Raw genomic sequence first — 72,089 nt, 5'->3', positions numbered from 1 at the left:
CATACAATAACAGTACATCCAGGAAAATTACAGCCATTTACTTTGAAATTACAGAAAATGAAAACATAAGGAACAGGAATATGTAATTTGGACGGTCAAGCCATTGTATTTGATAATGGCTGATCTACTGTTAGCATTAACTCCTCCTTAATGCCCAGTTCTTCACACTCCCCAGCTCTCTGGCAGGTCAAAGATTCATGTACCACCTCTTTAAATACTTTCAGTGATGTATCTCCCTTAACTCTCTAGTCCAGATAATTCCTGACATTGATTACCCTCTGTGAGAGGAAAACACTCTCTACACATACACTGTCACCTATTGATATGAACAAGAGGTGAACACAGGGGCTCAGGATAGAGTGAATGGCCTTAATATCAAGGCAGTAGATGACTGCGGGTGTTATCGGGACCACCTACTTATTTGAGCTTAATGAGAATCAGGTCTAACCTCCTCACTGGTTGGGGTCTGTCAGAGCACAAAGGAAGATGTTTGTGGTCGGTGGCCGACAATCCTCTCAATCCCGGGACATCGCTTCACGAGATCCTCAGATTAACTTTCCTCAGCACAAACATCTTCAGTTCCTTCGTCAACGTCTATGTGCCCCCATTCCGACGCCCCCCATTTATCTCAAGATCAGAAGCGGAGTGATCACTGAAGATCACACAATATTCGGAATATTTTGTCCGCACTCAGCTCCTGAACGGGTCTGTGTCCATATTCAGCAAGACCCGAACAACATTCACATTTGTGCTGTTAAAGTGTCGGTAACATTCATGTAACAGAACGGCCAGGCACTGCACATTTCCACAGTTAAAAGAGGAGCTCATTCAGCACCTCAAGCTGGTTACACCCGAATATGTAGAAACTATTCAGCCCATCGAAATGACTGAACAAGAAGAGGGACAGCCCATTCAATCCTCCTGCGTGTTCCACAGAAGAGGAGGCGTCTGATCAGTACATTGAGCTGTTAAACAGGAACAGGCAGAGTCCAGTAAGACCCCTAAACCTGTTCTATGGAACCAGTAGGAGACCATTAACCTCTCGAGACACTTACACAGGAATAGGAGGGTGTTATTGATGCTGCAACCTGGAAAACGAATGGAGCAGAGACTGCACTCATAGACTGCTCACAATGTTCCTCGTGGCTCCATTGCCTGTGGAACAAATGATACTTTAACGTATTTTGCGGACAGTGAGGGAGGAAGCCAAATGTTTTGTGCCAAGCCTCAAGGAGGCATCTTCCATCTCCAAGAAGACAGATCCATGTTCTCCTTGGGGGTCAGAAGCTGGTGGGGATTGTTAAATTGTTATAGAATGAAGGTATTGTGGCTCCTGTTGCGATGGAGGATAATGTGAAGTTCTATGTATGATCACACACCAAATGCACTGTATTAATGTTGGAAGAGTTCAGTTAAAGACTGGCTCTCTCTCTCTCTCAATCGAAATGGGGAGTGGTGTGGAGTGAGAGGAACGTTCTCAGAGTCTTTTAAGCCATCGAGAATCATGTAAACCAAGTTAAAAAAAACATGGAATTTATCACCGTTTTAGTTCTGTTTGGAATATAATGAGTGACTGTCCATCACCTTGAGTTCAATGCAATCACCTCTTATTCTTCAAAGCGCTACAGATTAATCCTCATGCATTCCCGATGGTACAATCATTCCAACAATTAGTCAGGCGAAACTCCTTTATACTCTTTCTGCCAAGAGGATTGTTCCTTATAAAGGAGAGAAAATCTGTGCACAATACCCCAAATACTATCACAACAACACTCTCAGGGTTGATCACAATAATTCTGTTCCAGGAACACCAACTATAGCGAGGATGGGATAGTAACCACCTTGAATAATCCAAAGGATATCTTCGATCCGTGATGCTAATGACATCCAAGGCTGAGAAAGGTAGAAAAAAACCACAGGATAAACTCCTGTCTGTTGTAATATTCCAGTCTAAGGTTCTCAGATTCTGATCCATTAATGGAACATTCCAGTCTAATGTCCTCAGATTCTGATCTCTCCTCCCCCTGTCTCTCGAGCTACTGATCCCTGTTAGTCCAGTCATTGATGCTCCCGCCAATACTGGGATAACACAATGAACCGAGTCCTTAATTAATAGAAGAGGCAAACCCTCCAGTGACTCATTGTTTATTTTGAAGGATTGCATAAATTCTATTCTCCATTGGGCAGGCTACCACTTCTCACATTTTACATTAAAAAGTTGATTCTGATACAAAATTCGTAATATTATTATTATTTCTACTGTTAATCTTTTTATTAGCGAATTAGACAAGACATGCCAGGCATCTGTTTAAGGTTTTATAATTACGTTGAAATCTGTGTCCATGATTATTCACCAAATATTTAACTAGAACTTTTTACGATTGTAAACAGTTTCAAAGGCCAAGCTGGCTTCTGAAAGATAACTTGAGTTGCTGTTTTTGAGGATGAAAAGAATCCTTACTGAGATCAGAATAAGTTACCTTTTGTAGTGATTCTTCAGAGTTTTTGTGCTACAATTTCATTATTTCATCTGTGTTCTGTTACAAATCATCAATTTTTCGCAACAAGAACCTTCTTTATCACTATGTTAGCATGTTTCAGAATCTTGCGAATCAGATTATCCATTCTTTGGCCTTGGAATTATTTCCTTCTCAAAGTCACTTTTTTCGCGAATGCTGAAGCAATCTATTTTAATGTCTGGCTATTTTGTGGCTTTTCAAAAACAGACAACTGAAGTAGACTTTTAAATTTTGGCCATTTCATGTCTCTAAAAAAAGGCAGCTCCAACTCTCACTATCCCTGTCCCTGGGGAAGCTGTTTCCTTCCAGCTCTAACTCTGACATCTCCCTGGCAATATGGAAAATGACTCAGCTATGTCCAGTTCCTAAGCGGGGAATAATTACAATCTGACCAATTCCAACCCCCTCAGTCTCATCACGATAGTCAAATTTGGAGTTCATTTTGACAGAGCTGTCAAGCAGCACAGACATAACTTGCTCAGTGTGGCTTCAAATAGGTCCCCATGTGGAGATGATGCTGTTTTGGAAAAGTCACTGGATTAATAATCAAGACCAGGCTAATGCTCTGGCAGCTGGTGGAAGTTAAAAGCAATTAATAAAATATCGAGACCTTGAAGTGACCTTGAAGTCAATGTCGATTGTAAACAACAATTTTCTTTTCCAATGTACTTTCAGGAAGTGAATCTCCTGTGCTTTCCTGGTCTGGCCTAAATTAGACACCAAACACACAGACATGTGATAAACACTTGAATGGTCTCTGAAAAGGCCAAGAAAGACACTCTATTGTATCAAACTGCTCCGAGGTCTTCAAGGATAAAACCGGACAGAACACCCAGCCTCAGTATGGAAAAGGGAACTGGAAACACAGTCATGTTGAGCCGGCAGAGACCCCCTTCTTAACATCTGCGAACTTGTGACAACATTTACAGAGTTTTCCCACAGACCGTAGAGAAACATCGGAAATGTAATAGGCCATACAGCACATTGAGCCTGCCCCATTCTAGTTAATGTCTGAACATCTCCTCAATGCACTTGCCCCACTCACTGTTCACATCCCTTAATGTGATTAACCTTGTAAAGCTATAAAATAGGAACTGCGGTAGTCCCTTTGATCTGTCGAATTTGCTGTCCCGTTCAATATAATGATGACTGAACATTTATTTCTACACCATACTCCTGCTCTCTCCACCACCCCTTCGGTGTCTCGACATCCTTTATAGTCTTTAATGCCTTGTCTTCCACAGCCTTATGTGAGAGAGAATTCCCAGGTTCACCAGTCACTGAGTGCAGATAATTATTCTTATCTAAATGCAATGTGACCTGTCTGTACCTAATACTGTGGCTCCTTGTTTTAGACGTCCCAGCCAGGGGAATTATCATCATTGTTTCCAATCTACCTAACCCTGTCAGTGTTTTATATATTCCTCTGAGATCTCCACTCATTTTCCTCAACCCCATGGGATACAGGCTCAGTCACCCCAAACTCTGCTCTCACAAAAAGTCTGTCATCCCAGAGATCAGTCTGGTAATCCTTTGCTGCACTCCCTCAATTTCAGGTTTGTACGTTATTTGGTACGGAGGCCAAAACTGCACACAATACTGCACAATGTTCGAGTTGCGGTCTCACCAAGGCCTGTACAGCTGCACTGAGACACCCTTACTCCTGGAGTCAAGTCCACCTGAATGAGGGTCAACACCCCATTTATAGAACATAGAACATAGAACATAGAACAATACAGCACAGAACAGGCCCTTCGGCCCACGATGTTGTGCCGCACTTCTATCCTAGATTAAGCACCCATCCATGTACCTATCCAAATGCCACTTAAAGGTCGCCAATGAATCTGACTCTACCACTCCCTCGGGCAGCGCATTCCATGCCCCCACCACTCTCTGGGTAAAGAACCCACCCCTGACATCTCCCCTATACCTTCCACCCTTCACCTTAAATTTATGTCCCCTTGTAACACTCTGTTGTACCCGGGGAAAAAGTTTCTGACTGTCTACTCTATCTATTCCTCTGATCATCTTATAAACCTCTATCAAGTCACCCCTCATCCTTCGCCGTTCCAACGAGAAAAGGCCGAGAACTCTCAACCTATCCTCGTACGACCTACTCTCCATTCCAGGCAACATCCTGGTAAATCTTCTCTGCACCCTCTCCAAAGCTTCCACATCTTTCCTAAAGTGAGGCGACCAGAACTGCACACAGTACTCCAAATGTGGCCTAACCAAAGTCCTGTACATTTATCTTCCTGACTGCTTTCTGCTCCTGCAATATTGCTTCAGTGACTGGTGTACAACGGAGATCCCAGATCCTTTTCAATGTTACAGCTCCCCACATGATGGGTCTGCGTAAACTGGTCTCTGTGTCAATGTATTTCCAGTATTGGCTTCTGTCTTCAGAACTCGCTGCCCTGCATGGATATCAGAGGTCTGTCCAAACAATAATAGAGGAAAAGTGTCTTCATAGATCGACATTTCTCAACCACTCCCTTTTTAAATGGTTGGCTGGCATTTTAGTGTTCCCCAACAAAGTAGACAACATCACATCTATACACACTGCTCTTCATCTGCCACATATTTAATCATTCACTCCATTTGTTTCAATCGCCTTGAAGATTTTTTCACATCATCCTCAATTTTCAAAATCCTAGTTCCGTCAGCAGACTTGGAAACTTTGCATTTGATTCCCTCAACGAGATGTTTGTGATGTATTGTGAATATCTGGCGCCCAGCATCAATTATTGCAATGCCTCATGAGCCTTCCAAACTGTAAACCATCCATTTATTCCTCCTCATTGTTTCCTGTCAACACTCCCATTTTAACACCATGTTCATATATTACCCCCATCCCAATTGCATTTACTTTGCACACTAGGCTTGGGACTCTATTACAATTCTTGCTGAAAATCCAAGTTCAATGCCTCTATTATTTTTTTCTGTAATTAATCCACCAGTCAGTTTCTCAAATATCTTTCCCATTTCATCAATCTGTGTTGATTTTTTTTCTATGCCCGTTATTTTTGGTTCCAATAATTTCACCAAATTATTTTATTTACTAATTTCATTCAACATAATTTCCTCCTCAGACTCCTATTGCTGGGAAGGCTTTGTTTATGTATTTTTCTGTGAAGACAGAAGTGAAGTAGTTGTGTCATGTTTCTCTGTTCTCCATTCTCCATTTCCTGTTTTCAGACTGTAAGGAAGCTGAAACTTTGACTAAAAAGAACAGCTGTTGTCTATTCACCCTGTCCATGCCCCTTGTAATATTATACCTGAATTACTTACCAACTCAACTTCCTCTGCTCCAAATAAATAACTCGAGCTTACCCAGCCTCTCTCCACAGCTCATATGCTCCATCCCAGGGAACATCCTGGTGAATCTCCTCTGCACCTCATCCAGAGCAATCACATCCTTCCTGTAATGTGGCTCCCAGAACTGCACACAATATTTCATTTGTCCTAACCAAAGTGCCATATAAAATTCGTATAACCTTTGGGTCAATGAATAAATGCTTTGTCTACAATAATGCTGAACTCATCAATTATCACTTCCAGTCACATTCAGAAATGTGTGGAGAGGCACCCTCTGAGCTTCCTAGTGAGGTGCCATTCTTTGAGTACTCCCCTGTCTGGTTCCTTCTTCCGAAGTGTATCACCTCATATTTATCAGGGTTACATTCCATCTGCCATTGATCTGACCATCTGACCATTCCATCTGTATATTCCTGTATCATAAGACCTTCCTCCTCACTGCCAACCACCCAGCCAATCTTTGTGTCAAACACAAACTTACTTCACACACTCCCCCTACCCACTTCACATTCACATCACTTATGAATACCACAAATAATAAGGGGCACAGCATTGATCTCTGCGGTACACCAGGGGAAATTGGGTTCCAGTCACAAAAACACCCTTCTACCATGAAGTTGAGTTTGGATGCAACTTTGCAAGTCACTAATAGGCCCTACATGTTCCCTGGCTGTTCTGTTTTACTCGATATACGTGAAGAATATCTGGGGATTCTCCTTTATCTTGCCCTGCCAACAGGCTTCCATGCCCCTGTATTAGTCAGTCCCCTCCGAGGGAAAAATTTCTGCCTTATTACGGCCTTAAATGGCATATCCCTTATCCTGTCATTATTTGCCTTTAATATAGAGTAGACAGCTAGAGAAACATCCTGTTTATTTCCACCTCATCACATGCATCATAGATTTTTGAAATTTCACTGCGATCACCTCTCATGCTTTGAAACTGGAGAGGTTGCAAGACAACTCGCTCCATCAGAAAATCTTGTCATCTGTGGAATTAATCTGGAGGATGTACATTGATCAGTGTAATCTTTCTTAGATTAGGTCACCAACACTGCACTCAATAACTCAGGTACATTCTCACCAACACTCTATGCAACTGCGACATGATGTCTTTCCCTCTATATTCCTATTCCCTTAAACAAAATCCAACCTAAGTTTAACTTTCCAATTACACGTATTCCTCCAATTACCAATCAAAGTAATTGCATTTAAGAACTCACTGTGTGAGTTATAGAGTCGTAGAGATGTACAGTATGGAAACAGACCCTTTAGTTCAATCCGTCCATGTCTAGCAGATATCCCAACCCAATCTCGTCCCACCTGCCCGCACCCGGCCTATATCCCTCCAAACTCTTCCTATTCATGTAACCATCCAAATGCCTTAAAATGCTGCAATTGTACCAGCCTCCACCACATCCTCTGGCAGCTCATTCCATACACGTACCACTGTCTGTGTGAAAATGTTGCCCCTTAGGTCTCTTTTACATTTAGATCAGATTTCTTACAGTGTGGAACCAAATCCACACGGACCCGCTGAAACGCAACCCACCCAGACTCATTCCCCTTCACCTAACACTATGGGCAAATTAGCATAGCCAATTTACATAACCTGCACATTTTTGGATTGTGGGAGGAAACCCACGAAGACACGGAGAAAATGTGCAAACTCCACACAGAGAGTCGCCTGTGGCGGGAATTGTGAGGCAGCAGTGCGAACCACTGTGCCACCGTGCCACCCAACATCTTTCTCCTCTCACCCTGAACCTATGCCCTTTAGTTCTGGAGTCTCCCAACCCAGGGAAAAAAACTTTGTCTCTTTACCCTGTCCATGCCCCTCATAATTTTGTACATCTCAAGAAGGGCACCCCTCAGCCTCCGACGCTCAAGGGAAACCAGTCCCAGCCTGTACAGCCTCTCCCTTTAGCTCAAATCCTCCCACCATGGCAACATTCTTGTAAAACTTTCCTGAACCCTTTCAAGTTTCACAACATCTTTCCGATAGGAAGGAGACCAGAATTACAGGCAATATTCCACCAGTGGCCTAACTCGTGTGCTATACAGCCGCAACATGACCTCCCAACTCCAATACTCTAACCAATAAAGGAAAGCATACAAATCGCCTTCTTCACTATCCTATCTACCTGCGACTCCACTTTTAAGTAGCTATGAACCTACACTCCAAGGTCTCTTTGTTCAGCAACACTCCCCAGGACCTTACCATTAAGTGCATAAGTCCTGCTAAAATTTGCTTTCTCAAAATGCAGCATCTCGCATTTGTCTGAATTAAACTCCATCTGCCACTTCTAGGCACATTGGCCCATCTGAAGATCCTGTTGTAATCTGAGGTAACCTTTTTCGCTGTCCACTACACCTCCAATTTTGGTGTCATCTGCAAACTTACTAACAATACCTCCTACGCTCGCAGCCAAATCATTTATGTAAATGACAAAAAAGAGAACCCAGCACTGATCCTTGTGGTACTCCACTGGTAACAGGCCTCCAGTCTGAAAATCAGCCCTCCACCTCCACACTCAGTCTTCAAACTTTGAGCCAGTTTTGTATCCAATTGGCTAGTTGTCCCTGTATTCCGTGAGATCTAATCTTACTAATCAGTCTCCCATGGAGAATGTTGTCGAACGCGTTACTGAAGTCCATATAGACCACATCTACTGCTCTTCCCTCATCAATCCTCTTCTTTACTTCTTCAAAAAACTCAATCAAGATTGCGAGATATGATTTCCCACGCACAAAGCCATGTTGACTATCCCTAATCAGTCTTTGTCTTTCCAAATGCATGTACATCCTGTCCTTCAGGATTCCCTCCAACAACTTGCCCACCACTGACGTCAGGCTCACTGGTCTATAGTTCCCTGGATTGTCCGTACCACCCTTCTTAAAAAGTGGCACCACGTTTGCCAAACTCCAGTCTTCTACCACCTCTCCTGTGACTATCAACGGTCCAAATGTCTCAGCAAGAAGCCCAGCAATCACTTCTTTGGCTTACGACAGAGTTCTATGGTACACCTGTTCAGGTCATGGGGAATTATCCACGTTTACCCATTTCAAGACATCCAGCACTTCCTCCTCATATGGACATTTTTCAACGTGTAACCATCTATTTTCTGATATTCTATATCGTCCATATCCGTTTCCACAGTAAATACTTATGCAAAATACTCGTTTAGTATCTCCCACATTTTCTCGCCTTGCTGATCTTTGAGGGGCCCTATTCTCTCCCTAGTTATGATTTTGTCATTAATGTATTTGTAAAAACCCTTTGGATTCTCCTTAATTCTACTTGCTACAGCTATCTCGTGTCCCCCTTTTGCCCTCCTGATTTCCCTCTTAAGTGTACTCCTACTGCCTTTATATTCTTCTAAGGATTCGCTCAATTTAACCTGTCTATACCTGACACATGCTTCCTTCTTTTTATTAACCAAACCCTTTAGTCATCCAGCATTCCTTATACCTACCAGCCTTTCCACTCATCCTAACAGGAACATATTTTCTCTGGATTCTTGTTATCTCATTTCTGAAGACTTCCCATTTTCCAGCCGTCCGTTTACCTGTGAATATCTGCCCCCAATCAAATTTTGAAAGTTCTTGCCTAAAACTGTCAAAATTGGCCCTTCTCCAATTTTCTACTTCAACTTTTAGATCTGGCCTACCCTTTTCCATAATTACTTTAAATCTAACAGAATTATGGCAGCTGGCCCCAAAGTGCACGTCCACTGACACCTCAGTCACCTGCCCTGCCTTTTTTTCCCTCGGGTGGGTCAAGTTTTGCACCTTCTCTAGTACGTTCGTCCACATACTGAATCAGAAAATTTTCTTGTACACACGTAACAAATTGCTCTCCATCTCGACCCTTAAGGCTATGGCAGACCCAGTCTATATTTGGAAAGGTAATATCTCCTACCATAATCACCCTACTTTCTTACAGATAGCTGAGATCACCTTACAAGTTTGTTTCTCAATTTCCCTCTCACTATTAGGGGGTCTACAATACAATCCCAATAAGGTGATCATCCCGTTCTCATTTCTCAGTTCTACCCAAATAACTTCCCTGGATATATTTCCAGGAATATCCTCCCTCAGTACAGCTGTAATGCTAACCCTAATCAAAAATGCCACTCCCCCTCCTCTCCTGCCTCTCTTTCTATCTTTCCTGTCGCATTTGTATCCTGGAACATTTAGCTGACAGTCCTGCAAATTCCTCAGCCATGTTTCTGTAATTGCTATGATATCCCAGTCCCATGTTCCTAACCATGCCCTGAGTTCATCTGCTTTCCCTGTTAGGACCTTGCATTTAAATAATGCAGTTTACTTTATTAGTACTACCTTGTATTTCCCTGCCCTGACTGTTGGACTTGTTTCTGTTCGCAGTTGTACCAATCTCAGGTTGATCTATTTCCTCACTATCTCCCTGCCCCCCTCCACCCCCACCCCCCCTTACTCGATTAAACCCTCCCGAGCAGCTCAAGCAAATATCCCTGCTAGCATATTCGTCCCCTTCCAATTTAGGTGCAATCTGTCCTTCTGGTATAGGTCCCTTCTACCCCAAAAGAGATTCCAACGATCTAAAAATGCAAATCGTTCTCCCATACACCAGCTCCATAGCCATGCATTCATCTGCTCTATCCTCCTATTCCTGCTCTCCGTCAAGATTCTCAAAATTTCCCTTCCTATATCGTTGGTTCCAATGTGGACAATGACCTCTTGCTGGCCCCTCTCCCCCGTGAGAATATTCTGCACCCTTTCTGAGACATCCTTGATCTTGGCATCAGGGAAGCAACAATTCTCTTTTATTCTCTGCTGTCCACAGAAACGTCTGTCTGTTCCTCAGACTAGGGAGTCCCCTAACACAATTGACCTCATGGAATCCGACATACCCCTTGTTGCATTAGAGCCTGTCTCAATACCAGAAACTTGCCTGTTCGTGCTATGTTCCCCTGTGAATCCATCACACCCCACATTTTCCAAAACAGCATATTTGTTTGAAATGGGGACAGCTCCAGAAGACTCCTGCACTAATTGCTTACCTCTCTTATGTTTCTTGGAGTTAACCCATCTATGTGACTGCATCTGAGACTTTCCCCCCTTCCTATAACTGTCATCCATCACATACTGTTGCTGTTACAAATTTTTCGTTGTCTCTAACTGTCTCTCCAACCGATCCATTCGATCTGATAGGATTCGCAACTAGAAGCATTTATTGCAGATATAGTCCGCAGTAACCCTCAAATCCTTTTTAAACTCCTACATCTGACAAGAAGTGCATATGATTCTACCAAGGCCATTTGTGCTCCTTCACAATCTACAGACCCAGAAAAACAAAACTGTCTTGTTCCTCTACAAAACACTGCCCCAGGTTAAATTAATATTTATGGCTTATATTTTATGATTAATCAAGGGACATATCTCAAAAAACATATAATTAAGGAAGAATCCATTCTACTAAATTCTGAAGATTTTCTGTAGGACACAGTTAAAACAATTCACTTATCTGGCTGGGGACTTTGCCCAAACAGTTCCTCCAAACCAGTTGTAAATTTCACTGTTTGTTAATTTTTCTAGACGCACTCTGATCTCCAGCAATACATGAATTCAAACAGCAAAGGCAGTAACTGTGCAGGTACGCTATCCTGTCAGTTGCTTCCCCTCACCGTGTGCTTCCTTTGTATGTTCTTTTCCCTTTTAAAACTGCTGTTGCTTTGACTTTTTTCCCCAAAGTTCCAAACCAATGCAACAGCATACAAAGCAGAAATTGCTGCTCCTGGAATTCGGGGAAATCACCTTCGACACCTAAAATACCTCAAAAAAGGAGCAGCTGTTACAGCCAGAAATGTTTTCCCGCCCAGACTTCTGAAAATCCAAATACACTACTTCCACTAGTTGTCCGTGGTCTATGCTGCAAGAAATAAATTCAAATAAGTTTGTCAGGCATGATTTCTCTTTCAGAAATGCATTGTGATTCTCTGCAACATTGCTGTTCATTTCTTAGTACCCAGTAAGACTTCTTATATAATGGATTCTAATTGTTTCCCTACATATGTCAAATTAATTCTTCTGCACTTCTCCACATTATCTCTTCTTCCCTGTGTACACAGATGGATCACGTTCACTACCTTCCAGTGATCTACAAGGGCTTATGGTCTTTGCAGGATCTACAGGAAAATAAAACACAGTCACTGACAGTTCAATTAATATGTTGTTTTATTTCTGACATTTTGATATGAAGTATATCTGGCCCATCAGACTTAGCAATGATCAATCTAGCTCCATTTTCAAGTACTACCTTGTTGCTGATATGAATTGACTTTATGTCTTTAGTTCCACAAATCCCAGGTGATTGCTTGCTTTACACAAGGATTGCCTGGCGCTTTCTCCATGAAGATAGATGCAAATTAGATGGTTAGTTTCTCTGCCATTTCCTAGTTCCCCACAATGTATTGTCCTAACCCTTATACATTTCCACATTTGGCCTTACTTTTGTTTTCTTTGGTGCATGGATCCTAGATTTGAGCCGTCTTTGTGTTTCCTGTTTGTTTTTATTTGAGCAGTCTGTGTGTTTCCTGTTTGTTTGTATTCATGTTCTTTTTGATTTACTTAACACTTTCTTCGGCCTTATTTTCAGCAAAGTAAATCTCTCAGAATGTTCAGGTTTGCACAATATCTGGAATTCTTCTGAAGCTGCTTCCTTAGATTTAATGCAATCATTAATTTCTTACGTAAACCATCAATGAGTCACCTTTCCTTTAATTGGTGTTTGTAACTTAGTGTTATATACGTATTTTTCAGACTTTACAGTATTTCTATCACTAATAGGCAAAGTCTGTCTCACACTAAATGTAATATTGTATTTTTCCAATTCACTTGAGCCTCTAGCCTTCGGGTTTCCATGATATTTGAGTGTAATGTTCAAACATTCTATATTGCTTGCAGGCGCCTTGTAAAATGCAACATATAATGTCACGATTGCCCAATAGGTTCCTCAGAGCACGGTAAGTAATTAGTCCTTCTGACCACACAACACCACGCCCGAAATAATCTGCTCTCTACTTTGGTTCATAACATACTCTTCAGCCTACCTCATACACACTTATGAAATGTATTTTTCACAGCATTAGCAATCATTTCGTTAACGCAGTTAAGTTGCAATTTTAGATCATTCAATATTACTGCAGCACCCACGATATTTGCATATCTAATTTCCAGAGAATCGGATGCACAACAGTTTTGGTTTAGATATGTAAGGCACCAATGTTTGTTCCTCCTTGTTGTTTGCAAGATCCACGCAAACATATTCTGAAGAAGCTGTGGGATGTGCTCTGTGCTGTTATTAGTGATAGACGTGGACAAGACATTGGGGAGGCTCACCCCGATGCTGAGATGATCTGAAGAAATGCCCATCAATACAGGACAAACATCAATAACCTTCCCCGCTCGGCCAGGACAAATGTCTCCCTATTCTCTCTACTCCCTCACACTCTCTGTATATCTGTTACAGCACCTACGCCCAAACAAGGCTCTTGCTCCACCAGTCACCCTGTTGCATGCAACACACTCTTTCCTTCACTCTCTCTGTCACTGAAAGCAAATCGAGATTGAATTTATTGTTTTGCCAACATTGAACCAGTGAGACAATTTGATGCTGAGTATATAAAAATGCGAACATTTTGAAAATTGGGGAGGCAGCAGATGCAATCGAGACGGAGAAGCCTGGGATCAACCATCTTGCTCTGCAAGAAATTAGGAAATACTCACTATCATAGATATTTTTTCATATGAAACATATTCACAGTAAACAGAAATACGACGACCCAGGGAATTCAGCAGCCAGGAGAGTAACATCACAGAGGACGGCAGTGGCTGTGTGGTTTTTAAATCAAGTTGATGCAATCTTCATAAGTGTCTAATTGAAACAGCATATTGTTATAGAGGTGGGTGCAGTTGTGTGGTTGGGGTGGGGGTCGGAGCTGGATAAAGTTGTAAATAGTTGTGGTGTAATGTTCACTTTTACAGTTAAAAATAAATTGGCGTTATTTTCTTTAAATAATGGAATTTGGGAGTTCTCTGTCACTCATATTCTAATAGATTACGAGGTGAGTTGAGCTTTCCTGGATGTTTGGTTTAATTAATAGAGGCATTCGCCACCATGTCTTAACACTTGTAAAGACCAACAGAGAGCAAAAAAAAAACAGAAGTAAGGAGTGAGAAGATTAAATAAAAAGAAAGACTGTAAGAGCTTCTTTCGACATGGAAAGGGCAAATTAGAGGCAAAAATGGGCATCTGATCGCTAGAAATTGACACAGGAGAGATAGTAATGTGGAACAAGGAAATGGATGAGGAGCTGAAAAATTACTTGGTGTCAGTCTTCACGGTTGAAAACACGAGCAATATCCCAAATATTTAAAAGACTTAGTGGACAGACCTGAGTAAGGTGGCCATCACCTCAGAGAAGGTGCTGGGAAAACTGAATGGCCTGAAGGTAAGTAAATCACCTGGACCAGATGGACTCCATTCCAGATTTCTAAGGCAGATAGCTGATGAGACAGTGGAGGCGTTGGTGGTGATCATTCAGGAATCTCTCAAATCAGGGAGATTCCCAGTGGACTGGAAAATCGCTAACGTTATACCCCTATTTAAAAAAGGGAGTAAAGCAAAAAACGGAAATCACAGACTGTCTAATCAAAACTTGAGCTCTGGGTCAGATCCTGGAATCCATTGTGAAGGATGAGATTTCTGAATAGTTGGATGTGGATGGTAAAGTTACCATGGTTTCTTAGAGGGGAGGTCATGCCTGGAAAAGCTGCTAGAAAACCTTGAGGACGTAACGAGCAGCTTAGAACAAGGAGAGCCAATGGATGTCATCACCTGGACTTCCAGAAGGTCTTTGACAATGACTACTGAGTAAGCCAAGGGCCCATGGTACAAGAGCAAGGTGCTAGCATGGATAGAAATTTGGCTATCTGGCTGGAAGCAGAGAGCGTCGATAATAGTGTCCTTCTCAGGATGACAGCCAGTGACAAGTGGTGTTCCTTAAGGCTCGGTGTCGGGACCACAACGTTTCATTTTATACATTAACCATCCAGATGAAGGAGCTGAAGGCATTCTGGTTAAGTTTGAAGGTGATACAAAGATAGGTATAGGGACAGGTAACGTCGAAGAGGCATGGAGGCTTAAGAAGGATGTGGGTAAGTTAGGATAATGGGTAAAGAAGTGGCAGATGGAGTACAAACTGGGAAATTGTGGGAACATGCACTTTGGTAGGAAGAATAAAAACAAGGACTACTGAGAAAATTCAGATGTCTGAAGTGCAAAGGGACTTGGGAGTTCTACTCCAGGCTTCTCTCAATGTAAACGTGCAGATTGAGTCAGTAGTTAGGAAGGCAAATGCAGTGATGGAATTTATTTTGAAAGGATTTGAATGTAAAAAAAAAGGATGTACTTCTAAGGCTCTATAAGGCTCTGGTCAGACCACATGTCGAGTATTATGCGCTGTATTGAGCCCCATGCCTCAGGAAGGATGTGCTGACCTTGGAATGGGTTCACAGCAGGTACATGAGAATGGTCCCAGGAATGAAAAGCTTAATATTTGGGAACGTTTGAAGACTCTGGGGCTGTTCTTGATGGAGTTCAGAGGGATGTGGGTGAATCTAATTGAAACATACAGAATATTGAATGTCCTGGACAGTACGGATGGTGAGAAGACTTTTATTGATAGGAGACTCTAGGATCCAAGGACACAAACTTAGAGTAAAGGGAAATCCGTTTAGAATGGAGGTAAGGGGAAATGTCTTCAGCCAGAGCGTGGGGAACCTATGGAATTCATTTTCACAAAAGGCAGTGGAGGTCAGATCATTGAGTATATTTAAGATAGAGATAGTTTGCTTCTGGAGTATCAAAGGGATCAAGGGTTACAGGGAGAAAGCAGGACAATGGGGTTGAGAAACTTGTCAGCATAATTGAATGGTGGATCAGACTTGATGGGCTCAATGGCCTCATTTCTGTTCCTATTTTCGATGATCTTATGGTCGTAAGCTGCAGTCTGATGCTCCCGTTCTCTTACCTTGACCCTCCTGTTAGCAAAGTGTGAGATTAAAAAGTCCCTGAATCATCTTTAACAAACGTGGAGGATTCCTATTGAGGATTCATGGGAATCGCTCCACTGCTTGAAGGAAAGGAAATTCTGCCAAATCCAACTGTTCCAGGAAGAAGTCTCATACCAGCAGCTTGTTTGAGTAGAATAACGTCGGAGACAGAATAGCAGTTGGGACACATTATCTCTTTTCCATTTGATATGATTAAAAATACTATGAAACTTTGGAAACCATTTCTTATTCTTTATCGTCTTCAGACATGTGCGTTGGTGTATGTGTCTGTATGTGTGTGACTTTGTGTCTCACATTTTTCGAGAAAATGACCTAGGTTACACTTCAAACTTGTTGTAATCAGTGGAGAAGTGTTGGGCTGGAAAATGAAACAGTCACCCTCCAACATTGGTCAGAGCAGGAATGAGAAATTCTCACGGGGCTGTTCAAATGGGAATTCTCTTCCCTAGAAGTTTATTCCCAAGATGCAGCTCAACATCACTACTTCCAGCGTAATTAGACATGGTCCATAAATGTTGGCCTATCAATAACACCCACATTCCATGAATAAATAAAAAATGATGAACTGCAGCAGAATTAATTGTATGGGAACAAGACTGTTAGACAAATGCCTGGCGCCTTCCAGAATTGTGCTGCCTGTGTAGTTTGACTTTGTGCAGTTCCCTAATATTGTGCCTGGGTGCTTGCATTTATTCAAAGTTGAGTTTATTCAACATTTAACAGACATGTGAATGGCGTAAAATTGTGGACAGACAGAAAAGTGCTGCGCAGACCACACTCAGATCAGCCATGATCTTATTGTCTGGTCGAGCAATGACAAAGTGTCTAATGACCCACTCCTGCTCCTCAGTCCTATGTTCCTATGTTCCATTCCGTCCTTAACACCACCTGAACAGGAGCAGATGGAGACAGGATATTATTGAGTCCCTCAACACTGGGTGATTTGGTGTGGGTTGGAAAATGTGATGGGAAATCCAGGCTTGATACAAAAGAGGCCTCTCATCTCTTTACAGAGTGTCTCCTCGCTGCAAATGGTGCTTCATTTGTTGGTCATGTTGTAGACCCAGATTCACTGTGAATATCAGGTCCATATCTCACCCAGAGATAGCTCACCAGATACTTTTCTCTCACTGTCCTCAACATTCAATAACAGCACTTCTAGGTAAATTACAACCATTCACTTTCCAATGACAGAATATGAGAGCATAAGAAACAGAAGTAGATAATTCCGATGCTCATGCCATTGTATACGATCATGTCTGACCTACTGTTGGCATTAACTCATCTTTAATGCCCAATTCTTCCCTCCACTCAGCTCTCTGACGGATTAAAACTCCATCTACCTCCTCTTTAAATACTTGCAGTGATATCGCTCCCCTAACTTTCTAGACCTGAGAATTCCTGACATTCACTACCCTCTGTGAGAAGAAAACACTCTCCACACAGACACCATCACGTATTAACATTAACAAAAGTGTTTAACTGACCTGCTTAGGTAAGAGGGATTGACCCCGATATCAAGGCAGGATTTGACTGAAGGTTTTAACCTCAGAGGCACTTAAATATCCAGAATCATGCATCCTGAGTAAAATAAAAACTACAAGCCATGGAATTTATCACCTTCTCAGTGTGTGTAGAACATAATGAGTGATTGTCCGTCACCATCAAGTTTCAATGCAATGACCTCTTATCTCTGACAGTGCTACAGATTAACCTTCACTCACTCCTCTTTTACCATCGGCGCAGGGATTAGTCGGGTGAAATTAGTCTCTATAGCAATGAGATCATTCGTTCTAAGGATAAGAAAATCTGTCCATAATACCCCAAGTACTGTCTCAACCACACTCTCAGTGATGATCACAATAATTTCTTTCCCACACTTACGGTCTCCATATCGTTATTATGACATAAAAACCCATTCCTTCTCTATGTACTGCCATCGATGTGGAATTTAAAAGTTCCTTAGATCTGTATGTCAGCATCAGTAAATCCAGAACCAAAGGTGCCTGTGGAGATGAACATCACTCTTGGGTAGAGACTCAGTCAGAAAGATTGCACTTGACATAGGGAATGGTCACCTACCCGAATGGAAATGTGGTGTAGAAATAAGGAAAACAGGCAGAGGAAAGGAGCTAACTTTACTTTTGTTCTTCCCTCACGGGATGTGTGCAGCCATGGTCAAGCTAGCATGTTATACGGATCTTGAACTGAGTGTCTGGTTCCACAGCACAGTAAAGAGTAAAACACATTGATGTGGGTTTGCACAGCTATGACTGGGGAAGAATAACCATTGACTTCTCTGAAGGACAGGAAGCATGTAGATGAGCCTTTTTTAAATTACAAATGATGATGGTTCCACTTCAATAACATCAATTTCCTTCTTGAGTTATCAACAGATTATTATTCTGTGGCTCTAGATTATGCGTCAATGATTTAAGCAGCATGCAGTGTCTGCCTGTCTGACAGGTTCTGTGCAGTGAACAATTCAACATACTCAAGAGCAATTATTCTGCAACTGACATGTGGTTACAAGGGACTTGTTAAGGTATATCCAGATTGAACAAAGGCACAATTGATGGTTTATTCAGAAGATGCACTGAGGCTGAGGAGGAGTCGCGGATATCATAATGGTGATATTGGACAGGATTAGTGAGTGGGGAAGATATAGAAATGTTGATCTGTGCAGGTATAGAAGTATTACGGAGTTTGAGAACAGTCTGGTTCCTCATCGCGTATTGGTGAGTAATTTGTCAATAATAATCTGCTCGTTATAATTTGTGAGGAATGGAATATTTCATTGGAATTGAAAATATTGACGTCCACCTTTCTAAATTTTAAATAATATGAGCAGTAATTCAGTCCAACCTGGCTTTATGAACAGATAGAATGAATTACCAGGAACACCAACGATAATGAGGATGGGATAGTAACCATTTTGAATAACCATCAGTACACCATAGAACCGTAATGCTAATGAGATCCGAGGTTGAGAAAGCAAGGAAATACCCTCGGATAAACTCCTGCCCATTGCTGTAACATTCCAGTCTAATGTTCTCAGATTCTGATCCATTGTTGGAACATTCCAGTCTAATGTTCTCAGATTCAGATTTCTCCTTCCCCCCTCTCTAGATCTGCTGATCCCTGTTAGTGCTGTTGGTGATACTCCCGCTGATACTATGGGATAACACATTGAACCGATTCCCTCATTAATAGAAGAGGAAAGCTCTCCAGTGACATATTTAGGTTCCACGGAGATTGAGATCAATCTCAATCGCTGAACAAATATCTCCAGTTAACCCATTTCAATTCAATACTTTTTTTTTTTTTTTTTAAAAAACCGTATGATTAAAATTTACGCATTCTGGGTGGGATATGTGGGGATGATAGAGGGAACAAATGTTAGGGTTGGTCGATCAATCATGTGTAAGCATTCAATCTGCCTTGGATATGGGAGCAATGCCAGAGGTTTATTAGAACATGAGTATGCTTCTCTGTTTATAAATTGAAACGTACGTTCTTTAACTACTGATCAGGAATTACAATATCAGTAAAACGTTAAAAGAACTTTTATCGTCCATGATCTGAGAAGAAAATGTCCCTAAGACTACGTGCGGTTGTAACAGACAACGACATGGTTTTTTTGACAGGGAATTGTACCTGAGAGATAATGGAGACTGCAGATGTTTGATAATGTAGAGTATGTAAAGCATGGCGGTGGAAAAGGCACAGCAGGCCTGGCAACATCCGAGAAGCAAGAGAGTCGAAGTTTCAGGCAGAACTTTCAGCGGAAAGGTAAGTAATAGGTGAACGAAGGTAGGAAGTGATCGTGATAGATCGATGGGGAGTGTGGGATAGAGCGGTGGGAATTAAGATGGGCATTATGTCTCCTCAGGAGGGCAGATGTGAGTCTGGGAGTTGGATCTGGGATCTGGGTTACCCAGGGGAAATTTGTAAATCAGTGGATCTAATGTTCGTGCCGCATGTTTGTTGGCTCCTGAGGCAGAAGATGGTGTGTTACTGGTGACATCCTGGTACATCTCTTCTGAACCCTCTTCAGCTTAACAATCTCCTTCCCATAACAGAACTGCACACAGAACTACAGAACAGGCTTTATCAATGTCCTGAACAATCTCAGCATGCCTGCTCAACTTCTAAACTCAAAGGTCTGAGCACTGACGTAATCTGAAATACCCTGCGCCACAAACTTCAAAGAATTATCCCTGCGCCCCCGGGTCCCTCTTTTCTATATAACTACCAAATCCCAGCATTCATTGTGTAAGCCCTCCCCTTGTTTGTTTTACCAAAAAGCAATACTTCACATTATCCAGGTTAAACCCCATCTGCAACACCTCAGCCCAGTGAATGATATTACTACCCCCTCACACTCCCCCTTCGGATTAAAACCACAATCCACTCTCCATAATGCCTACAGACACCAGCCTTGAGTTTCCCAAAGACCCAGAGCTTGGTTTGCCTTGTGCAGGCAGAAGGAGGAGTCGGTAAGCAAAAGCTGGATAGGAAATAGCTGTCTTATCTCAATTAATGGTTTTCGTAAGAGGGAAGCCACATGCTCGAGATTTGAAATAGTGACCGGTGTTTTGGGCACAGAATTGTGTTCTTTCCTCGTCTCTGGTCTTCAGTATTGATATCTACTCGAGATCCCTCATAGTGCAGTGTGTTGCAGGATTTCTTTCCCTAATATAGCAGACTACTGGTAATAGATATTTAAACCGGAAATCATAGCCAAGCAATTACAGATGTTCATAGTTTATCTCAATAGTACAGCGAATACACTCAACATCCTATAGTTAAGGCTAATAATTTGTACAAATTTTCAATGAGATTTGTCCCCTGTATAATTTGGTATTAGAACATAGAACATAGAACAATACAGCGCAGTACAGGCCCTTCGGCCCTCGATGTTGCGCCGATCAAAGCCCACCTAACCTACACTAACCCACTATCCTCCATATACCTATCCAATGCCCGCTTAAATACCCATAAAGAGGGAGAGTCCACTACTGTTACTGGCAGGGCATTCCATGAACTTACGACTCGCTGAGTGAAGAACCTACCCCTAACATCAGTCCTATATCTACCCCCCCTTAATTTAAAGCTATGCCCCCTTGTAATAGCTGTCTCCATACGTGGAAAAAGGTTCTCACTGTCAACCCTATCTAACCCCCTAATCATCTTGTACACCTCTATCAAATCACCCCTAAACCTTCTTTTCTCCAAAGAAAACAACCCCAAGTGCCTCAGCCTTTCCTCATAGGATCTTCCTACCATACCAGGCAACATCCTGGTAAACTTCCTCTGCACCCGTTCCAGTGCCTCCACATCCTTCCTATAGTATGGCGACCAAAACTGCACACAATATTCCAGATGCGGCCGCACCAGAGTCTTATACAACTGCAGCATGACCTCAGGACTCCGGAACTCAATTCCTCTACCAATAAAAGCCAGTACGCCATATGCCTTCTTCACTGCACTATTTACCTGGGTGGCAACTTTCAGAGATCTGTGTACATGGACACCAAGATCCCTCTGCTCTTCCACACTACCAAGTAGTCTACCATTAGCCCAGTAATCCATCTTTTTATTACTCTTTCCAAAGTGAATCACTTCACACTTAGCTACATTGAACTCCAACAGTGTTTGTTAACTGTCCAACAGTATTGTTAACCAGAATTTAATAAATCCATACACTTCAAACATGACCCAAAATCTGGGCATAGTTTCGGCCTTGTTTAATGGATGGTGCCCAAGTTTCTGAGCCGGAGCTCTGGATTTGATTCCAGTCCAGGAATGTCTGATAGTGCCCCTATCTCTGGAGAAGGTGGAGTGGAGTCATGTCCGATGGAAGTGTGTCACAGCGTGTTACAACAAGCTGATGAACAACATATAGGAGCATCATGTTGCAGCTTTAGGGGCTAATGCTGAATGATGGTAGTGTATCTATCACTGCGCCGAAAATTCTCGTTTCAACTCCCACAAAGCAGTTTCATAATATGTCTGAACAAGTTGATTAAACTTTTTGGAATCATGCCTTGATGGAGAAGGAAGAGGTACGACTATTGAATTTGGGACTATAGACCCAGGATGACTGAAAGCACAGCCAACCATCTTGATTGGAGTCATATTTACACTTTCTAGAGGTTTATAAAATTATGACGGGCATGGATAGGGTGAGTGGTCAAGGTTCCATCCCCGCAAGGTAGGAGAGTCTAAAACTAGAAGGCATAGGTTTAAGGTGGGAAGAGAGATATTTGAAAGACAATGAAGAGCAACTTTTTTTCCCTGCAGAGGGTGGTGCTTCTATGGAATAAGCTGCCAGAGAAACTGGTGGAGGCTGGAACAATTACAGCATTTAAAATGCAACTGGATGGCTTTATGATTAGTGGGATATGGGCCAAATGCTGGCAAATGGGAGTGGATTAATTTAGAACATTAGGATGGCATGAGCGAGTTGAAGAGTTTGTTTCCCTGTTGTACATCTCTACGAATGATTGATTCAATTAATGAAGGTCTCTTTGTAATCTTCAGCTGTTCACCATTATACAAACACTGTCCACAGTAAACCCAAACTTGACGTCATCCTCAAATTTGCGAAATATGCCTTCTATAATTCTCATCTCAATCATTTATATAAATGACAAACAAAAGTGAACCCAACAATTTTGCCTCTGGATCATTGCTGCCCACCGGATTCCAGTTCAAAAAACAACCATCCACCATCACCCTGTCTCCTGCCAGTAAACAGATATACACAGAAACACACATGCAATCACACACACATACAGAGACACCGACGCAACCATGTCTTTTAGACAAAGGTTAGATTAAAACCACGATCAAGGGTTACGGTGAGAAGGCGGGGAAATTATATTGAGATACACACCAGACAGGATCAAACTGCAAAGTAGACCTTATGAGCCAAATGGCCTGATTCCAATTTCCTATGCTCTGTGGCATTAAGGTGGCAGGATTATTTTCCAAGGGTGCAGTAGAAGCTGAGTTTGATAAATACTTGACTGAACAGTCAATGGGACTGTGGATACGTTTGAGGGGCTGAATGGTATATGTTTGTTCGTATTTGCTGTGCCCTTGTTTCTGAAAAGTGTAGGTGACTTGCTGTGAGGTTAACACACTTTAAAATGAAAGGGTTCTTCCTTTTCCATTTGAGATAAGATTGCTCCTTTCTTCTTTGGATTGTGTGATCTGTGGCGTTCTCATCCCCCGGGAACAGTGAAGACTGGGTCATTGAGGATATTCAAGGCTGACCTTGACTGACCTTTGATGGACAGAGGAGTCAATGTTTATTGGGAACAGACAGGAAAGGGGTATTCAGCTACAATCAGATCAGCCATAATGTTTCTAAACTGAGCATCAAGTTGGAGGGAACGAATGGCCAACTGCTGCTCCTACTTCACTCGTTGTTCTGTCAGTTCACACCTGAGGCTGTTCCAGAGGGAGATAAAGATCCCATTGAGGCAGTCAGCATCGTGACAATACAGCAGGGGGAGGCCATAATGCACTTCCATGGGGTTAGACAGGAATAGAATGAAGTATTCAAATCATTTCAGTAAATTACACAGCACAGGAGGATGCCATTTAACCATCCCAGGCTGCCTCAGGAAATACAGACAAGAGATCATTACTCATTTTGTGTTTGGTAAGCTGTAACCAGTGGAATTCTTCAGGGATCTGTGTGAGGTCATCAACAAATGACAATCCACACCAATGAACTGGATGGAGAGGATGGAGCTCAGTTTGCTCATACATCAGGATAGTCAATCAATAAGATGTCAAAGGGAGACAGAGTGTCTCCAATGAGATACAGACAGGGGGAGGGCAGCACGTCGGCAATGGGATACAGATGGGGAAGGCATAGCGTCTACAGTGGAATACAGACAGGGGAAGGGCATACCGTCTACAATATGATACAACAGGGGGAGGCAGAGCTTCTGCAATGGGATACAGATGCGGGGAGGGCAGAGCGTCTACAATGGGATACAGACAGGGGAGGGCATAGTTAGTAGGTTTACAGGTAACATCAAAAAATAGTGGGGCGGTGGACAGTGATGGTTATTTCAGAGTACAACGACACCCTTGACAAACAAAGGGTCAAGGACTGGCAGATAGAATTTAATGCAGACATTTGTGAGGTTTTGCATTTTGGTAAGTTAAAGCAGGGTGGTACCCTAGGGAATGTTGCTGAACAAGGAGACCTACGGATGCAGGTTCATAGTTCCTTGAAAGTGGAGTAGCAGGTAGACAGAGTATTAATGTTCAGTCAGAACATTGATTATAGGAGATGGGGTAGCATATTACATTTCTACACGACATTGCTGAGGCCACTTTAAGAATACTGCGTACAATTCGGTAGGCACTGCTAAAGGATGGATGTTGCTCAGCTTGAGAGGGTGCAGAAAAGGATTTTCTGAAACCTGAGAAATTGAACTGCAGGAGAGGATGAGCAGGTTGGGGTTTTTGTCCCTGGACTGTTGGAAGCTGAATAGTGACACGACAGAGGTTTATAAAATCCTGTGGGCTATTTATAGTCTCAATGGTCAACATTTTTTCCCAGTGTTCGAACTTCCAGAACTATATGGCAGAGGTTGATGATGACAGGGGAAAGATTTAAATGGGACCTGAGGGGAAACCTTCACATGCAGAGGCCCTGGGGGTACGGAAAGTGCTGTCAGAGGAAGTGGTGAAAGCGGGTACAATTACATGTTTAAAATATATCTGGATAGATACATAAATAGGAATGGTTCAGAGGGATATGGGCCAAATGCTGGCCAGTGAGACTAGGTCACGTTAGGATGCCTGATCGGCATTCAGAATTTGGAAAAAAAGGATGTGTTTCCATGCTGTAAGACTCTGCTATTCTATCACAGTGATGAGGAAAAATGCAAAAAGGGCTTTTGAATGGGAATTCTCTTCCCCAGAAGTTTGTGGTGTTTCTCTGATTGCAAGTATTCACAGCTGAGTTAGTTAAAGATTTGACAGAGACTGCGTCATGGATAATGGGATACAGACAGGAAAGTGGGGCTGAGACCCCAACCTGATCAGCCACAATCTTAGTGCCTGGTGGAGAAGGCTCAAAGTATCTCATGACCCACTCCTACTCCTCAGTCCCCCTGTTTCTGTGTTCCATTTAGAGCCTCAAACCTGCTGGATCTGAGCAGTTGGAGGCCACTTACTGCTATCACCTGGTGCATAGAAACAGAGGAGAACATTCACTCCCTCATGACTGTCACACACGGTTTGGGAGATTTGGAAAATGTACTTGGAAAACCCAGGCTGGATATGAAAGCGGTCCCTCATTTCTCTTTACAGAGGTTCCCCTCTCTACAACTTGTACTCCGTTTGTTGGTAGATGCAGATTTACTGTGAATACAGCCCCCATACCTCACCCAGAGATGGCTCACAACGTCCCCTGGGCTCCGTGACTGCAACATTCCATAACAGACCTTCCAGGTACCTTCCTGTAAGTAATCTAATCGAATCTAATCTAATCAAATTTTCCAATAACAGAATGTGAGAATATCAGAAACAAAGGCAGGTCGTTCGCCTCCCAAGCCTGTCTTGCCTTTCACTAAGATCATGGCTTCATAGCCCTCACCTCTCTGATACATCAAAATCCCTCTCCAACCTCTATGAGCACTTCCATAGAACACAAAACAAAGAACATTAGAGCACAGTACAGGACCTTTGGCCCTCGATGTTGTGCCACCCGTTTATCCTACTCTATGATCAGACTATCGTCCGTGCTTCCGTTCACTTTCTTCCATATGCCTATCCAAGAATCTCTTGAGTTTCCCTCACGTATTTGATTCTACTTCCACTGCTGGCAGTGCATTCCAAACCCCCACCACTCTCTGTCTAAAGAACCTACCTCTGATATCTCCCCAAACCTTCCTCCAATTACCTTAAAATTATGACCCCTTGTGATAGATATTTCTGCCCTAGGAAACAGTCGCTTGCTATTCACTCTGTCTATGCCTCTCATCATCTTGCACACCTCTATCATATCACCTGTCATCTTTCTTTCCTCCAATGAGAAAAGCCCTTGCTCCCTCAAGCTTATTTCAAAGAACCTTCCGTCCAGTCTGGTGAGCATCTTTGTAAATTTCCTCTGCACTCTGTCTAAAGCTTCCACATCCTTCCTATAATGGACTGAGTAGAACTGAGCACAATAGTCCAAGTGTGGTCTAACCAGGACTCTATAGAGCTTCAGCATAACCTCACGGCTCTTAATCTCAATCCCCCTGCATATGAAAGCCAACACACCATGTGCCTTCTTAACCACACCATCAACTTTGGGAGCAAATTTGAGTAATCTGTGGACACAGACCTCAAGGTCGCTCTGTTCCTCCATACTGCCAAGAATCCTGTCTTTAACCATGTATTGTGCATTCATATTCGAGCTTGCAAAGGGAACCTGATATTGGTGTGAGTTCAGATGATGGACAGTTTTGAATGAGCATTTGTTCTGCAGCTCTGTAACTGAAAGTGGGCACAGCAGAGTCTATGACTCATTGGGCTGAATATAACCATAATTTATCTTTGTGTGATTTTCACTGAGTGTGACAGATGGGTTGTCTGCACGAGGCTGAGCTATTTTCCTGGTACTATCATATCGAACTCACCTCATTAACTACCCAGCCACCCCATGGTGTCCCTGTCATTCAATGCCAGTCCGATCCCACCCATCATGGCTGGAGTTATTCACGATCGGCCGGATGCCCTGATATTCCGTGATCCCTGGCATTGGTGCACAGTTTACCCCGAGCATGGCAGATAAGGGGCAATTATACCACGGTTTGTCGACAGGGACACGGAGCTCCTGGTGGATGGGCTAGTACAGAGGGGACCATACTCTTCCCAGCAGAACCACACCACCAGACCCAACGAGCAGGGCCTGAGCTCACCAACCAGCTCAGTGCAGTATCTGCGGTCTGAAGAAATGTTCAGCAATACAGGACAAGCTTCAATAACCTTCCCCACACTGTCAGGATAAGGGTCACTGTGTTCTCCCTGCTCCCTCACACTCACTGTATATCTGTTATATCACCGACACCCGAACACGATTCATGGTCCACTACTCTCACTATTGCATGCAAAGCCTTCTCTCTTTGTCACACACACACGCACGCACACACACACACACACACACGCTCGCCTTCGCAATACTCTCACATGTTGATAGAATATTCTGAAGAATGTTGATTGTGGAATGTTCAAGTTCGTGTTCCAAATAATTCCCATTTCAAGAAAATTTCAATGCCCCAGTATGTAACACAAAAGGGGAAGGAACAAAATTGTACAGTTTTCAAATCACATGCAATCCACTATGGGGCCATTCAGCCCTTCAAACGCATTCTAGCATTTAAGAAGATTGTGGTTGATCTGATGCGTTTCTCAGTTCCATGTTACATGAACTTTCAGTCATTCAACCCCCTGGGTTCCTGTCACTGAGCAGACAACACTCAGGCACTTTTACCCGGGTTTTCTTCAAGCGCCTGCTCGAGGACATTTCCCAAGGGGATGCACTGTCCCAATAATATATTCCATCAGCTTTCTCCATCTATATAATGGTAAGCACATTTTACACAGACCAATCAAAAATCTACACTCATTTTATGGTTATCGATATCCAATCACAATTAGTAATTCTGGTTATTTCATATGTCTCACCTTACCGTATTCAGCCAAAGATGGCTTTGAAATACTTGTCTCATTATAAAATACAATTTCTAGCAGAGAACGTTTGAACCCTCAGTCGTTATTTTGACCGTTATCTGAATTGTACCTTTTTCCTTGTTATGAAAGTTTCCCTTACCCTTTGCCTGTGACTGTTTCTGTCTGTAACAGTTATACAGTCTCCCACTCAGTTGGCTGGACAGCTGGTTTGCGATGAAGATGGAGGCCAACAGTGCTGGTTCGATTCACCACACTGACAGAGGTTACCATGATAGGGACGCTGTCTCACCCTCAACCCATCACCCGAGGTGTGGTGACCCTCAGGTTAAATGACCACAAGTGGTCTCTCTTTAATGACAGAGCAGCTCTATGGTCATTGGAACTCTGTTCTATCACTGTTGCCATTTTAAAATGTTTTCTAGATTACCATTTCGTTTTCACGGATGTTCTGAAGCAGTGTCATTTTGTACCACTGTCAACATTTTCCCATGCTGCACATTCCAGTCCATCCCCTGATAATCCTTGACTCTGTTGTTACTTATGAATCTTCCGTCTGTGCCTCAAAAATATTCAATAACTCTGCCTCCAATGGTCTGCGGGGAAGAGAGTTCCAAAAACTCATAGCACTGAGAAAACAAAGAAAAAGCCTTACCTGGGGTGTGAGGTTATTTTTTGTCTACCTCCCTGAGATTGGATATAATTACATTGGAAGCAGTTCAGCAATGTTTCACTTCATGTATTCCAGGAATGAAGGCCTTATATTATGGTTACTCATAGAAAGAGAGGTGATCTTACTGAAACATACAAAACCTTCAACAGAGTGTATCAGGTAGATATCCACTGGGTATTCGTATAGTCCAAACTTCTTGCCATTGTTCTAGAACTTCAACCGTGTGGCGGCAAGGCATTCTGCCCATCAAATCCACACTGACCCAGTGAACAGCATCCCAGCCAGACCTGCCCCCCACCCTATCCATGTAACCCTGCATTTCACATGACTAACGCAACTAACATACACATCCTTGGGCACTATGGGCAAATTAGCATGGCCAATCCACTCTAGGCTGCACATGTTTGGACTGTGGAAGGAAACTGGAACACTGGTAGGAAACACAGACACAAGGAGAATGTTCAAACTCCACATACAGGACGCCCGAGGTTGGAATTGAACCCAGCTCCTTGGTGATGTGAGGCAGCAGTGTGAAACACAGATCCTCCATGCTCCTCGATTAGTTTTATAAGTTACCTGTGTCTGACTAAAGAAATCTGCGTGACTTGTTTACTGAACCAGACCTAGTCTAAGACTTTTATCATCAGCTATATCACCAATCTGGTCACATTTAAAATGTGATGTGAGTAGTGAAGGAGTGGGACTAGAAAAGGAATCAGTGACACCCTCCAACCTCAGTCAGAACTGGGGTGAGGAGAAATTCACAAAGTGGGAATTTATTGACGTAGGAATTCTCCTTCCCAGAAGTATGGGATGGCTGAAGCTTTATATTATATCGAGGCTGGCTTCATCTGATTTTCCATCGACAGGTGAATCAGGGATAATGGTGCTTGGAGAGAAGAGTGCAGCTGGGACCACAATGAGATGAGCCACGACCTTATTAACTGTCGGAGTAGTGTCAAAGGGCCGAATGTTCCACTCGTGTTCCTCAGCCTTATGTTCTGATGTTCCATTCAGTCCTTCGGACCTGCTACACAGGGGCAGATTGAGGCCACCCCGATGGTTAGGTGTAGTTCGTGAAATATAATTGAAAATCCAGGCTGAGTCAGGAATTGTTCCGCACCCCAATCTCTCTTTTCAGGCTTCCCGTCTCTGTAACTTCTGCTCCAGATTTGGGTCATGTTACAGACCCAGAATCGCTGTGAATACAGCCCTCTACCAGTGTGAGCTCACAGAAATCCTCTGCTCTCCCTGAATGCAACATTGTACAAAACCATTTTCAGGAAAATAACATAAGAATGTAAGAAATAGAAACAGGAGCAGGCTATTCGGCCCCTCAAACCTGTACTGTCATTTAATAAGAACATGGATGATCTACTTCAGGGCTCAACTCCACTTTCCTGCTAACCTTTTGTATCCCTCAAATCACTAATCTATCAAAACCCAATCCAGCCAGTCTGTAAATGTATTTAAAAAAAAACCAGTTTCCACAACCTCTGGGTTAGGGAATTCCAGACATTCAGTACCTTCTGAAAGAAGATGTTTCTTTGTATCTCAGTTTGAAATCGATATCCCTTATTCTGTACCTACAACCCTGAGTTCGACTCTCTGCCCTGGAACGGATCCACATTCTCGAAAGCTACCTTGTCAAGCCCCCTCTGCATCATGTCCATTTCAGTAATATCATCCACATTCATTTCAACAACAATGAATAAACGCCTCACCATTTTAGATGTACTCAATAATTCAACCCTTTCACTCCAGGAATCCGCCTAATGAACCAACATTAGTTACTTGCTGCATCAGCATGCAGACGTTATGTTTCAGACACAAAGACAATTCCATCCTTTTGCACTGATCCTTTTGTGGGTGTCCTCTCCATTAAGTAACAGCCCGCCTTTTAGTTCTCAGTGTCATCCTCAATGAAGTGGGGAGGGACCATAATGTGAGAGAATGTGCTCTGTAATTGGAGATGGAGAACTTGAATCAGGAAGGGGAGAGGAGCAGGGAAGAGGATGGAACAGCAATGGCAGGGGTTTCTGGGGGGAATTCAGGAAGCACAGCTGAAAGTCATGCCCAGCATATGCTTATGATCCCAAGAAATAAACATCCTAAATCTGGCCCTACACTAATGCTCATCATAGTATCCTTGTCGACCATGGGTGGTACATCTTCTAATCGAGTCCTTCTTTTTGAACAGAATCAATAATTTTTCAGCGTTATTGGATATCTGCTTGAATGTCTGCCCAGGTATACCCACTGACCTTCCTCTGGGTCTACTTCCACATCCTGCTTCAGATCAGATGTGAGACAGAAAGCCTCAATTTAGATGTCTGGTTATTTTCAATCATTCAGGGGTGTCTTCTAGATGTAGCTGAACACATGATCAGCGGAGGCTGACTCCATTCTCTCAGTTTCTCCGTCTCTGTTGTTTCTCTTTGATGACGCCACATTCCAGTGAACTGCTTGTGACGTGACCTCCTTTGCCTTCAAATCACAAAATCCGCTAATTCCGGTGGACAGGGCCTTCAGCTGTGACTATCCCATCTCACGTGCTTCTGCCCTCACTCCGTCCTCTCCTTCCCAGAACAATGATAGATCTCCCCTCGTCCTCACTTCTACTGTACTAGAATCCACATTCACAGAATCATCTTCCGCCACTTCCACCATTTCCAATGGGATAGCACCATCAAACACATCTTTCCCTCGCGACCATTGACAGCATTTCATAGGGACCATTTCTTTTGTGACACCCTCCATGATCCCGAACACTTCACAACTCCCCCATGACACCTTCCCATGCAATAACAGAAGCTGCAACACTTGCCCATTCACCTTTCCCTTCTCACTGTCCAAGACCCCAAACATACCTGCCTGGTGAAGTAGCATTTCACTTTTACACTTTCAATCCGGTCTCCTGTCATTGCTGCTCACAATGCTGTCTCCTTTACACTGGGGAGACCAAACAGAGACTGGTTTGAGGACCACTTTCACTCTGTCTGTAGGAATAACCCTGAGCCTCTCATTGCTTCTCATTTCAATAACCGACCTTGCGCTCATCCTAACATTTCGGTCCTGAGCTGCTGCAACGTTCCAGTGAAACACTACCCAAGCTAGAGTAACACCTGACTTTACACTTTGATGTGTCACAGCCTGCAGCAGTTAATACACACTTCCAAATTCACAGCCTGATTCCATTATGGCTGTTCTCCATTTTTCATATATTCTACTTCCTGACCTCCTAATGATCTCGTCTGTGTCTTATTTTATCCTGCACTCAATAGAGACAACCCATTTCTGCCATCCACACTTTAATTTACACCAATTTTATATCTGTTTCTCTTTCACCATAATTAAAAGCCCATCCCTCTGTGCCATTGCGTCTCCACATGCTCTGTTTCCTATCATCCGTCGTCCACTTTTGCTAAGGCATTAAGCAGCCCTTTTCAGTTCTGAACAAGCGCCACGCTGGACTTGAAACACTATCTCTGTTTCTCTGTCTCCACAGATGCTGACAGACCTGCTGAGTTTCTCCAGAAATTTCTGGTTTTGAATATGTTCAAAGGTATATGTCAAAGCTGCTCAAATGTCCTGACCCACTTGGATTGCCGTACACTGGGAAGTGAAAAATAATAAAAAATGCACAAATATCTTGGTTCTGAAACTACATAAGACTGGAATCATTGACACTACAGAGTTCTTATCAGAAGCCATTGAGTGAACAGAGTGAAGCACATTCAATTTAAACACTGAAAATGGCATAACTGCAAGGGAAAACGTTCAGATGAATGTTGGAATTAGAATCGCTACAGTATGGAAACAGGCCCTTCAGCCCAACAAGTCCACACCGATCCTCTGAAGAGTAAACCAAGCACACCCATTTTCTTATCCTATATTTACCCCTGACTAATGCACCTAACCTGGAAATTTTTGGTTTGTGGGAGGGAAGAATCCAACAAGGAGAATGCGCATGTTCCACAAAGATGGTCGCTGGAGGATGGAATCAAACCTGGGTCCATAGCGCTGTGAGGAAGCGGCACTAAACACTGAGCCGTGTTGCTACCTCACGGAATGCGTTTTGGATTTTGAAAAACAAGACAATAAGAGATGTGACACAATAAACAAACGCTCAGAGGAATGAGAATATGAAATTGGAAGTGCTACCACATCTGAAACCAGAGTAGCTCACGGGGTACGGGTCATTGGGTCTCGGTATGAATTGGGCGACAGACAGCAGAATTGCATTGCAGAAATTGCAGCTCAAACCCGGGAATTCATGTCATAGTGTAAATCATAGTTGGACAGAACGAATATTGTACTGAGTCACAATCTGTAACTTTTTGCCCAGGATAATTCCTCAGTCCATTATTCCCATTAAGCTGAAAGATGTTTCAGTCACGAGTGTAGATGAACATACCAGGGTCAGAACCGTGTGGACCTAAAACTGATGACAACCCATTTAAAGCTACCACACTTGACTACTCACTTACTTTGCAAACAGTAGGACTAACATCTGATAGAGAGGACGAGATGATGACAAAGCAAACTGATCAGATCGAAGCTCTGCAGTCCTGCCACAGCCAGTTAGAAATGGAGTTGAACTATGAAACAACTGATGAAAGAAGAGGACTCCACAAATATTTTTTAAAAAAACTGTTCAATGGGATTAGTGTGTCACCATTTATTGACAGGAGGGTAGTTAAGAGTCAAACACATTGCTGTGCGTCTGGAGGTACAAGTAGGCCAGAGCAAGAATGAATGGCAGTTTCCTTCCCGAAAGAGCATCTGCGAACAAGATGGGTTTCCCACACAATCAGCAACTGTTCCATGATCATCATTAGACTCTTAATTCCAAACATTTATTGGATTTGAATTCCACCATTTGCTGTGGCAGTACTCGAACTCAGGTCACATGAGCATTGCCTGGGTCGCTAGACTAACAGCTCAATACCACTTGGTTATTGCTTTGCCATTCCCCGAAAGAATGGAACTTTGCTGCACATCAGTGTAAAAGACAGTATGCAATGTCTGCACCATCCTCAGCCAGAAGTGTTCCTTAGATGATCCCCACAGAATCACAGATGTCAGTCTCCAACCAATTCGATTCACTGCACCTGACATGAAGAAACAGCCGAATATAGTAGGTACGAAAAAGGCAATGGGCCCTGACACTATTCCTGCAATAGGACTGAAGACTTGTGCTGCATAACAAACCGTGTCCCTAGGGAAACTGTTTCATTCCAGCTCCAACTCTGACATCTCCCTGGCAACGTGGAAAATTCCTCAACTATTTCCTGTCCCTTAAGAGAAGAATAATTACAAGCTGACCATTTACCACCCCCTCAGTCCCATCACAATAGTCAAAATTGTGTGAGTTATTTTTGATAGAGCTATCAAGCAGCAAAAAATAATCTGCTCAGTGCGGTTTCCGATTGGTCCCCATGTGGAGATGGTGCTGTTGTGGAAATGTCAGTGGATTACTAATCTCGACCAGGCTAATGCTCTGGCAGCTGGTGGAAGTTAAAAACAATTAATAAAATATCGAAATCTAAAATCTGCTGTCAGTAACAGTGACCTTGAAGCCAATGTCACTTGTAAACACCAATTGCCTTCCCAATTTACTTTCAGGCAGTGAATCTCCCCTGCTTTCCTGTTCTGGCCTAAAAGTGCCTCCAGACGACAGACATGTGGCAAACACTTCAACGGTCTCTAAAATGCCAAGCAAGGCATCATTCTATTGTATCAAACTGTTCCGAGCCCTTAATGGATAAAATTGGACAGAACACCCAGCACCAGTCTCGGTATGAGAAAAGGTAATGGGAAACACAGCCCTGTTGATCCAGCAGATGCCTCCTTCCTAACTGCTGAGAGCCTGTGACACATTTACAGAGTTTTCCCACAGACTGCACAGAAACATTAGGGAAGGAGTAGGTCATTCAACACATTGACCCTCCCCCATTCTAGTTTTTGGTCTAACATCTCTTCAATTTTTTTTTTCCCAAACACTTCATACTGGATATCCTTTGAAGTGATTAATTATTGGAACAATATGAATTAGGAACATCGGTCCATCAATTTTGCTTTCCCATTCAATATAATGATGGTTGATCCTTTCTCCCCACACCAAACCTCTGCTGCAACCTCGTCCCTTTAGTGTCAAGAAATACTTAATGAAATTCAGTGCCTTGCCTTCCACAGGCTTGTGTAGCATAGAATTCCCAGATTCACCAGTCTGTGAGTTCAGACATTTATTCTCATCTCAATGCAGAGTGTCCTGACCGTACCTAATACTGTGGCTGCTTGTTTTAGACGTCCCAGCCAGGTGAATTATCATCCCTATTTCCAATATATCTCGCCCTGTCAGAGTATTATATATCTCACTGAGATCTCCACTCATTTTCCTAAACCACATGGAATACAGACTCAGTCGCACCAAACTCTGTTCCCACAACAAGTTTGTCATCCTAGAGATCAGTCTGGTCATTCTTTGCTGCTCTCCCTCAATGTCAGGTTTGTCCTTTATTAGGTAAGGAGACCAAAACTGCACACAATACTGCACAATGTTCGAGATGGGGTCTCACGAAGGTCAAGTCGAGCTGTAATAAGATACCCTTATTTCTGGACTCAAATTCCCCAGAAATGAAGGTCAACACATCATTTAATTCCTAACGGCTTTCAGTTGCTCCAATAATGCTTTCAGTGACTGGTGTACAGGGAGATCCAGATCCTTTTCAATGTTACATATACCCACTGGCATATGTGCCAGTGCCAATCCCAGTATTGACGCCTGGTTTCAGAATTCACTGCCGTGAATGGACTTCAGAGTTCGGTGAAGAAGTCAACAAAAGTATGCATGTTAGTATCTTCACAGATCAACATTTTCGCATCAATTCCTTTTGAAATGCTAGCCTGATATTCTATTTTTCCAACCAAAATGTTCAATGTTACGTCCATCCACATTGCTGTTCATCTGCCACGTATTTGCCCATTTCCTCCACGTGTCTCAATTACCTTGAACTTCTTTACATCCGCCTCACCCAATCAATTCTCAGTTTGGTTCCATCAGCAGATTTTGAAACATTACATTTAGTACCATCGAGCAGATGTATAATCTACTTCCTGAATAGATGGGTGCCAAGCATCAATTCCAGGATCATCCTGCTCATAATTGCTTTCCATTCCAAAAAAAAGGAACTGCTTATTCTGACTCACTTTTTCTTTCAACTCTCTCCCATTCTCAACCCATGCCAGTATATTAGATCTCACTGTTGCACACTGCTATGGGCCAGGACAGACCACCTCGAGTCATTTCAAGGAAGTAGTACAGACTCAAACTTTGCTTGTTGCCTTAAGCAGTTGTAAGGCAGATATTCCAGGAGTGACGCAGCTGGTCAAGCCACTTAGTTTTAAATAAAACAGAATTTATTTTCAAGGTTACGGAATGAAACACAAACAGAAGAGAATAGCATGCAGAATGACAACCTATCCGAAAACCCAACAGATTATCCTAACTTAATGATGTTAGCAAATGAAATTCATAAGGAGTGGGTACATGGGAAGACCAAGAACTGACTTTCAATTCAGCCGACAAAAATGTAGGGCATTACTGTGTAACATGATTGGGGATGATAATACCAAGAGGCAGCCAATTAAAAGCCATATCCATGCTACTAGTTCCACAGTAAGTAGAAGTAAAGTGACTTTACCCAGCTTTTGTCATTTTAAAGTTCTATAAATAAATATTAAAAAACATTAAAAGTTGGCTACTCAACTCATCTTCCAGGTGAAGCTTTCTGGTCTTCAGTAGCACTCCACTTCTCAACTGAGAATCTGAAAATGGTTGAAAGCCATGGGGTAGTACCGTGGCACGGTGGTTAGCACTGCTGCCTCACAGCGCAAGGGACCCGGGTTCAATTCCTGCCTCAGGCAACTGTTTGTGTGGAGTTTGCAAATTCTCCACGGGTTTCCTCGCACAGTCCAAAAATGTGCCGGTTAGCTGAAATGGCCATGCTCAATTGCGCAGAGCGAAGGGGTAAATGTAGACAAACGGATCTGGATGGGTTGCTCTTTGGGGGGTGGTGTGGACGTGTTGGGCCAAAGGGCCTGTTTCCACACTGTAAGTAATCTGTATCTAAATAATCTAAGGTGTTGTTCGAAGTACTTGAAACAATCTCCATAAACACCCCATGGAAAATTCGAAAGGAAACATCAAACCCAGGTTCTTCCAGGAGAGATATCAGAGAGAGGGGGGGGGGGGGGGGCGGATCAGCATGGAACTTCTTCTTTGGCCTGATAGCTTCACAATTGGCTGCCTGCTTTCAGTAAACAGCCAGTCTGTGAAAAACCAGTCCAAACAAATCAAAGCAGAGGGACTGCGCTGGGAGAACTGGCCACGCCCCTTTCATAAGAACAGAAGGACGAGGAGCAGGAGTAAGCCACCTGGTCCTTCTAACCTCCTCAGCCAATCTGTAACATCAAGGCTAATCTACTCATGGACTCATATCCACTTACCCGCGCTCTCACCATATCCGTTATATACTTCATTGTTCAAAACATATCTATCTCAGCTTGAAAAACATTTACTAAAGTAGCGTCAACTACTTCACTCGGCAGGGAGTTCCATAGAATTACAAGCCTTTGGGTGAAAAGGCTCTTTCTCAATTCAATCCTATATCTGTTCCCTCTAATATTGAGGTTATTCCATCTTGTCCTAGCTTCACCTGCCAGTGGAACCATCCTCTCTACTTTTTTCTTACCTCTTCCCTTCATAATATTGTTTATGTTTCTATAAGATCCTCCCCTCATTCTTCTAAATTCCAATCAATATAATGCTGATCTACTCTCTCTCTCCTCATAAGACAACCCCCTCAACTCCAGGTTCACCAGAGTGAATCTCCCCTGCACCACCTCCACTGCCAGTACATCGCTTTGCAAGTAAGGAGGCCAAAACTGCTCACAATACTCCAGGTATGACCTCACCAGCACCCTGTACAGCTGTAACATAACCTTCCTGCTTTTAAATTCAACCCCTTTTGCAATGAAGAACAAAATACCATTTACCTTCCTAATTACTTGATGTACCTGCAGATCACCCTTCTGTGATTCATGCACAAGGACACCCAGCTCCCTCTGCACAGCAGCATGCTGCATCTTTTTACAATTCAAGTAATAATCCCTTTTACTGGTACTCCTAACAAAATAGATTACTTCATATTTATTAATATTGTATTCCATCTGCCAAACCTATACCCATTCATGCAATGTAACTATTTTCCTTTGCAAAGTTTCACAGGACTCTGCAAACTTTGCTCTGCCACTCATCTTCGTGCCATCTGCAAACATTGGCCAACTACGCATGCTCCCACCTCCACATCATCGATATAAATTTTGAATAATTGCAACCCCAACACTGATCCCTGAGGCACACCACTCAGCACTGATTTCCAGCCAGGATAGCACTCATTTATACCCACTCTTTGCTTCCCGTTAGTCAACCAATCTTTTATCCATGTTAATACTTCAGCCGTAACACCATCCATCTTTATCTTATGCAGCTGCCTACTATGTGGCACACTGTCAAAGCCTTTTTGAAACCTAGATACACCACATCCACTGCGGCCTCGTTGTCTATCTTGCTCGTAATGTTTTCGTAGATTTCCAAAAGACTTGGTAAGCATGATCTGCCCTTCATGCATCCTCGCTGCATCTGTGCAATGGGCCGTTTTCTATCAAAATGCCTTGCTCTTTCTTCCTTGAGAATATAGTCAAGGCATCTTCCCCACTACTCAGATGAAGCTAACTGGTTTATAATTCCCCAACTTTTATCTACCTGCCTTTTTAAACAATGGCGTCCCATTTGCTGTTTTTCAATCTGCTGGGACTGCCCCAGAGTTCAGCAAATTGTAGAAAATTACCACAAGTGCACTTGTTATTTCTCCTGCTATCTTTTTAGTACCCTGGGATACATTACATCATGGCCAGGGGATTCGTCTAACCTTAGCTCCATTACTCCATTAGCTTGCCTAATGCTACCTCCTCTGTAATAATGATTGTTCACAAGTCCTCACCTACCTTCATCTCTTTGGTAGAATCAAGGACTGCAGATGCTGGGAACCAGATTCTAGAGTGGTGCTGGTAAAGCACAACAGTTCAGAGCATTCCTGATGAAACGTTGATTTTTCTGCTCCTCAGATGCTACCTGAATTGCTGTGCTTTACCAACACCACTCTAATCTAGAATCTTCATCTCTTCGTCGATCACTGGCATGTTATTAGTGTCATTCATTATGAAGACTGACACAAAACACCTGTTCAATGCCTCAGCCATTTCATCATATCCTGTAACTAAATGCTCCTTCTTATCCTCTCAAGTACCAACATTTAAGTTAGCCACTCATTTTCATATTGAGGGAATCATCTGCTATCTGTCTTCATATTCCGTCCTAGTTTTTTTTTCTCTCGTGTTCTATCTTACTTTTCTTTATAGCTTTTTTCGTGGCTTTCTGTTGACCTTTAATCTTTTCCCAATCTTCTAGGTTCCTGCTGTTCTTGGCCACTTTGCATTCCATCTCTATCAATTTCATAGCCTTGCGTATTTGCTTAGACACCCACGGCAGACTGCCCCTTTTCTGAGAGTCTTTCCTTTTCACTGAATATACTTTTGCTTAGGACTTTGAAAAACTACTTTGAAAATCCTCCACTGCTCGTCAACTCTCACCATAAAGTATTTGTTTCCAGTCGAATTTTGCCAAGTCCTCCCTCCATTTTGTTGTAGTCTACTTCGTTTAAGCACAGGACCCTGGTATTAAATTTTATCTTCACTCTCCATCTGTGTTTTAAACTCAACCATACTGTCATCATTCCTTCCAAATTGATTCCTAACTAAGAGGTCATTAATTATTCCTGTCTCATTACACAGGACCGGATCTAGCATAACTCGCTCCTCATTGTACGTGTTTTAATTTTCAACTTGAAAGCATTCCCAAGTTGTCAAACCCAGACTCTTTGGATTCGCTGCTTTTCAGACTGCTATGAAAGAAAAACAAAGACAGCATAACCTTGTTAAAGGAGTAGCATTGTCACAACACTACACTTGGGACATCATCAAAAATGATTCTGAAAATTCAAATTCACTGCATCTATTGCTTCGCCATAATTTATTTCGCAGTCGGAATCTTCAATATGATTCTCCATTAATAATTTGGTATTGACTTGATCCATATTCATTACTTTCAAATTAACATAATTCTCAAAGTTCACTGGCAAAGCATTCTTTCTAATAGATTCTTGTATTGTCCTGACTGCTTCTCTGGTGCTAGCAGACGGTAATTTCCTGCGGTCTCCCTGCCTCCTTTAGAAATATTGGGATTACATTTGCTGCTCTCAAATCTGTCAATTCAATCACCTGGAATTTGGAACACGGCAAGCAGAGTATCCATTATTCCCATGGCCACCTCCTTTAGGAATCAGAGATATAGATTATCATTCCATGGGGATTTATCAGATTTCAGTCCAAATAATTTCTCCAAAACTGCTTACTTAGTGATTGATTGCATTTCCTTTCTTTCTCAGTAGACCTCGAATTGTTTGGAAGCATTTTTTAAAAATCCTATCATGACGGCAGAACTGAAGTAAATGCTTCATAGTCTGCCATTTTCCTCTTCTCCATTTGTTGGTTTTGGACTGTAAGGAAGCTACAATTATCTTCTCCAACATTTCACCTTGGTATATTGTACGTTGAGAAGATTTTACATTTCACGCTTGTTAATGTACTCTTCCAAATCCCATTAGTTCCTGTCGTAAGCTGTTCAATGATTGACCTTCCACAGCCATACAATCACAGAAGCATAGACTCTGTACCATCAAAAATACAGCACGATCTATATTATTCCAAATTTCCTACATCTGTCCCGTAGCCATGAAAGGTATGACACTTCAAGTGCTCGTCCAAATACTTTTTAATGGTTGTGAGATGACCCATGATAACTGCCCCCCCTCCCCCCACCTTAGGAACTGCATTCCAGATCCCATAACCCTCTTGGTGAAAAACAATCCCTGAATAATCTCTAAACCTCAAATCCTTCCATTTAAAAGTGTGCTCCCCTGTTCTTGACCATTTGACTAAAAGGAACAGCTGCTGTCTATCTACCCTCTCCATGTCCGTCGTAATCTTATACTTCTGAATCACGTCCCCCTCAGCCTTCTCTCATGCAAACTAAACAACCCGAGCTTATCCAGCCTCTCTTCATAACTGATATGCTCCATCAATGAAACATCCAGGTGAATCTCTGCACCCCCTCCAGAATAATCACATACTTCCTGTAATGTTGCTCCCAGAACTCAACACAGTATTCCATATTGGCCTCGCCGAAGTGCTACATAGATCTTGTAATCTATGCCTCGATGAGTAAAGGCTATGCCCACTGCTTCCATTGACTTCTTATGTAACCTTTTATTCTCCCGCGTCACATTCAAGAATGTGTGGAAAAGCTCCCTATGGGCTTTCTTGTGTGCAACAATTCATTGCGTGTTCCCCATTTAGTTCCTTCTTCCAAAGTGCATCACCTCATAGTAATCAGAGTTACATTCCATCTGCCATTGATCCACCCATCTGACCATTCCATCTGTATCTTACTGTAACATAAGAACTTCCTCCTCACTGCCAACCACCCTGTCAATCTTTGTATCAAACGCAGACTTACGTATCACACTCCCACTCCCCCTCTACATTCACACCTGCACCATTTATGAATACCACAAGTAATAAGGGACACAGCACTGATCACTGTGGTATATCAGGGGACACCGGTCTCCAGTCACACAAAAAGTCTTCTAACACCACCTATTTTGTGCAAAATTTTCTTTAACACTGATCTGAAGCACACTGGTGTATAGTTCCCTGCTCTATCACTACAACCCTTCCTATAAAGCATGTTCTCTAGTCCTTGGACACCTCACCTGTGACCAGGTTCTATTGTAACATTTGTATCAGCGCCTTTCATCCCTTGTCTCCAACAGCAGCCTGAGATGTAACTGATCTGGACATGTGCATTGGTCCAATTTTATACCAGCCAATACATCTTACATCAATCTATTCAAGAGCTTGCCAGTCCATCTTCTTGAATTCTGTATCTGCCTCCTCCTTTTCCCAAGTAAAACAGGCGTGAAGGTCTCATATAACAATCAATCAGCGTCTCCAGTTTCACGCACAAATTTCCCCCTTGATCCTAGACCAAGTCTCCTCAGCAGACCATCGTGCCATCTGAGGGATTAATCTGGAGAAAGCCCATTCAGTATATGTGATCAGTATATTTTACTTAGATCACGACGTCAAAATTGGACAGGCACAGTCTCCCCAACTCTCTGTGTTACTCTGCAGAATGTCTTTACTTCTCGTAGGAGCAAATCACTGCAGAAGCAGAATCTCTACTGAAACCAACACATGCTAAAGATCACAGTTAGTCAGACAGCATCCGTAAAGAGAGACCAAGCTAACACTTTGAGTCTAGTTGATTCTTCATCGTCTGTATTCGGATTCCGTTTAAATGAAGGCGTTTAAAGGGGCACAGCACTGAATCCTGTGGCACACCAGCGTACATCGGTTTGCAGTCACACAAACAGCCTTCTACCACCATCTATGTTCTCCAATAGTTTCTCTAATGCTTACCTTCCCCTGTTTGTATATGTTCCTCCCAATACACTTTGCTGTAATGTTTTCTGCTAACTTACTGTGTGTGCTGATTAAAACTCCTCTTGAATATCTGACTGTACAATATTCACTGATTCGCCATTGTTTACAAATACAAGAGATATATTCAAGAAAAATTTTGTAAATTATAACTTCCCTTTCATAAATGCAGAACAATTCACTTGAAATTTGCTATTAGTTTCTCAGTGTCCAATAAGATCTTTGTTACAATAGGTTGCAACAGATTCCCTACTGTGGATGACAACTAACTGGCCTGTAATCCTCCACTCTCCCACTTCTTCCCTTCCTAAATCATTTGAATGTATTTATAACCTTCCGAAGTGAATACAGAAAAGTACAGTGGTCCTTTTTCCAATTAACATGTGTACTGCTGTTTTCTCAGAAATTTCAGTTTGAATTATATCCGGTCTGTCAGACTTATCAATACTCATCCCACTTCTGTTTCCAAATACTACCTCGTAACTGTTTATGAATTATTTTAGTCTTTAGTTACAAAGGTCCCGTGATGAATTGGTATTTCTGGGAGATTTTCTGGATCTTCCTCTTTGAAGACAGATGCAATGTAACTGTTTCGTCTCCTTGTCATTTTTCTGTTCTCTACAATAAATTCTCGTATCCACATATTCCCTGTGCCACATTTGATCTTGATTTCATTTTCCTTTCAAGTATCAACAGACGCTTTTGGCCAGTATCTACAATTAACAAAGAAAATCACAGAACAGGAACAGGCCCTTCAGTCCTCCAAGCCTGTGTCAATCCAGATCCTCTATCGAAATCTGTCGCCTATTTTCTAAGGATCTGGATACCTCTGCTTTCTCATATTAAATGATGCTATCATCCCCGCCTCTACTACCTCAGCTGGCAACGCATTCCAGCCACCCACCACCCTCTGTACAAAGAACTTTTCGAGCATATCTCCAATAAAGTTTTCCCCTTTCATCTTGAATTCTTGACCCCTAGTAACTGAATCCCCCACTCTGGGAATAAGCTTCTTGCTATCCACCCTGTTTACATCTCTCAAGATTTTGTAGACCTCAATCAAGTCCTCCCTCAACCTCCGTCTTTCTAATGAAAATAATCCAAATCTACCAAACCTCTCGTTATATGTCGTTCTCTCCATACTAGGCAAAATTCTGGTGAAAATCCTCTGCCCTCATTCCAAAGCATCCAGATCCTTTCAGTAATGTGGCAACCAGAACTGTCCACAGTATTCCGAATGTGACCGAACCAAAGTCCTATACAACTGTAATACGGCCTGCCTAATCTTGTACGCAATAGATTCCAACAGACTCCCTCCTGTTGGTGACGAGTTAACCACTGTGGTTCTCCACTTCTTAAATTGTTAGAATGCAGGAAGGAACTATGCTGTATGCCTTCTTGATCATTCTATCGACCTGCCACTTTCAGCGAACAATGGATCTGAACACCCAGATCTCTCTGTACATCAATTTTCCCCAGGACTTTTTCCAGATACTGAATAATTCGTTCTCGAATTGCACTTCCAAAATGCATCACCTCACATCTGCCATTTCTCCACCCAACTCTCCAATCTATCTCCATTCAGCTGTGTTCTCTGACAGTCCCCTCAACTTTCTGCTACTCTATCAATCTTAGTGTCATCTGCAAACTTGCTAATCAGACCACCTATACCTTTCTTCAGATCATGTAAATATATCACAACAAACAGTGGTCCCAGCACGGATCCCTGTCAAACACCACACAGAAGAGTTTTCCATTTTGAGAAACTTCCTTCCATTACTACTCTCTGTCTCGTGTTACCCAGCCAGATCTCTAATCCATCTAGCTAGTACACTATGGACCCCTGCGACTTCACCTTCTCCATCAGTCTATCTCATCAAACGCCTTACTGAAGACGTTGTATTTGATATCTACAGTCCTTTCTCCACTATCAACTTTGTCATTCCTCAAAGAATTCTATAACGTTTGCTAAGATGTGACCTTCCCTGCACAAACCATGGAAGGTCTTGTGTGGAGTCCGACTTGTTTTACCCTGGAGTCATACTGGTTTTATTTCCAAAGCAGGACTTTATAAAATGCCACAATGATTGGCTGCGTACAAATTGAATGTTGTTTTGAACAAAATACAATCTATCCCCAAATATAAATCTGCAAACGCAAATTGCCCCCCCCCCCCCCCCCCCCCCGATTTATAGGTGTGTGTGTGTTTGTGTGTGTGTATGTTTAAGGATGAGAGTGAGAGTCTGTGCTCTCATTAAGACACAGACAGATTTGGCAGATCCCTTTCCCCACACACACCTAGTCCGTGGTTTCATAGCGTCCATGCTCTGCAGCCTCTGCTCCATTTGTTGTTCATGTTACAGACACTGATGATGTAACTACAGTCTCCATGCTCCATCCAGAGTTGGGTCACCAAATCCTCTGGTCTCCCTCAATGTCTGAGGTAGCTCACAGCACAACCTCTAGCAAACCATCCTCATCCCCAGCCCATCCACTAACTTTTCAATAACAGGAGACAATCAGACTTCCCTCCACTAAAAGTGAGATATCTACTCCTTTATAATTATACTTCAGGATCCTCCTCGTGTTTCTGACCACGTGATCAGCTGAGAGGGACAAACACTGGCGTTCAGTAGACAAGCACAGACCAAATTTTAAATACATGAGTCAAAGATGCTGAAACTCCCTCTCCAACATGGAGCACAACTTGGGACACACCGGGAAATGAGCAATAACCCAAAACACAACCCCCTGTCCATGGAGCACCACATGGGACACACCAGCAAGTGAACAACAGCCCAGCACACACACTGCTGTCCAACATGGAGGACGACGTGGGACACACCGGGAAGTGAATGGCTGCCCTGCACACACACACCTCTTCATGAAGCACCTCAAGGGATACACCAGGAAGTGAACAACAGCCCAGCACACACTCCCCTGTCCATGGAGTAACATATAGGACACAGTGGGAAGTGAACAATAGCCTGACACACACCATTACATTATTTCAGAACTTCATGCTGCCAGCATTCGATACAATACACAACCAAAAAACCAAGGCCAGAGAAAGATACAGATGGACAGAGACATTCACATTAAAGATAGAAACGGACAATTAAGACAAAACCAGAGCATGTTGTTGAAATATGAAATTAAAAAAAGACAAGGGAGTGTTTCTATCTGGAGGAGTGAGACCTTGGTGGGTCAGGTCACAAAACTGAGAACATTGAATAAAGGCATTGCCAGAGCAGCTGACCAAATTTGTTCACTAAATTCTTAATTTGCTTCTCAGAACAAACGCAGAAACTATACACTGGGACAAGTAGACAACTCAGCGTGGAGTGCTATGCAGACTTTGCCAGTGTATTGCTCAGTAAACTGGTCTATCTGCCCAGCATGGGGAGCTGTGTAAACTGTGCTGGTGTATTGCTCGGTAAGGTGGAATATCCGCCCAGCATGGGGAACTATACAGACTATGCTAGTGTATTGCTCAGTAAGGTGGACTATCTGCCCAGGATGGGGAACTGTGCAGACTATGCTAGTGTATTGCTCAGTAAGGTGGACTATCTGCCCAGCAGTGGGAGCTGTGAAGACTATGCTGGTGTATTGCTCGGTAAGATGGACTATCTGGCCAGCATGGGGAGCTGTGATGACTATGCCAGTGTATTGCTCAGTCAGCTCGACCAGCTACGCAGCATAGCAGTATTGTAAAGCATTGCCGGTATATTGCTGCTACATTTGCACTGCGTAACTGCCTAACACGGGACAATTTGCTGCCCATACTGCGAGTGACAGTAAATGGGCGCCCACAAATTAATGTCTCTGTATCTTCATGCATCGGTTCAAGACAAGGGGTTTTATGTGTGCATGGTTATGGGGCAGTGTTAGATGAGAAAATCATTGTCTAAAAGAGAGCACACCTGGAGGAAAACAGTTTAAATGTGAACAACTGTTAGGGCTTGGTATAATGGACAGAGAGAGATAGTTCATGGGCAGCTGTTAATCACGTGCTTGAGAATATTAAATAAAGGCATTGCCGGACCCAATAGCATTATAGATCAGTACGCACAGGAATGATGGATGGATGGGGAGTTCAGTGTGATATCAGATATGAGCTATGGAGTATTGACTCAGAGTTGTTTCTGCAGGTTTGCAGCTGTGGGTGTCAGCAACAGACGATGGCCATCTTTAAGACTGTATTTCACAGCTCATGGTTCAAACAACAGATGGGATGTGCCAGTGGAGTGTATACCGGATTTACCAGTAGTTATAATTAGGAATGGTCAGGGTATAGTGTCAGGAATTGGTTCATGTCCAAAGGGATCACCACCGTTGTTATTTGTCTAATTCAGCCTCAGATATTGGCCAGGATGAGCTGGAGTCAGAGGAAGGAAATGCAGTTTGTAACCAGAACAGAAGATATTTAGATAGCAAGTGCAGTGATACAGCGAATCATGGTTCACAGCTGAAACTGAGCAAGTCACCATACTAACCCATGAGTAACACTGCCAGAAGCAAGGAGGGAGAGAGTGATTTAACAATTTAGTAGTGGTTTGTCAAGTTAATATGTGGATTTAGAGTCTCAGCAGGAACAATAACAGTGGCAAAGAGGGGTGAGTGAATGAAGGAACAGTATTATTGTCAAATATGATTTATAGAATTAATGACTGAACAGTGCGACTTACCAGGTACACCAACAAAAGCCAGGATTGGATAATAAAAATATTGCATAATGTAAAGTACGTATTTGATCCGCCACGATAATGACCTTCGATCATAATACGTAGAAAGAAACCAAACATCCAAATATAAACTCCTGCCCATTCTTGGGACATTCCAGTTTAATGTTCTCAGATTCTGATTAATTGTTGAAACATTCCAGACTCTTGTGCTCAGACTCTGATCTCTCCCCCGGTCTCTGTGGGACTGCTGATTCCTGTTAATACTGTTGGTGATGCTCCCACCATACTGTGGGATAACACATTGAATGGAGCCCAACTATCATTAAAAGATGGAAACCGTCCACTGGGGTAATTGCAACCCATGGAGACTAACATTAATCACAGTCACTGAACAAACAGGTCCAGTTAACCCCTTCCTGACATCACTTTTCATATCCCAATAAAAGTGAAAATTTACTCGGTGTGGTCGGAATGGATGGGCGTTGCTTAGGGATGGACCATAAATCTGTCAATATTCTTATTGCTTCCTTTGTATGTGCCAGAACACTGCAGGACTGTATATATTACATACTGTTTGTAAACGGCGACAGTGAAAAAGTAACAGACCAACTGCATAAGGTGACTGGTGGGGTAATTTGCAGAGCCAATAAACCAGTGTATATATTTAATGTCCATTTACCTTGTGTAATGTCGCTTCTGGTTTTATGTGCACTGTTGTCAAATTCTTCCATAACCTTGGGACATCATTCAGAGCATCGGGACTGCTGCGCAGGGACAGGAGGAAGTAATTCTGTCCCCTGTCCCTGTTACAAAGGGACAGGGGGAGGCCATTGAGCCTCTCAAGTCTCTTACAGAGGGACAGGAGGAGATCATTCTGTTTCTTGAGTCTGTTATGCAGTAACTATCAGGTATAAAATACTTATGGAGAAGAATACTCCTAATATAAATTTTAAAGTTGTAAGTTGTCTCAGGCCAAATTTGATTGTTTTATGTTGACACTTTGAAAAGCTGCTTTGGAGAATCTATTGGCAGGAAGGTGGAAGACCTTCACAAATGATTGACAGAGACTAGTGACAGCATGTTCCTGTGTATGAGCAGGGTAAGGCTGGTAGGTGTAGGGAATGCTGAATGGTGAGCAGAATTGAGGCTTTGTTCAAGAAAAGGCGGAAGCATACGATAGGTACAGACAGTAGGGATCGAGTGAATCCATTGTGGAGTACCAGGGATGTAGGCTAATACTCAAGAGGGAAATCAGGAGGGCAAAATGGGGACATAAGATATCTTTCGAAAGTAGGGTAAGGGACATTCCAAAGTGATTCTACAAATACATTAAGGTCAAAAGAGTAACTCGAGAGAGAACAGGACCCCTTAAAGATCAGCAAAGTGACCTATGTGTGGAACTATAGTAGATCGGTGAGATACTAAATATTTTGCATCAGTATTTACTGTGGAGTAGGATATGGAAGGTAGAGAACTTGGGGAAATGAATAGTGATATCTTGAAATTTGTCCATATTACAGAAGATGAGGAGCTGGATATGTTAAAATACATTAAGGTGGATAACCCCCCCGACCTTTTAAGTGACTCTTGGTTAGGCACATGGATTTTAGTACAATGAAGGGCATGAAGCATAGTCTGACCCTTGAGTAGGATAAACTGCCAGCAAAACATCAGCAGCTCAAGGGCCCGTTCTGTGTTCATGATCCATGAACTAATCAGATGTACCCCAGATCTGTTGGGAAGCTAGAGAAGTAATTGTTCGGTCTCTGGATGAGATATTTGTATCATGGACAGCCACAGGTAAGGTTGTGTCATTGTTTAAGAACAGTTGGTAAGGAAAAGCCAGGAAACTGTAGACAAATGGGACTGCTGGATTAGTGGTGCTGGAAGAGCACAGCAGTTCAGGCAGCATCCAAGTAGCTTCAAAATCGACGTTTCGTGCAAAAGCCCTTACCTCGTAGATGTCATTGGTGGGTAAGTTGTTGGAGGGGATTCTGCCAGACGGCATTTATTTGTGTTTAGAAATGTAAATTCCGATTAGCGATATTCAACATGACTTTGTCTGTGGGAAATCGTGTCCCAATAATTTGATTTAGCGTTTTGAAGAAGTGACAAATAAGATTGACGAAGGCACAGAAATAGAACTGTAGAATAGAATATAGACTTTAGTATAGCATTCAAAAAGGTTCCGCATGGTAAACTGGTTAGCATGGTGAGATCACATGGAATACAGGGAGAGTTGGATGTAATTGGCTCGAAGGTAATAGACGAAGGAAATGTTTGTGAACTGGTATATGTTTTTTGGACTGGAGGCCTGTGACCCGCAGTGTACCACAAGGATCGAATGGATTGTGTCATTTTATATAAATGATTTGGATGAGAATACAATAGGAATGGTTAGTGAGTTTGCAGATAAAACCAAAATTATTGAGGTAGTGGAGAGTGAAGATAGTTTAATCAGAGTAAAACGGGACCCTGATCAGACAGGCTAAAGGGCTGAGGAGTGGCTGATGGAGTTCATGTTAGACAAACGGAAGGTGTAACATTTTGTTGAGGCAAATTGTGTTAGCGCTTATAGGTAGGATCCTGGGAAGTGTTTTCAAACACAGACAGCTACATAGAAATTATAGAAGCCCTGAAGTGTGGAACCAGGCCATTTGGCCCACCAAGTCCACACTGACTCTCCAGATAACATCCCGAACAACAAACCCAAACGTTACCCCGCTAATTCTACATTTTCCATAGACAATCCAATGAGCCTGCACATCCCTGGATATTGTGCAAAAATTTAGTAAGGTCACTGAACCTAAACTGGACATTTTTGGCTGTGAGAGGAAAACCAAACACCTAGAGGAAACTCACACACACACGGAGAGTGTGAAAACACCGCACAGAATGTCACCAAAGGGTGGAATCGAACCCAGGTAACTGATGCTGTAAGGCAGTATTGCTAGCCACTGTGACACTCAATGACCAGCTGCGCGAGAAACTGCATCCTCCTACTTCCTCTGGATCTGTCACATCTGTTCAAATGATGCCGAATTCCAGTGTGGTGCTTCCAACAAGCCTTCCTTTACCTCCACAGGAACTGAAGCTGTGACTGACACATTGTCTGCTCTTTGCCCTCACCCCTTCCCCTTCTTCTCAGATCAAGTTGTCCATTAATACTGCAGCATGCAAGATAATTGCTGATCTAAAATAAAACAAAGAGCTACATATACTGGAGATCAAAAACAAAAGCTGTTCTGATGAAGAATTCCCAAATTAAAAATGTTGACTCACTCTCTTCCTACAGAGGATTAGGAAAAAGTGAATTCTGAAGTGAATTCCTGATGAAGGGCTTCTGACCGAAACATTGACTTTCCTACTCCTTGGATGTGCCCTAACCTGCTGTGCTATTTGACGGCTACACTTTCGACTTTTCCCTTCAAATGGTCCCAGACCCATCTGGTTTTGCCTGCAAACGCTTGTATATCTAATGTCCTGTTTAGAACGTACACTTTTTTTCCCTGCTGTGTTGACTTCCATACACATCTCCCACCAGTGTTTACTTGTACTTCTTGTTTATAACCTCCAGCCAAATTGTTTCTTTGTAATCTGATTGCTAGGGTAAGATGAATGGTAGATTCAATGAGATCTTTCCTGAGGCCTTCCTTGATGTCACAAAACCTCGCTGCACTTTGTTCGAACAATATATGAATTGGAAAGGCAGAGAAGGATATGGGCCAAGTGCAGGGAATTGGGGTTAATGTGGATGGACATTTTGGTTGGTATGGACCAGTTTTGGCTGAAGGCCCTGTCTCCGTGCATGACTGTAAATGAAAGTGGTTTTGGGTATAGACAGAGAGGGTGAGATTGAGCAACAATATCATGGAAGGATGTGCTCACAGGTTTCAGAATGCTGAGATTTAGACATTTCGATAGCATCAGGCAAAATAAGCCAGTATTACCAGGAATGATGGTGAACAGAATAAAGGTGTGCGTTCAGATGATGGAGAGTTGTGGATGAGGATTTGTTCTGCAGCTCTGTAACAGTGAATGGGATCAGCAGAGTCTTCAACTCATCCGTCTGAATCTAATAATAATTTATCTTTGAGTGATTTTCACTGAGTGTGACAGGGGGATTCTCTGCTCGATGCCGAGCTAGTTTCCTGGTGCCATCTTATCGAACTCACCTCATCAACTACCCACACTAACTCATGGTGTCCCTCTCATTCAATGTTAACCCGATTCTCCCACCCACTTTGGCTGGAGGTACCCACCATCGCCCAGATGCCACTGGATATTCCATTATCCCTGGCGTTGGTGCCATCTTTAAAAGGACAATGGGCACTCAATTGAGCTTTCCTCAGTTTGGAGCTTCCATGTACGTTTTACACAGAGCACAGCAGATAAGGGTCAATTACACCACGGTTTGTCAACACGGTCACAGATATCTTGGCGGATGGGTTAGTACATCTCTTCCCAGAGTGGGCCACACCACCAGACCCACCGAGCATGATCTGAGCTCACCACCCAGCTCAGTGCAGTATCTGTAATCTGTAGCAATGTCCAGCAATAGAGGCCAAACATCGATAACATTCCCAGCTCTGTGAGGATAAGGGTCACCATATGCTGTTGGTCCCTCACACTCAATGTATGTCTGTTCCAGCACCGACACCCGAACAAGGCTCATGCTCCACCACTCTCATTCTTGCATACAGCATGCTCCCCCCTCTCTCTGTGTCTCTTTCCTTTGTAATATCTCCACAGATTGTAGAATGCTCCTGAGAACGTTGATTATGGAATGTTCCAGATAATATTCCAAATACTTCCCAGTGCTCCAGTGTGTAAAACATTGGGTGAAGGAACAGAGTGTTTTTTTAAAATCATATGCAATTAAAATCCATCATGAGTCCATTTCGACCTTCAAATGTGCTGTAGCATTTAATAAGATCGGGGGTGATCTGACTGTCTCCTGAGCTTCACGTTGCAGGAACTTTCAATCATTCAGCCCCCTGGTTTCCTGTCACAAACCAGACGATACTCACGCACTTTCTACCCTGGGTTTCTTCAAGCTTGTGTTTGGGAGGCATTTCCCATGGGGACCAACCCTCCAAAAAATATGTTCCATCAGCTTTTTACTTTCATACAATGGTTATCATGCTTCACACAGACCAACCAAAAATGTACTCATATTGTATAGTTATCGACATCTAATTACAATTAGTAATTCTGGTTATTTCGCTTGGTTCAACTTATTCAACCAAAGATAGCATCCAATCAACTCTCTCGTTATAAAGTACAATTTCCAGCGGATATATTTTTTTCTCAGCCGTTATCTGAATTGTACCTTTTTTTTCCTACTCATCAAAGTTTATATTTTACTTTGACTTTGGTTATTTCTATCTATAGCAGTTACACAATCTCGCAATCTGTTGGCTGGATGGCTGGCTTGTGATGCAGAGGAAGGCCAACAGCGCAGGTTCAATTCCCCACACAGACAGAGGTTGCCATGAAGGGCAAACCTTCTCAACATCTTCCTGTCACCCGAGGTGTGATGACTCTTAAGGTAAACCATAATTCGTGGTATCACTAATGAGAAAGTGGTCCTTTGGGACTCTATTCTATCCATGTTAACATTTTAATTCTTTCAAAAATATTTTTTTCAGAGAAAATCTTTTTAATGCTTCTATGAACCAATATGTACCCAACTGAACCAACAATGCAAATTGAACACAATTACACCCATGTGCATGTACATAAGTAAAGGTAAATCAACGGACCGAAGAAAAAGGAATAAAAATAAAAAACGAATACTAGAACTCAGTGTAACAAAACTACAGCTGTCAAACTTCAAGAGCATGAACTAATACACGTTCATTTGTTTGTAATTCTTCCTCTCTGGACATTAGATTCATTAGTCAAGTTCGTCATAGCTATATAAAAGTCCTTTTTAGAGTGACAGACAGCCTGTCCCTTGGTAATTCAAAAAGGGCTGCCATGTCTAATAAAAATCCTCTATTTTATGGTGCAAAATACCTTTTAAAAACTCCAAAGGGCTATGCGCCATGACGAGGTTACGACAACCCAATAGACCCCGGGTGTTTTCCGACACCCAACACAACAGAACTCTTTTTCCTGAACTCAGAGAGTGAGGGTATTGAAGTATTTTTTCCTATGCACATCTGAGTAAGATAGACTGGGCAGGCCCAGGAAATGGGAATCCTGACCCATCTCCAATTCTGTCCGCAAGATCCTCTCCATCCCAGCGAACACACCGCTCCTATAGCGCCGGTGGAAGTTCAACAAACAATGAGTAAGAGTGTCCATAGTCATCTTGTATTTAAGACATACTCTCACCTTGAATTTTGAGAGAGTATTTGGGGCCAGACAGAATCTATGAAGAATCTTCAACTTCAGGGCAAGAGTCTTCTTACAGATCGAAATACTTCTTGTATTTTCACAAATATCCTCCCCTGTGTCCGAAGAGATCTGAACCCCCAAAACTCTGTGCAGACCTCAGAAAGGCATAAAGTCTCGTCTAAGGGTCCACTCTCCAACAAATGATAAAGGGTACTGACAGAGAGTGTGTTCTTAGCAATAAGCACCCTCTTCTCTGTATCGGATCTGTACGGGTCTGTTAAAAGTGTGGCTCTTTTCTGAATAACATCTCTTATCTGATAAAAAGAAAACAGAAGAGATCTCTACTCGGTAGTCTATAGTTACGACTTATTTGATCAAAGAACATCCTTGTTTCTCCCTCAGATAAACCATCAAAGCAAGATACACCCACGAGTTGTCCCCAGTTTAAACATGGAATCCAGTATTCCCCGTCGGAAACATGGTACACCACGTTTTGGGGTAAGAAATGAGGTTTGGCTATGTTGTCCCCGATCGGACACATTGCCCTCCCTACTTTAAAATTATTGATATTTATTGGGAAATGGTAATAATTCATAACTGTCCTCATTTTGTCTATGAGTAGCAGACTAATAAGGGAGCACTTTGCCTGAGAAGCTTCAATATCTAATTGTATTGACGCCGAGGCCTCACTACCATCGGGTAAAGAAGAGCTTAATTGTTAGCTTTTAATATCCGGGAGATCTACTCCCCACAAACTGTGGGGTCGTTGTAATTTGGTTAAATTAATAAGGGGTCGCTTATGGTGACAAATCAGAGCTACATCATCCATTTAATCTCCTAAATGTCTGTCTGGGAAACATCAAATAAAGCATTCACACGGGGTATAGCGAACAAGGGAGGGAATTCATGTTAATAAGAGCTATCTGACCCAGCCAGGATATTGGAAGTGTCTCCCATCTTCGAAGGTCTTGTTTAATTTTGTCAAACAAATGGACAAATCCCACGTAAAATATAAGTTCAAAGATAGGATTAATTAATATACTTAAATAGGGAACAGCTCCATTTCCCCCTGGGACCATTGAAAAGGAAATCAGGATTCTCCCACGGCATCAGTTATTTCCCTGAGTTCGCCCATAAACATGGCCTCCGACTTTATAAAATCAATGGTATAGCCGGAAAAGGCACCAAACGAACTGATGCATTGCATGAGGTGAGGTACCAAAACGGTGGGATTTAACAAAAATTTAAGACCATCATCTGCAGACAATGTAATCTTACGTGACTTCTATCCCAGTTCTGGGGCAGATATGTTGGGGTCCCTGCCAGTGGCTCAATCACCATCGTAAATAACACTGGCATTAACAACTGCCTCTAGAAATATTAATTTTACAGGATCGTACACAGAGGGTCATTTTCAAGGACCCTCACCCACTTGATAAAAACATTGCTGAGACCAAACAATTCTAACGTATACAAGAGATACAGCTACTCAACCCAAGCAAATGCCTTCTCTGCATCTAAAGAATCATTAATACCTGATTAATTTGCTGTTGACACGCTTGGATCATATTGAGTAATCTCCTAACATTGTTGAAATATCTGCAGCCTTTTATAAGCCGGTATGGTATACTTTGACAATGGAAGGATAAATCGTTTCCATCCTCAATGTAAGGGACCCAAACAGAATTTTGAAATCAACATTTAGAAGTGAGATAGTCCTATAGGAAGCACAATCTTTCGGTGTCTTCCTTTTCTTAAGAATAAGAGAGATATGAGCCTCTCTTAAGGATAGTGGGACGCAGTCGTGACTGTGAGAGTGACGAACATAGTAAACATCGGCTCTGACAACAGGTTTATAAATTCCTTATAAAACTCACGTGGACATCCATCAGGACCGGGTGCCCTTCTGCCTGGAAGCTGTTTTACACCCTCCAGCACTGACAACGGTGCATTAATGCAAGACACTTATTTGGGGGTTGCCCCTGGAAGGTCCAAGTTCTTGAAGAAAGATTCGATCTTAATCCATCTATCCTCATAATGCTCAGTCTGATATAATTCAGAATAAAATCTCCGAAATGCTTCTTTAATCTTTATGAGATCGCATGAAAGGGTCCCAGTACCTTCCCTAATTGAAGTAATGGCTTTGGGGCTCTCTTTTTCATTGCAAGATAGGCTAACTACTTGCCCGGTTTATCACCATGCTCAAACAGCCTTTGTTTTGCAAAAGTAAGTTCCTCCTTGGCTGTCTGTGTGAGCATGAAATTCACAGCAGACCGAAGTGTTGTGATCCTCTGCAGCCCATCCACCCAGAGTCTATCACAGTGTGCCTTCTCGGCTGCCTTCAACCGTGCCTGGAGCAAGCGTTCCTGCTCCTGTTTCCGCCGCATCCTAAGGAATTATTCCTTTGGCATAAGCCTTAGCAATTTTCCATAGAATGGATGTGTTACTGGTTGAATCTGAATTAATGGCTAAGAAAGATCTGAATTCATTCCAGAAATACTCAATGTACTTACAATCCTTTAGAATAAAGGGATTCACCAGTGTCTTGAACCTGCTTTATTGCCTTTAATCTTAACCAGTAAGGATGCTGCTGCATGGTCACAAATGGTAATATTCCTAATTGTACAGAAAACCACTGAATCGAAGATTGCTGCACAGTGAGGAAGAGATCAACATTGGTGTTGCATTTCTGCCGGATAAAGAAGAAAGTAAAATCTCTGTTTATGAGGTGTCTCTTCCTCCATACATCCACCAGCCCCAGTTCCACACAAAAATCCACTAATTGCTTACAATTGGAAAGATGGTGCTGGGAGCCTTTCGGCATACTGTCCACCGTGGGTGCAAAAGACAGTTGAAATCTCCTCCTACGATAGTGTGCTACGAAGAAAGATTATTTAATTTGGAAAATGCATCTATCAGGAATTTAAGGCAGTGAGCCGGGGGCAATAAACATTAAAACTACTGCTTTCTTCCCCATATATCTTTGAGGATTATGATCCTCCCGTGGGTGTCTAATACAGTCTACTAATTTAAATGAAAGATTCTTCGTCACCAGTTTGGTTTATCTCCTATTCCTAGTGTTAAAAGACGAGACATAAACCCGATCAAACCCACCTTGCTGTAATGTCAAATGTTCCTTGTCATCAAAGTGCATTTCTGCAATACGACAATATCCACTGTCTCATTTTTCTTAACTGGCGAATGGCTCCCCTAAATGTTCCAGATACACCATTTAAGCACGACATTAGCCATTACACACTGAAACAATATTTGAAATCCAGAGAGGAAGAACTCGAATTACAAATCGCTGAACACCAATGATAAAAGAATCATAGAGCTTAAAAAATACAAACTAAAGCTACTACAACTAACAAGCTCTCAAAATGTTCCAAAACTAAATACATACAAATACAAAAAAAGATGCAAAGTGCGAATGGCTCTCAGGAGGGGTATTTACCCCCCGCCGACTGGGGGCATTTGCACGTCACAAATCTCTATCTTCTGCCCCATTATCAATACTGCATCCAGGGCAATTAATCACAAACATCGGGACAGAACTGCACTTAGGTAGGCAATCAGTCATCACGATCACCTTCATAACTCCCTCCAGCTTGAGCTGAACCCGACACACAAACTTAGCAAGAGAAAAACGAGTAGTATTACTAATGAAGAAGTTAAAAGTGTGCACTCTACCCATCCCCGACTATAATTTAACACTGCTTAATACCAGAAACGGTCAACAAACTTTCTTTTAAAAAAGAGAACCAAGGTTATCGCTTTCCATTAACGCACCCACCCTACTTTAAAGTGTCCACAAAGTTTTCTCATCCTCTGGAGAGCTAGTGGATCTATTGAAAGACCCACTAGTGCATACGGAGCACTGCTGAGTCCATTAAGGAATACTGAATCTCAAGTTCCCTTAATCTTCTCTTGATATCATCAAAAGATTTTCTTTTCTGAATCAATACCGCTGAAAAGACCTGGAAAAACATAATCCTGGAGGCCTCTTCGGGTCTCTTCCCTGTGTTCTGGAAGCTTCCCAAAGTCTTTGTTTGTCCTTGCAACAATGTAATCGCCCAAGGACAGGGTGAGGGCGTTGGTCTGAGCCTGACCTGAGCACCGTAACCCGATGAACTGTCTCACTCTTCACCCGTCCCTCTTCAGCTTCGAAGTGAAGGAATCTCTGCAGCCAGTTCTCGCAGAAAAGCTCACTGGCTGATCACCTTATGTCCGGTCCAGCAGACCGATTATATGAACATTCTTCATCCTGCCCCTGTTCTCTAGGTCGTCACCTTGTTCAGTTAAGGTACGAATCTATTTTTCAAGGGTGAAGATCCGCTCCTTACAGGAATCGATCACAGTCTCTGCCCCTGCAGTTTGGCTCTCGACCTCATCCGTTCTGTTTCCAAGGCTTTCAAGTTGCTGTTCATGTTTTTGGAGCACTGCTGAGAGTGGTTCTATCCTCCCGCTGAATCTTTCTTCAATCATGGTTTCAATCATTTCCCGTAACTTGGTGAACTCGGTGACCAAGTCCTGATGAGTAACTCGGTCCATTGAACGAACAGAGGGTGTTACAGATGCTGCCACAGACATGCTGAAAGCTTCTGACGGGTGCGCTGTGTGTTGGGACTTACTCGATCCTTTCCAATGTTTTGTCATTTCCACTTGACAAAACGGGATTAGTAAGGATTCTGTAGCTCTTTTAGTGTTCAATTGTAAGTAAATGACTGTGGTGGGATGGGTAGAGCATTATTGTGGTACAGAGATCAGCAAAGCTGACCTTTCAGATCGCTGCCATCTTGTTTCGCCTTTAAAACTTTATCGATGTTATCATTTCGTTTAATTCCTGGATATTCTGGAGCCGTGTCATTCAGTACCACTGACTACATTTTCCCCAACACTGCACATTGCTGCCCATTCCTCGATAATCCTTGACTCATCTGTGATTCGTGAACCTTGCCTCAAAAATATTCAATATCTCTACCTCGAATGGTCTGCAGGGAAGAGTGTTCCAAAGACTCACTACACCCTGAGAAAACAAAACTAAACAGACTCATCGGTGTGTGAGATTAGTTTTATTTTTGCATTCTTATCTGGGAAAGGATATAGTAACATTGGAAACAATTCAGAGGTGTTTCACTTAATTCATTCCATGCATGAAGGGCTGATATTATGGGGACTTTAACAGGTTACCCTTGGAGTGAGAGCTGATCTTATTGAAATATACAAAGCCTTAAGGCGAGTGAACCAGGTATCTACTGACTGAGAGTTTGTAGAGCCCAAACTTGATGCTGTTGTCATTGAACCCCTACAGTGTGGAAGCAGGAAATTCGACCCATCGAGTCCATACCAACCCGCTGAACAGTATCCCACCAAACCTGTCCCCCTACCTGTCTATGTAACCCTGCATTTCCCATGACTAACCCACTTAACATTCACATCCCTGGTCACTCTGGATAATTTAGCATGGCCAATCAAACTAAGCTGCACATCTTTGAACTGTGGGAGGAAACTGGAGAACTGGGAAGAAACCCACACAGACACGGGAAGAATGTTCAAACTCCACATAGAGTGTCGGATGAGGTTGGAATTGAAGTCAGCTCCTTGCTGATATGAGGCAGCAGTGCTAACCACAAATCTATCACGCTGCTCCGTTAGCCCTATTAGTTACCTGCGGCTGATGAAAGAAATTTGCCTGACTTGTTCCTATCACTGAACCTGACCCCGTCTGAGACCTTTATCATCGACCATATCACCGACCTGGTTACATTTAAAATTTGTTGTGAGCAGTGGAGGAGTGGGACTAGAAAAGGAAACAGTGACACCCTTCATCCTCAGTCAGAACCGGAGTGAGGAAAAATTCACAATGTCGGATTTCACTCAAGTGAAATTCCCTTCCCCAGAAGTTTGAGATGGCTGAATCTTTATATTATATCGAGGCTGGCTTTGTCTGATTTTCTATAGACAGGTGAATCAGGGATAATGGTACATGGAGAGAAAAGTGCGGCGGGGACCACAATGAGATGAGCCACGACCATATTTACTGGTAGAGTTGTGTCAAAGGGCCGTTTGGTGCACTCGTGTCCATCAGCTCTGTTCTGATGTTCCATTCAGCCCTTCGGACCTGCTACAAACAGGCAGATCGAAACCACGCCGATGGTTGGGTGTAGTTTCGGAAATGCACTTGGAAATTCCAGGCTTGGTCAGGAAGTGGCCCCCAGCAGCAATCCTTTTTTCCATGCTTCCCCACTCTGTAACTTCTGCTCTGGAATTGCTTTGAATGCAGTTCCCATATCCCATCCAGGGTTAACTCAGGAAAAGTTTCTCCTCTCCCGAATGCAACATTGTACAACACGACTTCCATGAAAATAAACAATTACTTTCCATAAGCATAACATAAAAAACTAAGAAGTAGGAACATGAGACGGCTATTCGGCCCCTCAAGTCTGAACTCTCATTCAATAAGAACATGGCTGATCTACTTCCGGGCTCAACTCCACATTCCTATCCAATTTCTTGCTTCCCTCCACAACTCCCTGTGTTAGGGAATTCCAGACATTCACTACCTTCTGAGAGAATGCATCATTTTTCACCACAGATTAAAATCGATGTTCCTTATTCAGTATCTACCACCTCGAGTTCGAGACTCAGGGGAAACACCTTCTCAGCATCTACCTTGTCAAGCCCCCTCTGTATCTTGTACATTTCAGTAATTAGCCCCTCATTCATTTCAACCACAATGAATAATCTCCTCACCATTTTAAATGTATTCAATAATTCAACCCTTCCATCTCAGGAAGCTGCCACATGAACCAACCCAGTTACTTGCTGCATCAGCATGCTGACGTTACGTTTCATACTCAGGAACACTCCAATCCCTTTGTACTACTCCTTTATGGCAGTCCTCTTCATTAAGAAGCAGCCTGCATTTTGGTTCTCAAAGTGATCCACTAACTCCAATGGATATTGCACTCAGCTCCCGCGGTCAGGTTATCAGTATAGTTTGTACATAACTGATGCCAGCGGCCTGATATTTGTGGTAATCCAGTAGATACATCTTTATCATAAAGATCCATTAATCATGACTCTCTGATTTCTATGTGTTAAGCAACCATTATCCCATGCTAATTTATTATTCATCATACGACAAGCCTCTGTCTTGTGTCAGAACGATTATTTTGTGATACCTTGCGAAAACTTTCTGGAAAGCCTCATGTTGACCAGTTCCCTTTGTCAAATCTGCTTGTCACTATCTCAGGGATTCCTGATGAATGGCTCCTGCCTGAAACATTGATTTTCCTGCTCCTTGGATGCTGCCTGATATGCTGTGCTTTTCCAGCATGACTCTAATCTTGACATTCTCAGGCATCACCAAAAAAGAATTTGTATGATTTTACAGAGCAAAAATAGTTTCCCCTTCATAAAACCATGCCAACTCTGCATTAAGCTTTTCTAAGTGCCCTGCAATGCCTTCCTTAATAACAGGCTCCAGCAGATTCGCACCAATAATGGTTAGGCTAAATTGTTCCTGCGTTCTGTCTCATTCCTTTTGTGAAGACAGGCACCACATTGGAGGTTCTCCAGTTTCACTGGAACACACCTGTAATCCAAAGAGCTATGGAATATTGCACACAATGCTGCAAGTCACTCTGTGACCACTTCTTTTAACATTAACTACGAATTACTGCTGATCTGCCTTACCTTATTCTTATCTGGTAGGTAAATACCTTGTTCCTTTTGTTAGAGACAGTTCAATAACTTCCCTCCTGTTACCACTTTGTTTATACCATCGGCATGCTTACACTACTTTCCTCATGAGGAGTGATTTAAAATACTAGTGTAAATTATCTGCCTGTTCCCTGTGGTAGTTCTCCAGTAACACCCTCCGAATGGCTTCAATGTACTTTCCTCACTTCACTTCCCTCTCAGCTCACACACACTTCTTCAAGCTTTTTTTTTATGTTGACAGAAAAGCTCATGATGCTTGTTTTAATATTTCTTACCAATTTATTACATCATATCTTTTCGTACATTTTCCTCAGTTTCTACATCCATACAGTCATATCGTGCACAAACAGACCCTTTGGTCCAACTTGTCCATGCTGACCAGGTTTTCTAAATTATACTAATCCCATCTGCTTGCACTTGGCCCATATGCCTCTAAACGTTTCCCATTCATATGTTGGTCCAAATGTCTTTGAAATATTGCAGCTGTACTTGCATCTCTCACTGTTTCTCTGGCAGCTCATTCCATACATACATCACACTCTGTATAAAAAACTTTGTCCCTTTGTCCCTTTCAAGTTTCTCCCCTTCCACCTTAAAGCTATGCATCTGTGTTTGAACTCCCCGATCCTACAGAAAAGACCTTCGCTATTCACTCTATCCATACCTCCCATGATATTATAAACTTCTAGAATGCCACCCTTCATACTCATACACTCCATCTGATACTAACTTCAAGATCAAACGTTTAACGATAAACACTGCAAATTTGACAGAATATTAAAAATGACAGATGTAGAAAACAGCCCAAACTTCATACTGTTAGCTTTGCTCTATGTTACAAAACTAAGGCAGCATGAAACTTTTACTCGTGGTAATAAGAGGTCAAGCACCTGAATTCCATAGTATGAAGGCAGTGACGATGTATACTGTGAAAACATATAGATCTAGATCTATATAATACCACATTGTCGGCATTCTCTCTCTTGTTCTCCCTATGACCTTGTGTGGTTGTGTCTCTTTATCTTACACTCAACGAGAGAGAACCCCTTTCCCCCATTCACACCTTAATATAAACCCATTTTGCATCATATTCTCGTTCACCACTGAAAATAGCCCGTTTATCTTTTGCCACGCCCTCTTTTCCAAGTCACCCATCCCCCATCTCCGGCAAGGTATTAAAAAGCCAACCCTTTTCAGTTCAGAACAAGTCACATTGGACTTGTTACGCTAACTCTGTCTCTCTGTCTCTGCAGATGCTGCCAGACTTGCTGAGGTTCTTCAGAAACGAATAGGCACAGCACAAAGTTTCAATGAAACAAATAACTATGGATACTGGAAATAAATACAAAGTGAATACAGAAATTGCTGAAGAAACTGTGGGCTTTGTAGAGGGCCACTGGACTCGAAAGATTAACTCTACATTCACTACAAAAGATGCTGCCAGAGCTGCGTTGTTTCTTCAACAATTTCTGTTTTTGAACAAGTTCCAATGACGTGTTTGAAAGCTGCTCAAACGCCCTGTCCAACACGGAGCGCCCTACACTGGGAACTGAAGTCCACACATTCATTCGCTCAGAAACTGCATAAGGCTGGCATCACTGACACCACAGAGCTCTTACTCATGGTCAGGGAGAAAACCAGAGGGAAACACATTTAATTCAAACGCAGATGGCACGACGAGCAAGGAAAACATTCAGATGAATATGTTAAAGGGTTTGAGTAATGTAACAAATTGGAAGCATGGCACCAAGGAGAACCATCAGCAGAATGAGAATATGAAAATGGAAATATTACTGCATTAAAACCCAGGTGATGTCACTGAGTACACAGCTGATCGGTGGATTGGTCTCGATGTTAACTGGGGGACAGACAGTAGAATTGAATTGCAGATATTGCAGCTCAAACTGGGCTTTCGTGTGATGCTGTAGACAACAGCAGCAACAGAAGCAGGATTGTATTCAAACATAATCTGTAACATTTTCCCCAGGATATTCCATCAGTCTACCATTACCATCAAACCGAGTGATGGTTCAGTGACGAGTGTGGGTGACCCTGCCAAGGTCAGAACCATGTGTACCTAAAGCTGATGACAAACCATTACAGTTACGGCGCTTGAGTGCTTTCATTCCAAACAGCAGAACTAACATCTGATAGAGAGGACGAAATGATCCCAAGACCAACAGATCAGATCTAAGCTCTACAGTCCTGCCACATCCAGACATAAATGTCGTTGTACTATTAAACAACTTACTGGAGGAGAGGACTCCAGAAATATCCCCATCCTAAATAATAGAACAGCCGTGCACATTAGTGAAAAAGATAAGGATGTAGTATCTGCACCATCCTCAGCCAGAGGTGTTGAATCGATGATCCACCTCATCCTCGCCATGATATCCACAGAATCCCGGATGGCAGTGTTCAATCAATTCGATTCGCTGCATGTGATATGAAGAAACCGCTGAACACAGTAGATACGACTAAGACAATGGGCCCTGAGACCATTCCTGTAATAGGACTGAAGACTTGTGCTGCACAACAAGCCGTGTCCCTGGGGAAGCTGTTTCATTCCAGCTCCAACTCTGACAACCCCCTGGCAATGTGGAAAAGTACTCAACTATGTGAAGTCCCCTAATAGCTGAATAATTACATTCTGACCATTTAACACCCCCATCCCCCCCCCACCCCCCCAGTCCCTTCACGATAATCAAATTGGTGGGGGTTCTTTTTGACAGAGCTGACAAGCAATCCAGAAATATCCCGCTCTTTGTGGTTTCCGATAGGTTCCTATGTGGAGATGGTGCAGTTGTGGAAATGTCACTGGATTACTAATCCAATACAGGATAATGCTCTGGCAGCTGGTGGAAGTTAAAAACAATTAATAAAATATCAAGATCTAGAATCTGGTGATTGTAACAGTGACCTTGCATCCAATGTTTATTGTAAACTTTGATCTCCTTCCCCAACGTACTGTCAGGAAGTGAATCTCCTGTGCTTTTCTTGTATGGCCTAAAAGTGACTCCAGACACACAGACATGTGATACACTCTTCAATGGTCCCTGAAACAGCCAAGCAAGACACTCTATTGCATCACACTGCTCCGTGGTCTTAAAGGAAAAAAAAACAGACAGAATACCCGGCACCAGTCTTGATATCAGAAAAGAGAGCGGGAATCACAGTCCTGTTGATCTTGCAGATACCCCCTTCCTAACATCTGAGAGCTTGTGACAACATTTACAGAGCTTTCCCACAGACTGCACAGAATCATCAGGAAAGGTCATATAACACATTGAGCTTTCCCCATTCTAGTTCATGGAGAAAATCTCCTCAATGCAGTTTTCCCGACACAGTGTTCATATCTACTAATACGTTTAAACATTGTGAAATATAAAATAAGAACTGTTGTAGACCTTCAGTCGATCAATCTTGCTCCTCGATTCAATATACAGGCAGTTCTCTGATAACGTGTGTTTATTAAAAGTGATTTGACTGCAATGCAATTCGTGAATTGCGCACCTTTTTTCTATAAAGTGAACACCCGTTCACTGTGACGCGAATCCTTACCAGGCACCAGGTGAACAACAAAACCCAGCTTCAGGATCCTCTCTGCCAAATGCACCCTCTGAGTGTTCAGCTAAAACAGGAATGCAATCCGCTCTGAAAGCTTTGAACCTGAGCTTGAAACGGGGAATTGCTCTCTCCAATTAGAAGGAACTTTATTTCAAACCAGGGTAGAATCTTCAGGAGAACTGGAATTCCATGTTGGCATCACGTGGTCAGTCAGTCCTGCGTCCTTTCTGGTGAAGAGTTTGGTGAAAGGTACAGGGATGTAGCCAGTGACTGCATTGTCATTATTAGCACTATTTCATTACAATATAAGATTTAAAGGTTCAATTAGACTGTGCTAGTGTGCGTCAGACTAACTTCAGTTTTTGTTTTTTACTGATATTTTGCAGTTCGCCCATTATCCTCCTTTCCCCATAGACCACATCATGAACATGGCATGATTTTCTGCAACACAGTGATGCACAGGAACGCAACTACCACGTTACTGGAGAACAACCTTTAATGGTATCTGATCCTCTATCTTCATACCATACCCTGCTCTCTCCCTATCCCTTTAGTTTCCAGAAATCCATTTTTATATTCAGTGCCTTGGTTTCCACAGTCTGATCTGGGAGATAATTCCTCAGGTTCACCATTCTCTGAGTGCAGACATTTATTCTCATCTCAATGCAGAGTGGCCTGTCTTTACCTAATACTGTGGCACCTTGTTTTGATGACCCAGCCAGGGGAATTGTCACCCCTGTTTCCAATCTGTCTGGTCCTAACAGAGTTTTATATATTTCACTGAGATCTCCACTCATTTTCCTAAAGCCCATGGAATACAGACATAGCCGCCCCAAACTCTGCTCCCACACAAGCCTGTCATCCCAGAGATCAGTCTGGTTATCCTTTACTGCTCTCCCTCAATGTCAGGTTTCTCCTTTATTAGGTAAGGAGACCAAAACTGCACACAATACTGCACAATGTTCGAGATGAGGTCTCACCAAGGCCCTGCTCACCTGCAGTAAAGCACCCTTACTCCTGGATTCAAATCCCCCTGAAATGAAGGTGAATACACGATTTATCTGCCTATCTGTTTTCTGCTCCTGCAAAATTGCTTTCAGTGACCGGTGCACAGAGAGATCCAGATCCTTTTCAATGCTACACCTCCCCACTTGTGGGGTCTGTTTACACTGGTCAGCGTCCTAATGCCATTCCCAGTACTGACTTCTGGATTCAGATCTCACTGCCCTACACTGACCTCGGAGGGCTGCACAGAAGGAAACAAAAATGCAGCTTAAGTTGCTTTATAGATCAACATTTATCAAACAATCCCTTTTCAAATGATAGGCTCCCGTTCTGGTTTTACCATCAAAGGTCACAATATCACATATCCCCCATAGACCATAACCCCCACCCCTCATTGCTCTCCATCTGCCATGTATTTACCCAGACACTCCACTTGTCGCATTCACCTTGCAGTTTTTTGACACCCTGCTCACCCACTCACAATCCGATATTGTTTAGTGCCATCAGCAAACTTGGAAATATTGAATTTGATCCACTCAAAATATATGATGTGTGTTGGGAATAGCTGGAGCCTAAAACCCCGATCCTTGCTATATCCTCCAAGCCTTCCTTTCAAAAAACCATATTGTTTTATTCCTACTCACTGCTTCCAGCCAGCTGTCCCATTCTAAAACCATATTAGTCCCAGTCCCAGAGGATTTGAATTTGCATAATAGGCTTGGGGCTGTATCAAAGATCTTTCTGAAAATACAATCATATTGCCTTGATTGCTTCTCCATAATTATGCTAAACGTCACTTTCACAAATATGATTCCCATTTGATCGATCTCTGTTGACTTTGTCTGTGCTCATTACTTTCAGTTCCAATACTCGTGGGCGGCACGCTGGCACAGTGGTTAGCACTGCTGCACTCACAGTGCCAGAAACCCGGGTTCAATTCCCGCCTTAGGTGACAGACTGTGTGCAGTTTGCACATTCTCCCCGTGTCTGCGTGGGTTTCCTCCGGGTGCTCCGGTTTCCTCCCACAGTCCAAAGATGTGCAGGTCAGGTGAATTGGCCATGCTAAATTGCCCGTAGTGTTAGATGAAGGGGTAAATGCAGGGAAATGGGTCTGGGTGGTTTGCTTCGGTGGGTCGGTGTGGACTTGTTGGGCTGAGGGCTTGTTTCCACACTGTAAGTAATCTAATCTAATCTAATCTAAAACTGTTTGGTTGCTAATTTCATTCTATTCCCTTTTTCTCAACAGACTACTTCACTAGTAATGTTGGGAAGTTTTGTTTTTTGTTTTGTTTTTTTTTTGAAGACATTAATTAAAGTATTTGCTCCATAGTTCTGCCTTTTCCCGGTCCTCAATTCTCTGGTACCAGACTGTAAGAAAGCTGCACCTTTTTCCACTTAATTTTGCCATTGACATATTTTCAGAAGATATTACCAGTTCAATCTTAAAACCTTCGTTAATATACTCTTCAGAAACCCATCAATTCCTATCTTAAGTTACTCATTGATTGACCTTCCACAGCCGTACAAACACAGAAGCACAGACTTTGTCCAATCAACAATTCAACCCGGTCTACATTAGCCCCACTTTCCGACACAAGACCCGTAGCCCTGAATCTTATGGCGTTTCAAGTATATTTTCTAATGATTTCGAAGTTACCATGACAACTCCTCTCTCAGGAAGGGCGTTCTTGACCCCAACACCCCCGGGTAAAAAACAAACCTCAATTCCCTCCAAATATCAAACCCGTAACTTTAAAATGTGCTGCATTGTTCTTGGCCCTTTGACTAAAAGGAACAGCTGCTGTCTATCCATCCTGTCCATGTCCCTCGGAATTCTATCCTTCTGAATCACGGCCCACTCAGCCTTCTCTGCTCCAAACTAAACAACCCAAGCTTATCCACCTCTCTCCATAGTTGATATACTCCATCCCAGGGAGCATCCTGGTGAATCTCCTCTGAGCCCCCTGCACTACAATCACATCCTTCCCGTAATGTGGTTCCCAGAACTACACACAGTATTCCATCTTGGCCAAACCAAAGTTCCGCATAGCTCTTATAATCTATGCCTTGATGAATAAAGGTTATGTTTACGGTCCCTTATGCTTTCTCAAAATTGTTCATTAACGTATTTAGTCACATTCAGGGAAGTGTGGAGAAACACCCTCTGAGCTTCCTCATCTGCTGCCATTCATTGAGTACTCCCTGTCCAGTTCCTTCACCCAAAGTGTATCACATCATATTTATTAAGGTTACATTCCATCTGCCATTGTTCTGCCCATCTGACCATTCCATCTCTATCTTCCTGTAACATAAGACCTTCCTCCTCACTGCCAACCACCCGGCCAATCTTTGTATCAAACACAAACTTAGTTGTCACACTCCCACCACCCCCGTCTATAGTCATAGCTGCATCATTTATGAATACCACAAATAATAAGGTTAACGATCACACAACAACAGGTTACAGTCCAACCAGTTTATTAGGAGGCACGAACATCGAAGCGCTGCTTCTTCATGAGGTGGTTGTGTGCTTTGAAAGCTCGTGCCTCTGAATAAACCTGCTGGACTATTGTTTGGTGTTATGTGATTTTTAGGTTTGTTCACCCCAGTCCAACACCAGCACCTCTGAATCACTGCACTGATCCCTGTGATACACCATTGGACATCGGTTTCTAGTCACAATAACAGCCTTCAACCACTACCCCCTGTCTCCTAACACTAAGTTGATTTGGATGCAACTTGGCAAGTCATTAATGACTCGTACCTGTTCCCTTGTTATACATTTCTGCTAAAACACACTTGCAGAATATCTGGAGATTTTCCTTAATCTTACCCTTCCAGCAGGTTTCTATGACCCTGTTTTAGGCAGTTCTGACCGTGTGATGAATTTCCTCAAAATTACGGTCTTAAGTGGCCAATCCCTTATCTTGCCATTATTTGCCGTGAATTTGGATTGGGCAGCCAGGGAAGCATCCTGTTAATTTTCAATTTGTCATATGTTTTGTGAATTTTGAAAATTTCTCTGTGACCCACGTCTCATTCTTTGAAACACTAGAGAACATAGGCTGGGTTTCCTCATCAGACATTCTCACTATCTGTGGGATTAATCTGGAGAACGTCCATTGCAGTTTTATTGTGGTCAGTATATTCTCTCACAGATTGGGTCACCAACACTGTTCACAATGGATGCAGGTTTGCTCGCTGAGCTGGCAGGTTTATTTCCCGACGTTTCCTTACCTTACAAGGTAACATCTTCAGTGGACGTCTAGCGAAGCGATGCTGCACATTCCTGCTTGCTTTTAAAGGGTTTCTTTGGGTTGTTGATGTCATTTCCTGTGGCGAAGTCACTTTCTGTCCTTTTCTCAGGGGGTGGTAGATGGGGTCTAACAACTAATAGCACATCGAGGTAGACATCTGCCAGAAATACATGTGGATTCTCTCCATTGATCCTATCAATTTCTAAATATCCAATGTCACATGCTACATAATAGATTCCAACAGTTTCCCGGCAGATGTCAAGTTAATTGGTCGCCAGTTCTCCAAACTATGCCTTTTTCCCTTTATAGATGTTTGGATCCCTTCCATTAATCTATAGTGCTTGGACCACGTTTTCTAACTTCCATTTATCCGAAATGGCTTCCGGCCTCTGCAGAGTACACAGGAAAATAAAACACAGTCATCGACAGTGCAATTAATACTTCTGTTGCTGATTTATGTCTGACATTTTAATATGAAGTACGTCAGGTTTGTCAGGCTGAGCAATGGTCAATCCAGTTACACTTTCAAATACTACCTTGTTACTGATATAAATTGACTTTTCGTCTTCAGTTGCACAAGTGCTACATGATCACTTGGTATTACTGGCTGATTTTATGGTTCTTCCTCCTTGAAGACAGATACAAAGCAATTGATTATTTTCTTGGCCATTTCCTTGTTCTTCACAATAAACTCTCCTCTCCCAATTACCAATTTCCATATTTGACCTTGCTTTCACTTTGTTTCCTTTGAAATACAGATTGTAGATTTATGCAGTGTTTTTGTTCCTGTTTGTTAGCATTCATGTTCTATTTTTTGATTTCCTTATCAGTTTCATGGCCCTAGTTTCTGGATCGTGAATTTCTGAGAATTCTCAGGTTTCCACAATGACTGAAATTCTTCCGAAGCCATTTCCTATCATTAATACATTTTCGAATTTGTTATGTTAAACATCATTATGTCACTTTCCCTTTCTTTGATGCTTGTATCTAAAATAAAAAGACTTTGCAATATTTCTATAAATGTCCTGGTCCTGATCAGATATATTCAGGAACACTGCAGGAGGACATAGAAGGAATTGCCGGAGCCCTGGCTGATATTTTTGCATCATCGCTGGCCAACGGGTGAAGTCACGAAGGACTGGAGGACAGCGAATGCTGTGTCTTTACTCAAGAAGTGCTACAAAGAAAAACATGGGAACTATAGACCAGTAAACGTAAAATCTGTTGTAGGTAACTTACTTGAACAGGTTCTGAGAGATAAGATATACATGCATTTGGAAAGACAGGGTGTGATTAGGAGCAAGATTAGGGTGGTGCTCGAAAAGCACAGCAGGCCAATCAGCATCCAAGGAACAGGAAAATCAACGTTTTGGGAAAAGTCCATCATCAAACTCAGCACGGCTTTGTGCATGGGAGATCATGGCTCACAAATTTGTTCGAATTCTTTGATTAAGTGACTACCAACGTTGAGGAGGGCAGGATGGTGTATGCAGTCTTTATGCATTCAAGTAAAGACTTCAATAAGGTTCCAAATGGTACGTTGCTCTGGAAGGTTAGATCGCATGGAATTGAGGAGGAGCTGCCAAATTAGATACAAAATTGTCTTGATGGTGGGAAGCAGAGGGTAATAGTGGAAGGATGCTTGTCAGCCTGGAGGCCTGTGATTAATGGAAAGCCTCACGGGTTAGTGCTGGGTCCACTACATATTACATATATCTATGGTTTAGATTAGAATGAACAGGCATGATTTGTAAGTTTGAAGACAACACTAAAATAGGCAGCATCATGGAGAGTGAGGAAGGTTATCAGAAATTTCAGAAAATACAGCAGTACCTTGACCACCTGGAGAAGTGGCTGAGAAGTGGCAAATGGATTTTGATATAGATCAATGTAAGTTCTTGCATTTTAGAAAGTCGAATCAAGTTTGGAGTTTCATGGTTCCTAGGGAGTGTAGTGGAAAAGAGGGACCTTGGAATTGAGGGGTATGGTTCTCTGAAATTTGATTCAGAGGTAGATAGGGCAATGAAGAAAGCTTTTGGCACACTGGCTTTCATCAGTGGATATCACTGAGTATGTAAATTAGGGAGTCACATTGCAATTATACAGGATGCTGGTGAGGCCATACTGGGAGCGTTATGTTCAGCTGTGTTCACTTTGCTATGGGAAGGATGGTATTAAACTGGAAATAGTGCAGAAGAAATTTACAAGAATGTTGCAAGTGACTCAATGGTCTGAGTTATTGGGAGAGGTTGGACAAGTTAGGACTTTTTCCTTTATGTATGAGGCTGAGGGGGAATCTGAGAGAAGTGTATAAGGTCATGGGAAGGACGGACAGAGTGAATGGGCTCAATTTTTTTTCCAGGGTTTGGCAATCACGGACAAGAGGGCAACAGTTTGAGGTCAGAGGGGAAACAATAAAAGGGAACCTGAGGACCAACTGCTTTTCACACAGGGGCTGGTACGCATATGGAATGATGTGCCCGCGGAAGAGGTTGAGGCGGGAATATTCGCAACATTTAAAAGGCATTTGTACAAATACATGGACAGGAAAGGATTAGAAAGTTACAGGACAACAGCAGGGAAATGGAGTTAGCGTGGATGGACATTTTGGTTGGAATGGATGTGTTTGGGCCGAAGGGCCTGCCTCCGTGTTGTAGAATAGAAACATAGACATAGAAACATAGAACAATACAGCACAGAACAGGCCCTTCGGCCCACGATGTTGTGCCGAACTTCTAACCTAGATTAAGCACCCATCCATGTACCTATCCAAATGCCGCTTAAAGGTCGCCAATGATTCTGACTCTACCACTCCCACGCGCAGCGCATTCCATGCCCCCACCACTCTCTGGGTAAAGAACCCACCCCTGACATCTCCCCTATACCTTCCACCATTCACCTTAAATTTATGTGTCCTTGTAACACTCTGTTGTACCTGGGGAAAAAGTATCTGACTGTCTACTCTATCTATTCCTCTGATCATCTTATAAACGTCTATCAAGACACCCCTCATCCTTCGCCGTTCCAACGAGAAAAGGCCGAGAACTCTCAAACTATCCTCGTACGACCTACTCTCCATTCCAGGCAACATCCTGGTAAATCTTCTCTGCACCCTCTCCAAAGCTTCCACATCTTTCCTAAATTGAGGCGACCAGAACTGCACACAGTACTCCAACTGTGGCCTAACCAAAGTCCTGTACAGCTGCAACATCACTTCACGACTCTTGAATTCAATCCCTCTGCTAATGAACGATAATACTCCATAGGCCTTCTTACAAACTCTATCCACCTGAGTGGCAACCTTCAAAGATCTATGTACATAGACCCCAAGATCCCTCTGTTCCTCCACCTGACTAAGAACCCTACCATTAACCCTGTATTCCGCATTCTTATTTGTTCTTCCAAAATGGACAACCTCACACTTGGCAGGGTTGAACTCCATCTGCCACTCCTCAGCCCAGCTCTGCATAATATCTAAG

This window comes from Chiloscyllium punctatum, chromosome 12 (genome assembly GCF_047496795.1).
Source record: "Chiloscyllium punctatum isolate Juve2018m chromosome 12, sChiPun1.3, whole genome shotgun sequence".
NCBI classification, from domain to species: Eukaryota; Metazoa; Chordata; class Chondrichthyes; order Orectolobiformes; family Hemiscylliidae; genus Chiloscyllium; species Chiloscyllium punctatum.
Note: the sequence above shows the minus strand (reverse complement) of the source record.